Source organism: Coregonus lavaretus (assembly GCF_964263955.1).
Source record: "Coregonus lavaretus genome assembly, chromosome: 9".
In the NCBI taxonomy this organism is placed as follows: Eukaryota; Metazoa; Chordata; class Actinopteri; order Salmoniformes; family Salmonidae; genus Coregonus; species Coregonus lavaretus.
The window spans coordinates 4346823-4418911 of record NC_139996.1 but is presented as its reverse complement, the minus strand read 5'-3'; the positions used below and the strand labels follow the sequence as shown (position 1 = coordinate 4418911).

Sequence of the window (72089 nt, the reverse complement as noted above, 5' to 3'; positions counted from 1 at the left end):
CACCAGGTCTGAAGACGCACACGCCAACCTCTGCGTTCGTGCCCACGTCCGAGGCCTCGTCCTTCCAGCCGCAGGTGAAGACGCTGGCCTCTCCCTCGGTGGACGCCAAGCAGCAGCTCCAGAGGAAGATCCAGAAGAAGCAGCAGGATCAGAAGCTCCAGTCCCCCCTGCCTGGAGAGGGACAGGGACAGAACCAGGCCAGGAGGGCCGAGGCCAGCACCCCAGGGCCAGCTATCCCCTGTGGAAGTCCTGCTCTGCTCTCACCACAACCTACCATTGGTATAGTGGTGGCAGCCGTCCCCAGCCCCGTCACGGTAAGATAGGATAACATATGTATGCACACAAGCATGCACAGATACACACACAGATCAGACAAGATTGATCATGGTTTTAGACTACATGCTCAATATTGTAAGGAAAGATAAGGCAATAATTTATTGAATGTCAAGAATGGTGCTGCAATGGATAGCTGCTGTTTTACGGGCTCCTGAACAATTCTGCTATTTGGTGTGTTTTTTGGCGCTGATCGTAACATTTTTTGTACATGATGTTTACGCCATCGTTTCCTATGACCGAAAATAGCTTCTGGAAATCAGAACAGCAATCACTAACCTCGATTTGGATGAAGATTTCAAGGAGTCGGTGGCGCAGGACATACGGCTCACCCCGGACCAGGCCCTAATCCCGACACCAGAAGAGGAAAAGGCTGCGTAAGAGAGGCCGATGTGCGGGCACCATGACAAAACTATGTCAGTGAATAAATACAGTGGGGGGAAAAAAGTATTTAGTCAGCCACCAATTGTGCAAGTTCTCCCACTTAAAAAGATGAGAGAGGCCTGTAATTTTCATCATAGGTACATGTCAACTATGACAGACAAAATGAGAAAAACAAATCCAGAAAATCACATTGTAGGATTTTTTATGAATTTATTTGCAAATTATGGTGGAAAATAAGTATTTGGTCAATAACAAAAGTTTCTCAATACTTTGTTATATACCCTTTGTTGGCAATGACACAGGTCACACGTTTTCTGTAAGTCTTCACAAGGTTTTCACACACTGTTGCTGGTATTTTGGCCCATTCCTCCATGCAGATCTCCTCTAGAGCAGTGATGTTTTGGGGCTGTCGATGGGCAACACAGACTTTCAACTCCCTCCAAAGATTTTCTATGGGGTTGAGATCTGGAGACTGGCTAGGCCACTCCAGGACCTTGAAATGCTTCTTACGAAGCCACTCCTTCGTTTCCCGGGGCGGTGTGTTTGGGATCATTGTCATGCTGAAAGACTCATCCACGTTTCATCTTCAATGCCCTTGCTGATGGAAGGAGGTTTTCACTCAAAATCTCACGATACATGGCCCCATTCATTCTTTCCTTTACACGGATCAGTCGTCCTGGTCCCTTTGCAGAAAAACAGCCCCAAAGCATGATGTTTCCACCCCATGCTTCACAGTAGGTATGGTGTTCTTTGGATGCAACTCAGCATTCTTTGTCCTCCAAACACGACGAGTTGAGTTTTTACCAAAAAGTTCTATTTTGGTTTCATCTGACCATATGACATTCTCCCAATCCTCTTCTGGATCATCCAAATGCACTCTAGCAAACTTCAGACGGGCCTGGACATGTACTGGCTTAAGCAGGGGGACACTTCTGGCACTGCAGGATTTGAGTCCCTGGCGGCGTAGTGTGTTACTGATGGTAGGCTTTGTTACTTTGGTCCCAGCTCTCTGCAGGTCATTCACTAGGTCCCCCCGTGTGGTTCTGGGATTTTTGCTCACCGTTCTTGTGATCATTTTGACCCCACGGGGTGAGATCTTGCGTGGAGCCCCAGATCGAGGGAGATTATCAGTGGTCTTGTATGTCTTCCATTTCCTAATAATTGCTCCCACAGTTGATTTCTTCAAACCAAGCTGCTTACCTATTGCAGATTCAGTCTTCCCAGCCTGGTGCAGGTCTACAATTTTGTTTCTGGTGTCCTTTGACAGCTCTTTGGTCTTGGCCATAGTGAAGTTTGGAGTCTGACTGTTTGAGGTTGTGGACAGGTGTCTTTTATACTGATAACAAGTTCAAACAGGTGCCATTAATACAGGTAACTAGTGGAGGACAGAGGAGCCTCTTAAAGAAGAAGTTACAGGTCTGTGAGAGCCAGAAATCTTGCTTGTTTGTAGGTGACCAAATACTTTTTTTCCACCATAATTTGCAAATAAATTCATTAAAAATCCTACAATGTGATTTTCTGGATTTTTTTTCTTCTCATTTTGTCTGTCATAGTTGACGTGTACCTATGATGAAAATTACAGGCCTCTCTCATCTTTTTAAGTGGGAGAACTTGCACAATTGGTGGCTGACTAAATACCTTTTTCCCCCACTGTAATTCTAGAGTCATTATCATCACAAAAGTAATATGGAACAGGATATAAATCTGGGAGATTAATATATCCAAGTTCAGGTTTCTCCAGCTTTTGCTTGTTCTTGTAGTCATGACAAGCCCCTCCTCCTGCCACTACCCTATAAAGACATTCTGGGTTTCCGTGAGGGCAGTCAAGTGGTCCTCCTTTGACGTTGCAGGGCTTACCATTAGAATTCATATAATGTCCTGGTTTCCCTGGGACTGGGATGACCTCTGTCAAGTTCATGTCCCATTCGGGTTCTGGTCCTTATGGTCGTTCTCCTCACAGTCATTTGTTTCACCGTGGTTTTGATCAACCAAGGATTTCAGCAATGGCAACACACAGCAAAATACTATTCCCATTATTACCAGTGATATGCCTATTATCATTGCCATTTTTGTGAACATTGCTCCACATTTTCCAAATGTCAAGTCCAGCCAATCCCGGGTACGTGCCCAGCATTGTTCTTGACTTTCTGTCTCAATCCTTTAAGCTTGATCATTGCCTCCGAGAATATTCCTCCTGGGGCAGTATTATTAGGGCTAAAAGTGCAGCCCTCGCTTCCGAAACATAACACAGACTCCGACTTCTTCTGCTAGGAGCCAATCCAGAGCCTGTCTATTCTGCCAGGTCATCCTACTTGTTGCCTGTACTTGTTCTCCCAGCGCTGACAATGCTGAGTCAGTATAATTGATAAACCTCTGTTGATTGTAATATACACTACTGTTTAAAAGTTTGGGGTCACTTAGAAATGTCCTTGTTTTCATTTTTTTTGTCCATTAAAATAACATCAAATTGATCAGAAATACAGTGTAGACAACGTCAACAGTGAAGAGGTGACTCCGGGATGCTGACCTTCTAGGCAGAGTTGCAAAGAAAAAGCCATATCTCAGATTGCCCATTAAAAATCAACCGTTTCCAGCTACAATAGCTATTTACAACATTAACACTGTATTTCTGATCAATTTGATGTTATTTTAATGGACAATTTTTTTTGCTTTTCTTTCGAAAACAAGGACATTTCTAAGTGACCCCAAACTTTTGAACGGGTAGTGGATGTCTTTTATAGCAGGTGCTTTTATCCAAAAGCGACTTACATTCTCGCTGTATAAATTATTAACGTATGGGTGGCCTCGGGAATCGAAACCCACGACATTGGCAAGCGCCATGTCTAACATGTTCCACTGTGTGTCTCCCAGCAGGTCCAGAGGAGCAGGCAGCTGGTGACCTCCCCCAGCCCGGTGGGGTCCCCCGAGGGGAAGGTCATGCCAACGGTCAACTTCCAGGTGGTCACCCACACCCAGTCTCTAACCCACAGACAGTCCCCTAAAATGCCCCAGAACATCTCAGCCTGCCCCGTGGGAGACCGCCTGGCCAGGCACAGGTAACAATAAGGATCACCGTCATCATAATAATAGATTTTATTTCTATAGAACACTTTTAAATACACTATGGGCCGGTTTCCCGGACACAGATTAAGCCCACCCTACGCTCTTAGTAAAAAGGGTTCCAAAAGGGTTCCTCGGCTCTCACCATAGGAGAACCCTTTTAGTTCCAGTTAGAACCCTTTTAGTTCCAGTTAAAACCCTTTTAGTTCCAGTTAGAACCCTTTTTGGTTCCCGGTAGAACCCTTTTTGGGTTCCATTTAGAACCCTCTGTGGAAAGTGTAAGGATTGGTGTGAGGTGTGACCCAGGTGCGGTACAGGATATACAGTAGGCAGTAGGCAGAGATGGTGAAACAAGGATCTTTACTGGTGGTCCCAAAACCAGGGTACAAAATAACGGACTTATCACAATAAAAGAAAGGCTGGAGCAAATAAGTCTCCAAAAACCGTCTGACAGCCAAAATACGAAATACTACCTAAGACTGAAACAAACAACAAAACAGGGAGAACACTTCTCAAGTACCTGTACATAGGTCTCCGATCAGACACGGAGTAGTACTGCTGGACATAGAGAAACTAGCAGAGAAAACTGAGCAAGGGAACACAGGGAAGTGAGGGCATAAATACACAGGTGAACAGGTAGACACAGGTGACACCAATAGGATACTGATTAGTCCAGACTGTGAGTGAGGAGGTGCCTAAGGTTGTCGGAGGATGACACCTAGTGGATCGCTACGGAACTGCGACCCCCTCCTGTAACAGGAAAGGGTTCTACATGGAACCCAAAAGGGTTCTAACTGGAACCAAAAGGGTTCTACTATGTGGACAGCCGAAGAACTCTTTACGTTTCTAGATACAGTAGCACATTTCTTTCTATGAGTGTACTCCATTCCTACCACTAAAAAGCTAATTCAATGAACATTCTCCGTTGAGTATGCTTTTTAAAGTTCGGTTGTCTTGTTTGTGTTAATAATCTATTTCCATCTCCTGGACCCACAGGTACCCCCAGATCCTCCCCAAGCCCTCTGCCACAGGGGCCATCACCCTGCGTTCACCCCCCACCCTGCTCATCACCAACAGCCCCATCAAGACCCGCCACGTGATCCAGCCCCAGCTCAGCTCCCACGTCAACGTGGTCAAGATGACCGCCATCTCCCTGGCCCCTAGCAACACTATCAGCACCAGCAGGAACAGTATGGTCCTCAGGCCAGCTTCAGCGTCGGCCGGGGTGGGAACCACCACCACCGCCACCTTTTCCACCACCGCCGCCCTAGAGGAGGTACGGCAACAGGGGCAGAGCCAGGGAGGCCCCCCAGCCTCCACCCCCACTCCCACAGTGGCCCCTGAGGCCATCATCACTGACAATAACTCTGATAAACAGAGCACCATACAGCAGTCCCCCGGTGGGGCCAAGGGTCTAGAGAGGGCCACTAAGTACCGAGCGTCCAGCGAACCCTCGCTCCTGGTCAAATGCTCCCCAGGACCTGACAGAGTGACCGCCAGGACCAAAAGCGACCCCTCCTCTACCTCCCCTCCCGCCGCTGCCACCAATGCAGCGACTATTAGGGCAGGGACCCAGCAGGGCCGCAATAACAACAGCAGTACCGCCACCACCACCTGTCACCAAGAAAGTCCTTTTTATCTGACTGTTGTGCCCTCGGCCAATCAGAACGCTCCTAAAGACTCCTCCTCCTGTGCGTCAGGTTCTAAGAGCCCCCGGAAGCGAACCGGCCCCGGTCTCGATTCCTCCCACGTGATCCCCGTGAAGCGCGTCTTCATCTCCCAACAACCTTTAGGTGTGACCTTTGACCCCAAACCAGGGGTCACCGCCGCCGTCAAGAGGGTCCCAGCCAGACCAGGCACCCCCGCCCGACCAGAGAGCGCCCCCTGTCGAGTGACGGTGAAACAACACCTAGTGCCCACGCAGATCCTGGCGCTGTCCGACTCGCCCGTCACCAACGCGGAGATCTCCTACCTTTCCTCCTCTCAGACTGTCAATGTGAAGCCCCAGTCCTCCTCGCTGCTGCTAGTGAAACATGAGGACCCGTCCTCTCTAACTCTCAGCACTGTCAGCAGTCACACCAGCAGCACTGCAGACCCTTGTAGCACCACCACAGTGTCTGAGCAGCAGCAACAACAACAACAACAACAACAACAGCAACAGCAACAACAGGCCTTACTACAGCAACACTCTGAGGCCTCTGTCTCTGTGATGGCAGTAGGAGCACAGCAACACACTGAGGCCTCTGTCTCTGTGATGGCAGTAGGAGCACAGCAACACTCTGAGGCCTCTGTCTCTGTGATGGCGGTAGGAGCACAGCAACACTCTGAGGCCTCTGTCTCTGTGATGGCAGTAGGAGCACAGCAACACTCCGAGGCCTCTGTCTCTGTGATGGCAGTAGGAGCACAGCAACACTCTGAGGCCTCTGTCTCTGTGATGGCAGTAGGAGCACAGCAACACTCTGAGGCCTCTGTCTCTGTGATGGCAGTAGGAGCACAGCAACACTCTGAGCCCTCTGTCTCTGTGATGGCAGTAGGAGCACAGCAACACTCTGAGCCCTCTGTCTCTGTGATGGCAGTAGGAGCACAGCAACACTCCGAGGCCTCTGTCTCTGTGATGGGGGACATGAATAGCACAATGTGGGAGGAGTCAGCCACAGGGCATCTGGAGGAGCTGCAGAAACAGGCCTTCACTCAGAATGTGAGTTCTTATAATGACCCACACTATGTGTCCTTCTTTAGTATATGTATCAGGCTAATTGGTTTTCATTTGTGGAGTTTAGAAAAGTTTGTTAAAGTGTCATTCCACAATATTATAACAATTGACCGGACACATTACTTATTAAAATGTAATTTGATGTTTTTAATCATCCTTGTAGGGTGATGCCAATAAAACATTGTCCTCCTCTGATGGTGAATAAAGTTCTGTTCTATTTCATTCTATTCTAGATACCAGCAGACCACACCAAGCAGCAGGCCCTGGGTTCTGCAGACCAACACCAACTCCCCAAAATCATATCCCAGACCTCAGACTCCTCTGCCCAGTTATCTGGCCTTCACCAGGAGATGGTGGACTTTGCCTCCTCAGCCTCCCAGCACGGCTCCACCATGGACTACTTCTCCTTTAACGATGATGATATGACCCAGGACAGCATAGTAGAGGAACTGGTTCAGATGGAAGAACAGATGAAGCTGAAGGGCCTCCAGCCACTGTTCAGTAGCTGTGTGGATAATATCTCTCTCCAGGGCCAGCCTGGTGGCCCCCAGGGGCCCATCATCAACAACCACCACCAGGGGGGTAACTCTTCTTTCTACCAGTCTGCCCATAGCAGCATTACCCCCGTCCAGACCCCCACCCCGACCCCCACCCCGACTCCAACCCCTACCCCCACGGAGATGACTCTCGGCGGGCACGGGCTGACCAGAGGGAGCCCCTGCTGCCATCACAGCATGGCCCCTATCACGCCCGTGGAGGGGCCTCTAGGAGGCCGACACACCCCTATAAGCGCTCTGTCCAACTGTTCTAGTAGCATACCGCCTAGCCCTGTGGAGTGCAGGAACCCGTTTGCCTTCACCCCCATCAACTCCAGCATGGCAGGGGGTTACCACGACGATGCCTCCGTGGTGTCTGTCTCCTCCAGCCCCGTCAAGCCCATGCAGAGGCCCATGGCCACTCACCCAGACAAGGCTAAACTGGAGTGGATCAACAACCGCTACAACAGTGGTGGAACTGGAGCAACTGGAGGAGTCGGAGCAGGGCCAGGGTCTGGGTTATCCATCTCTAACCACAGCCTTGGTGGACTCCTGCCCAGCTACCAGGATCTAGTGGACGACCACTTCCGTAAGCCGCACGCCTTCGCTGTTCCGGGCCACAGTGGCCAGTCTTTCCAGGCCCAGTCCAGACTGCAGGACGGCGGCCATTTTGGATTTCTGACCCCCATCTCTCCCATCTCTCCGGTGCAACAGCAGTTGACCAGCGTATCGACCACGCCCACCAACACGGCAACCAAACAGGACGAGAGCTTCGCTGTCCCTGCCCCTCTGGACAACAAGGGCGGAGCCTCGTCATCAGGGGGTGGGACGTTCCGTTGCCGCAGCGTCAGCCCCGCCGTGTGTCAGAGGACCTTCAGCGGTACCGGCACATCCCCCGGCGCCAGCACTACCACTCGATTGGTTGTCTCGCAGTTCAGCTCCCCCATGACCCCACAGGAAATACTCAGCATCCTGTCCAACAGCCAATCGGTGGACGGCAACCTCCACAGCATGGCCCAGCGCAGCCAATCGGTGCCCTTAAACATCATGATGCAGAGCGTTGTGGAGATGGAGCTGCTTCCTGTAGAGATGCAGGTCATCCAGGGACAGAGTAATGCCACTAAGATCACCAACGTCCTCCTGAGTAAGATGGACTCTGGCGTGGACGACACAGTCAGGGGCCTGGGCATCAACAACCTTCCTTCCAACTACAACGCCCGCATGAACCTCACCCAGATGCTGGAGACCCAGTCTCAGAGTCAGACTGCCCCTGGGGGCTTCACCACCGGAGGAGGAGGAGGAGGAGGAGGAGGAGTCAGGGGGGGGGATGCCTACCTGTCCCAGCTGCAGACTGTCAGCTCCAGCCCTGCCTCTTTCGAGCTCCAGCAGCACGGGAGCTACCTCACCAGCGCTGGAGGAGGCGGGGGGGAGATGAGCTTCTCCTCTGGAGACAACCAATCACCATCAGGGCCTGGTGAGGACGTGGACCTGGAGCTCCAGCAGATCCAGGACCTCCAGGAGCTTCAGGAGGCCTCAGGACAGCTCCTTCCCCAGCTACTCCAAACACAGGCTAGGCTGCTCCAGAGTCCCCATCCCCAGCTCCAGAGTCCCCATCCCCAGCTCCAGAGTCCCCATCCCCAGCTCCAGAGTCCCCATCCCCAGCTCCAGAGTCCCCATCTCCAGAGTCCCCAGAGGCCCCATCCCCAGAGTCCCCAGCTCCAGAGTCCCCATCTCCAGAGTCCCCAGCTCCAGAGTCCCCATCCCCAGCTCCAGAGTCCCCATCCCCAGAGTCCCCATCTCCAGAGTCCCCATCCCCAGAGTCTCCATCTCCAGAGTCCCCAACTCCAGAGTCCCCATCCCCAGAGTCCCCAGCTCCAGAGTCCCCATCCCCAGAGTCCCCAGCTCCAGAGTCCCCATCCCCAGAGTCCCCATCTCCAGAGTCCCCATCCCCAGCTCCAGGCCGGGCTCCAACTCCTTCGGTCCATCCCCACCCAGCAGCAGCAACAACAGGAGGAAGAATACGAGGCACAACAACAGCTAGACTTCAACAACACCGTTAAAGACCTGTTAGGTGACGACGGCCTCAACGTCGACGCCGAAGGCCTCAACCCCAGCTCTCAGCTGGTTGGTCAGGTGGCCTCGGAACTCAACGCCGCCGTGGCGTCCGACTTCACCAACGACATCAGGCTGACCTCTGACCTCTCAAGTAGCATCACAGACCTGAACACGTTGGACGCCAACCTGCTGTTCGATCCGTCCAATCAGCAGCAAGAACAGTACGAAGCCGCCACACTGGAAGAGCTGAAGAACGACCCTCTGTTTCAGCAGATATGTAGTGATACTGTGAACGCCTCTTTCGACTGGCTGGAGAGCAAAGACCAGCCGACGACTGTAGAGATGTTGGGCTAATGTTGTTATTGTGTGCGCACAAATGGAAGCTTATTCCTTATATAGTGCACTATGGGTCTCTGCCTATTGGCCCCGGTCAAAAGCAGTGCACAATATAGGGACTAGGGTGCTAATTTGGACACAGATCGTCTTAAAAACAAAATTTTATATATATATTTATGGTTTCTGTTTTTTTATTACTGTTTGTCGGGGGGAAAAAAACTTCTGGATTCTCGGCCATTTTGTCCAGTGAAAAGTGCCAGCCTAACCTGAAAATCTCTCTCCTAATTTTTCACGTTTTTTTTTTTATATCACTTTTACTGTTAAAAGATATCTGATTCACAATACATTACCACTTCATTTCACCTTCCTATGAAATCAAAAATGAGTACATTTCAAGTGAGTGAAGACGTGGTCTGCGAGACGTGGTCTGCGAGACGTGGTCTGCGAGACGTGGTCTGCGAGACGTGGTCTGCGAGACGTGTTCTGCGAGACATGGTCTGCGAGACGTGTTCTGCGAGACATGGTCTGCGAGACATGGTCTGCGAGACGTGGTCTGCGAGACGTGGTCTGCGTCTGAAATGCCACCCTAGGGCTCTGATCAAAAGTAGTGCACTATAGGGACTAGGGGTCAATTTCAGTGGCAGACTTGTTATAAGGGGTAGATTTCCCAAGGTACAGTATAATCTTCCATGTTGTATCTAGTCATTCAATAATGCAATATTTTTATTCAGAAATCATCTAATAAATAGGAAATCTGGCACGAAATCACACAATCGCACGTTTGCTGTAGGATGGTAGTATCCTGTTTCAGTGCGTTTCAAAAGTTAATCCAAACAGAAAAATACAATATTGGAATGAGTAGGCGACTTTATGATATGCACATTACGTTTTAGCAGTAAATGTACCTGCCATATCCGAATACTAAACGGGTAGCATGCAGGAGCCGAATTTAAGACTTCTTCATCACGCATTATATTGATACCAAATCAATGGCATACTGGTTCGTATCTGAACAGCGTTATCCCAGAGGGAAATCTTTTAAATGTCAATGTCTCTATATATACCACTTGTACTGTTCAATAGGAAGATGAGGTGGATTTGGTAGCACTGGTCGCCTATCTGGTGAAGAACCAATATGACACTCATACTTGGCTGCCTTATTTCCAGACTCCAAGGCCTTAAGCCATCGTTACAGACAGACTTTATATAATACTGTACAAGTAGTACATAGAATCTGCACGTTCTAGAACCAATTCTATAATTCTAGAACCATCCAGAGCTTCACCATTCATATCAAGGCAGCTGATTTAAAAACTCGGATAATGTTTTCAATACTTTTTCTTATGGTTAATTTATTTATTTATTTGCGGTGTCACTCAATGCATCCATACTGTATAAAACACACCACACACTGTGTGCCCTTACTTAGTATCCGTTGTAGATGGAGAGTGATGTTGGACAGGTGGTCACATGTTTCAGTGGCCAGAGTGTTACTCCCAGTGTTGGGAAAAAAATATGATTTGTGAGTCCTAAATAGCACCCTATTCCCTATATAGTGCACTACTTTTAACCAGGGCCCATAGAGCTCTGTAGGGAATAGGGTGCCATTTGGGATGCGTCCTATATAAATGGTATGACGATGGCTAAATATGTAATTGAAGGCAACACAGAGGCTGCATAGATACAGTAGCTATACGATTTGGTTTCTGGATTTTGATGATGTCAGCTTGAGATCTAGTTACGAATCGTGTTTGGTTATTGTCTTTCCGGAGATCCAGCCTTATTTCCATACCAAAGAAGAGCTGTTGTTTAAATGAACGTACATTTTACATGAGAATAAGTGACAAGATCGTATGAGAGGTTGTTATACATGGGATTTATAATCATCCATTCACTCCTAGTTGGCTGTGTTATCTGTGAAGAGAAAACAAAATATACCTTGGGGGCCGCGTCCCAAATAGCATTCCATTCCCTTTATAGTGGGGGGGTCCTTAAGGGTCTGGTCAAAAGCAGTGCACTATATAGACCAGTGGTTCCCAACTCCGGTCAGTACACCATTTTTGTTGAAGCCTCTTGACAAAAAAAACACCGGATTCAACTGTTCAAGGGCTTGACGATTAGTTGACAAGTAGAATCTGGTGTGCTTGTCCGGGGGCCCAAAACTAAAATATGTACTTCTGGGGGTACTGGAGGACCACAGTTGGGAAACACTGATTATAGAATGGCATTTGGGACACACCCTAAAACTGTTAGGAGGTTTATTGCATTCTTTTTTTTTGGGGGGGGGGGGGGGGGGGGGGGGTGAGCAGCTGCAAAAATCTATGTAAAGTATGTACATGTATGAAATGGTTGAGGTCCTTGTTGTTGCATAGGCATCACTGGGCCAGAGAGCATGTTGTTGAAACAATCACTGCTAGCCAGCCAGTTATGTGATAATAGTAGGACGCTTGCTTGAATTTTGGCTATTGTTGTAAAAGTCATAGTCAAACTAAAGCTTTGTTAATAGGATAGATACATGATTTACATTTTAGTCATTTAGCAGACGCTCTTATCCAGAGCAACTTACAGTTAGTGAGTGCATACATTATTTTTTATACTTTTTTTCATACCCCCGTGGGAAACAAACCCACAACCCTGGTGTTGCAAACTGAGCTACATCCCTGCCGGCCATTCCCTCCCCTACCCTAGGCCAATTGTGCGCCGCCCCATGGGTCTCCCGGTCACGGCCGGCTACGACAGAGCCTGGATTTGAACCAGGATCTCTAGTGGCACAGCTAGCACTGCGATGCAGCGCCTTAGACCACTGCGCCACTCGGCAGGTTGATGTATCAAGAAGGAAAAAGGCACTACTATAGTATGGCCATAATCCTAGCTAAGTAAATCTATGTGCCATTTGAAAAAAGAATAATAGTCAAGATAATAGATACTGTGTGTTGTCGTGTGTTGCATTTCTGGCTTCTCTGTGTATTTGTAAAAGTAATGCTGTCCGTTTGGTCTCTGGTTTGCTGATGCATTTTGACTTTCCTTTCAAAGATAATAATAATAATAATAGGGCTCTGATGTGTGCTTTGAGCGAGAACAATAGCATGGTTTATTGACAAGAAAAAAACAAAGAGTATTGATATGAAATATTAGCTGGTTGCATACATTTCTGTGACATCATCGATTCTATAGGCATTGTGCTCAGAACCTTTCAGCAGACAAACACTGTAAAGACATGTCAATGAGGTTAATGTTTTCTTCAACAGATAAACTTTGTAGGTTCACTTTTATTTCACTAAATTTTTATGATATGAAACATGGCTTTGTCACACAAACGTTATAATGGACAAATGTAACGATGGAATGACCAACGAAGGCCCGCACAAAGAAAATATTTTTTACGATGAAAGAAAGGTAAGAAAGAAAGGAAACATTTTAAGAATTGTCTTGTAGAAAATGACTTGACTATAATTGTCTTGTAGAAAATGACTTGAATATAATTGTCTTGTAGAAAATGACTTGACTATAATGGTCTTGTGGGAAATGACTTGACTATAATTGTCTTGTAGAAAATGACTTGACTATAATTGTCTTGTAGAAAATTACTTGACTATAATTGTCTTGTAGAAAATGACTTGACCATAATTGTCTTGTGGGAGATGACTTGACTATAATTGTCTTGTAGAAAATGACTTGACTATAATTGTCTTGTAGAAAATGACTTGACTATAATTGTCTTGTGGGAAATGACTTGACTGTAATTGTCATGTAGAAATGACTTGGCTGTAATTGTCATGTAGAAAATGACTTGACTATAATGGTCTTGTGGGAAATGACTTGACTATAGTTGTCATGTAGAAAATGACTTGACTATAATGGTCTTGTGGGAAATGACTTGACTGTAATTGTCATGTAGAAAATGACTTGCCTATAATGGTCTTGTGGGAAATGACTTGACTATAATTGTCATGTAGAAAATGACTTGACTGTAATTGTCATGTAGAAAATGACTTGACTATAATTGTCATGTAGAAGATGACTTGACTAATTGTCATGTAGAAAATGACTTGACTATAATTGTCATGTAGAAAATGACTTGACTATAATTGTCTTGTGGGAAATGACTTGACTATAATTGTCATGTAGAAAATGACTTGACTAATTGTCATGTAGAAAATGACTTGACTATAATGGTCTTGTAGAAAATGACTTGACTATAATTGTCATGTAGAAAATGACTTGACTATAATGGTCTTGTAGAAAATGACTTGACTGCAATTGTCATGTAGAAAATGACTTGACTAATTGTCATGTAGAAAATGACTTGACTATAATGGTCTTGTAGAAAATGACTTGACTATAATTGTCATGTAGAAAATGACTTGACTGCAATTGTCATGTAGAAAATGACTTGACTAATTGTCATGTAGAAAATGACTTGACTATAATGGTCTTGTAGAAAATGACTTGACTATAATTGTCATGTAGAAAATGACTTGACTATAATTGTCTTGTGGGAAATGACTTGACTATAATTGTCATGTAGAAAATGACTTGACTAATTGTCATGTAGAAAATGACTTGACTATAATGGTCTTGTAGAAAATGACTTGACTATAATTGTCATGTAGAAAATGACTTGACTATAATGGTCTTGTAGAAAATTACTTGACTATAATTGTCATGTAGAAAATGACTAGACTATAATTGTCTTGTAGAAAATGACTTGACTATAATTGTCTTGTGGGAAATGACTTGACTATAATTGTCATGTAGAAAATGACTTCTATAATTGTCTTGCAGCAAATATGTGCATTAATAATAATAATCTCAGTGAGATTGACTCATCCTCATCCACGAGAATAATAATCTAAGTTTTGAGGAAAAATGTAACGTTTAAAATGATGAAAAACCTTTTAAAAACCTACATGCTTCATTATGTTGATACATTATTGTTCTATGTAGGCGTGCATGTGTTGATAATTTCTATTTTACCACTTTGTATTCTTAAATACATCCGAAATCTTATTCCCTATATAGTGCACTACTTTGACCTGGTGAGAACTTGAGTAGTGCACTATATAGGGAATCGGGTGCCATTTGGGACTTCCTGCTGTGGTAAGGGCGGCTTCTGTGTACCTGGCTGGCAGTGCTACTGCAGTTACTTAATTTACAGTAAGTTACATTACTTTAGATTGTGGGCTGTTTACTTAATATAAGTTAATGTTGTTCTCTGTGTTTCGTTAATGACTGACTGTTATTTTTTATTTTTACATACCTTTTTACATTTTGCATTTGTAAAGAAAGAAGTTGTTAACAAAAATTATAGATTTTTGGCATTATACTATAAGGCACTGATATTTGAATTGAATCTTTCAATGAAGGAAAATGAACCTCCGTGTTAAGAAGTAGAGGAGTTCCAACCGTAGAATTAGAATGAATTCTAATGATTCTAAGGTTCCGTCTGCAGTGACTCGTTGTGAGTTCTGACTGAGCCTGAGCCAGTACCAACTCTGTTTGACTCTTACCTGTCCATTCCTACCAGTTGAAGAATCTCCCTCCCTCTGTTGTTGTCTGGTGTACTGTGTCATAGGTACAGTAGCTTGTTAATATGGCAAAACAAAGCGTTAATGTTTCTTTTTTTCAATGGAAAGGACTCACTGGTGAGATTTTTAAAGTGGGTTTTAAAAGCCAATAAACTTTTTTAAAGAATGTTGCTCTTCATCGTGCTTCGTTTTTTAAATGGTAACGTAGAAGTACACAGATCCACAGTATTCTATTTCCTACAGTGACAACACTGTTGATGATAGCCTACTGAGAAGGTTCTCTGTGTCCCCTGTGATGAACATAAACTAACATAACTACCTTGTTTATTTTGCAATTCGTTTTATCCAAAGCTTTAAACATTTCTCCCACTTTATACAGTGCATTCGGGAAAGTATTCAGACCCCTTGACTTTTTCCACATTTTGTAACGTTAAAGCCTTATTCTAAAATTGATTAAATTGTTTTTTGTCCTCATCAATCCACACACAATACCCCATAATGACAAAGCAAAAATAGGTTTTTAGAAATGTTGGCAAATTTATAAAATAAACTAAACTGAAATATCACATTTACATAAGTATTCAGACACTTTACTGAGTACTTGGTTGAAGCACATTTGGCAGCGATTACAGCCTTGAGTCTTCATGGGTATGATGCTACAAGCTTGGCACACCTGTATTTGGGGAGTTTTTCCCATTCTTCTCTGCAGATCTTATCAAGGTCTGTCAGGTTGGATGGGGAGCATCGCTGCACAGATATTTTCAGGTCTCTCCAGAGATGTTCGGTCAGGTTCAAGTCCAGACTCTGGCTGGGCCACTCAAGGACCTTCAGAGACTTGTCCCGAAGCCAATCCTGCGTTTTCTTGGCTGTGTGCTTAGGGTCGTTGTCCTGTTGGAAGGTGAACCTTCGCTCCAGTCTGAGGTCCTGAGCGCTCTGGAGCAGGTTTTCATCAAGGACCTCTGCACTTTGCTCTGTCCATCTTTCCCTCGATCCTGACTAGTCTCCCAGTCCCTGCCGCTGAAAAACATCCCCACAGCATGATGCTGCCACCACCATGCTTCACCGTAGGGATGGTGCCAGGTTTCCTCCAGACATGACGCTTGGCATTCAGGCCAAAGAGTTCATTCTTGGTTTCATCAGACCAGAGAATCTTGTTTCTCATTGTCTGAGTCCTTTAGGTGCCTTTTGGCAAACTCCAAGCGGGCTGTCATGTGCCTTTTACTGAGGAGTGGCTTCTGTCTTGCCACTCTACCATAAAGGCCTGATTGGTGGAGTGCTGCAGAGATGGTTGTCCTTCTGGAAGGTTCTCCCATCTCTACAGAGGAACTCTGGAGCTCTGTCAGAGTGACCATCGGATTCTTGGTCACCTCCCTGACTAAGGCCCTTCTCCCCCGATTGCTCAGTTTGGCCGGGCGGCCAGCTCTAGAAAGAGTCTTGGTGGTTCCAAACTTCTTCTAATTAAGAATGATGGAGGCCACTGTGTTCTTGGGGACCTTCAATGCTACATAAATGTTTTGGTACCCCAGATCTGTGCCTCGAGAAAATACTGCCTCGGAGCTCTACGGACCAATCCTTCGACCTCATGGCTTGGTTTTTGCTCTGACATGCAATGTCAACTGTGGGACCTTATATAGACAGGTGTGTGCCTTTCCAAATCATGTCCAATCAATTGAATTTACCACAGGTGGACTCCAATAAAGTTGTAGAAACATCTCAAGGATGATCAATGGAAACAGGATGCACCAGAGCTCAATTTAAAGTCTCAACAAAGGGTCTGAATACTTATGTGAATAAGGTGTTTCTGTTTTTTGCAAACATTTCTAAAAACCTGTTTTTGCTTTGTCATTATGGGGTATTGTGAGTAGATTGATAAGGAAAAAGTTATTTAATCCATTTTAGAATAAGGCTGTAACGAAACAAAATGTGGAAAAAGTCAAGGCGTCTGAATATTTTCCAAATGCACTGTAGATCTTTTATCCGATTGTTCTTTTGCATTGACAATATGGCAGAGCTGGGGGTCAACCTGAAGCCCCTACCCCCAAAAAGGTTAGAGGTCAAGACAGCCCATTAGATGGCTCCTGGGGTAACTGGGGGGGGGGGGAGGGGCCTCCCTCTTTTCCCCCACACACAGCCCCTCGACCAATCAGGAAGAAGTCTGTTGGTCTTGTCTGTCCGTTCCCAGGCCCTCCACCATATTTATAGCATGTTAATGACCTTTACTCCTATTGATCATGACCTCGCCCAGCCTGACCCCTAACCTCTGACTCTTGACCCTGGGGGTGAGGGTGAGGAGCCTTGTCACTGTGCTATCCTCTGCCTCCACACACTAACAGTGTTGTTTGAGCTGTATGTGTTCCAATCAATGACGTAGCGCAATAAAGAACACATCCCTTAGCTGAGATGCTGACTAAAAAATTAACTATAGACATGAAGAAAAAAAGTTGCGGACTCATCTCTCCTTGCTCTCGATATTAGTCAATTCTATATGAATTCCACACAGTGCCATTTGGCGGTGTTGGGGAGTAGTGAACTACATTAAGTTCAACTAGTAATTTAACTACGTTTTGCTGTAGCTTGGTGGTAGTTGAACTAAATTCAAAAAAAGTGTTTTCAGTAGTTAGTTATTTTTTGCCATGTACAGTTGAAGTCGGAAGTTTACATACACCTTAGCCAAATACATTTAAACTCAGTTTTTCACAATTCCTGACATTTAATCCTAGTAAAAATGTCCTGTCTTAGGTCAGTTAGGATCACCACTTTATTTTAAGAATGTGAAATGTCAGAATAATAGTAGAGAGAATGATTTATTTAAGCTTTTATTTCTTTCATCACATTCCCAGTGGGTCAGAAGTTTACACACACTCAATTAATATTTGGTAGCATTGCCTTTAAATTGTTTAACTTGGGTCAAACGTTTTGGGTAACCTTCCACAAGCTTCCCACAAGAAGTTGGGTGAATGTTGGCCCATTCCTCCTGACAGAGCTGGTGTAACTGAGTCAGGTTTGTAGGCCTCCTTGCTCGCACACGCTTTTTCAGTTCTGCCCACACATTTTCTATAGGATTGAGGTCAGGGCTTTGTGATGGCCACTCCAATACCTTGACTTTGTTGTCCTTAAGCCATTTTGCCACAACTTTTGAAGTATGCTTTGGGTCATTATCCATTTGGAAGACCCATTTGCGACCAAGCTTTAACTTCCTGACTGATGTCTTGAGATGTTGCTTCAATATAGCTACATAATTTTACTTCCTCATGATGCCATCTATTTTGTGAAGTGCACCAGTCCCTCCTGCAGCAAAGCATGATGCTGCCACCCCCGTGCTTCATGGCTTCACGGTTGGGATGGTGTTCTTTGACTTGCAAGGAACCCCCTTTTTCCTCCAAACATAACGATGGTCATTATTTTACATTTTTACATTTTAGTCATTTAGCAGACACTCTTATCCAGAGCGACTTACAGTTAGTGAGTGCATACATTTTCATATTGACTCAAATTATGTCAATTAGCCTATCAGAAGCTTCTAAAGCCATAACCCCTATTACTAGCCTGTTCAACCTCTCTTTCGTATCGTCTGAGATCCCCAGAGATTGGAAAGCTGCCGCGGTCATCCCCCTCTTCAAAGGGGGTGACACTCTAGATCCAAACTGTTACAGACCTATATCCATCCTGCCCTGCCTTTCGAAAGTATTTGAAAGCCAAGTTAACAAACAGATCACCGACCATTTCGAATCCCACCGTACCTTCTCCGCTATGCAATCCGGTTTCCGAGCTGGTCATGGGTGCACCTCAGCCACGCTCAAGGTCCTAAACGATATTATAAACGCGATCGATAAAAGACAGTACTGTGCAGCCGTCTTCATCGACCTGGCCAAGGCTTTCGACTCTGTCAAACACCGCATTCTTATTGGCAGACTAAATAGCCTTGGTTTCTCTAATGACTGCCTCGCCTGGTTCACCAACTACTTCTCAGATAGAGTTCAATGTGTCAAATCGGAGGGCCTGTTGTCTGGACCTCTGGCCGTCTCTATGGGCGTGCCACAGGGTTCAATTCTCGGGCCGACTCTATTCTCTGTGTATATCAATGATGTCGCTCTTGCTGCTTGTGACGCTCGGATCCACCTCTATGCGGATGACACCATTTTGTATACATCTGGCCCTTCTTTGGACACTGTGTTAACAAACCTCCAAACGAGCTTCAATGCCATACAACACTCCTTCCGTAGCCTCCAACTGCTCTTAAACACTAGTAAAACTAAATGCATGCTCTTCAACCGAACGCTGCTTGCACCCGCCCACCCGACTAGAATCACTACTCTCGGCGGGTCTGACCTAGAGTATGTGGACAACTACAAATACCTAGGTGTCTGGTTAGACTGTAAACTCTCCTTCCAGACTCACATTAAGCATCTCCAATCAAAAGTTAGATCTAGAATCGGCTTCCTATTTTGCAACAAAGCCTCCTTCACTCATGCTGCCAAACATGCCCTCGTAAAACTGACTATCCTACCGATCCTTGACTTTGGCGATGTCATTTACAAAATAGCCTCCAACACTCTACTCAGCAAATTGGATGTAGTCTATCACAGTGCCATCCGTTTTGTCACCAAAGCCCCATATACTACCCACCATTGTGACCTGTACGCTCTTGTTGGCTGGCCCTCACTACATATTCGTCGCCAAACCCACTGGCTCCAGGTCATCTATAAATCACTGCTAGGCAAATCCCTGTCTTATCTTAGCTCACTGGTCACCATAGCAACACCCACCCGTAGTCTGCGCTCCAGCAGGTATATCTCACTGGTCATCCCCAAAGCCAACACCTCCTTTGGCCGCCATTCCTTCCAGTTCTCTGCTGCCAATGACTGGAACGAACTGCAAAAATCTCTGAAGCTGGAGACTCTTATCTCCCTCACTAACTTTAAGCGTCAGTTGTCAGAGCAGCTTACCGATCACTGCACCTGTACACAGCCTTTCTGAAATTAGCCCACCCAACTACCTCATCCCCATATTGTTATTTATTTTGCTCATTTGTACCCCAGTATCTCTATTTGCACATAATCTCTTGCACATCTAGCAATAATTGTAATTATTTTGCACTATGGCCTATTTATTGCCTTACCTCCATAACTTGCTACATTTGCACACACTGTATATATATTTTCTGTTGTATTTTTGACTTTATGTTTTTTTACCCCATATGTAACTCTGTGTTGTTGTTTGATGTAGTTTAACAACACACAGCTGTCTGCGTTCTGTTGGATGTAGTTTAACAACACACAGCTGTCTGCGTTCTGTTGGATGTAGTTTAACAACGCACAGCTGTCTGCGTTCTGTTGGATGTAGTTTAACAACGCACAGCTGTCTGCGTTCTGTTGGATGTAGTTTAACAACGCACAGCTGTCTGCGTTCTGTTGGATGTAGTTTAACAACACACAGCTGTCTGCGTTCTGTTGGATGTAGTTTAACAACGCACAGCTGTCTGCGTTCTGTTGGATGTAGTTTAACAACACACAGCTGTCTGCGTTCTGTTGGATGTAGTTTAACAACGCACAGCTGTCTGCGTTCTGTTGGATGTAGTTTAACAACACACAGCTGTCTGCGTTCTGTTGGATGTAGTTTAACAACACACAGCTGTCTGCGTTCTGTTGGATGTAGTTTAACAACACACAGCTGTCTGCGTTCTGTTGGATGTAGTTTAACAACGCTCAGCTGTCTGCGTTCTGTTGGATGTAGTTTAACAACGCACAGCTGTCTGCGTTCTGTTGGATGTAGTTTAACAACGCACAGCTGTCTGCGTTCTGTTGGATGTAGTTTAACAACGCACAGCTGTCTGCGTTCTGTGAGATGTAGTTTAACAACACACAGCTGTCTGCGTTCTGTTGGATGTAGTTTAACAACGCACAGCTGTCTGCGTTCTGTTGGATGTAGTTTAACAACACACAGCTGTCTGCGTTCTGTGAGATGTAGTTTAACAACGCACAGCTGTCTGCGTTCTGTTGGATGTAGTTTAACAACGCAGAGCTGTCTGCGTTCTGTTGGATGTAGTTTAACAACGCACAGCTGTCTGCGTTCTGTTGGATGTAGTTTAACAACACACAGCTGTCTGCGTTCTGTTGGATGTAGTTTAACAACACACAGCTGTCTGCGTTCTGTTGGATGTAGTTTAACAACACACAGCTGTCTGCGTTCTGTTGGATGTAGTTTAACAACGCTCAGCTGTCTGCGTTCTGTTGGATGTAGTTTAACAACGCACAGCTGTCTGCGTTCTGTTGGATGTAGTTTAACAACGCACAGCTGTCTGCGTTCTGTTGGATGTAGTTTAACAACGCACAGCTGTCTGCGTTCTGTGAGATGTAGTTTAACAACACACAGCTGTCTGCGTTCTGTTGGATGTAGTTTAACAACGCACAGCTGTCTGCGTTCTGTTGGATGTAGTTTAACAACACACAGCTGTCTGCGTTCTGTGAGATGTAGTTTAACAACGCACAGCTGTCTGCGTTCTGTTGGATGTAGTTTAACAACGCAGAGCTGTCTGCGTTCTGTTGGATGTAGTTTAACAACGCACAGCTGTCTGCGTTCTGTTTGATGTAGTTTAACAACGCACAGCTGTCTGCGTTCTTTTGGATGTAGTTTAACAACGCACAGCTGTCTGCGTTCTGTTGGATGTAGTTTAACAACGCACAGCTGTCTGCGTTATGTTGGATGTAGTTTAACAACGCACAGCTGTCTGCGTTCTGTTGGATGTAGTTTAACAACGCACAGCTGTCTGCGTTCTGTTGGATGTAGTTTAACAACGCACAGCTGTCTGCGTTCTGTTGGATGTAGTTTAACAACGCACAGCTGTCTGCGTTCTGTTGGATGTAGTTTAACAACACACAGCTGTCTGCGTTCTGTTGGATGTAGTTTAACAACGCACAGCTGTCTGCGTTCTGTGAGATGTAGTTTAACAACGCACAGCTGTCTGCGTTCTGTTGGATGTAGTTTAACAACCCACAGCTGTCTGCGTTCTGTTGGATGTAGTTTAACAACACACAGCTGTCTGGGATGGTGGACAATGTAGTCACTCCTTTTGAATATGAAAAAATGGTTTTAAAGTAAAGTACACCTTTAACTATTTCTACACAGCATTAAAACATCAAGTAAAGGGGAGATGTTGAGGTTCTGATTCAAACCTTAACAGATGGCCTGTACTGATTTCACCTGCATCACGAAACCTTTAATGAAACAGAGCATATTTGTAAATGAATGAATACTAAAGAGATTATCGGACAGCGTTATCCTGACCATTGGTCTTGAGCTTTGACTGAAGTGGGGCAGAAATGATTAAATCAATCAATGGTCAGCTCTCTAATCAATATATAATTACGCTGCACACTCCATCTCATTATGACAGGGTGCTTAAGACCATATTTATAGGTTCCTTTACTGACAGTTGAAGCTCACAAGCAACCTAAAAGATGCAAGTTATCAAGGCCAACATTTCATGTACACTGAACAAAAATATAAACGCAACATGCAACTATTTCAAGTATTTTACTGAGTTACAGTTCATATAAGAAAATCAGTCAATTGAAATAAATAAATTAGGCCCTAATCTATGGATTTCACATGACTGGGAATACAGATATGCATATGTTGGTCACAGATACCTTTTAAAAAAGGTAGGGGCGTGGATCAGAAAACCAGTCAGTATCTGGTGTGACCACCATTTGCCTAATACAGCACGACACATCTCCTTTGCATAGAGTTGATCAGGCTGTTGATTGTGGCCTGTGGAATGTTGTCCCACTCCTCTTCAATGGTTGTGCAAAGTTGCTGGATATTGGTGGGAACTGGAACACGCTGTCATACATGTCGATCCAGAGCATCCCAAACATGCTCAATGGGGGACGTCTGGTGAGTATGCAGGCCATGGAAGAACTGGGATATTTTCAGCTTCCAGGAATTGTGTACAGAATGGGGCCGTGCATTATCATGCTGAAACATGAGGTGATGGCGGCAGATGAATGGCACGACAATGGGCCTCAGGATCTCATCACGGTATCTCTGTGCATTCAAATCGGTTACGACGCCGAACTGCAGTCAGGTCAAGACCCTGGTGAGGACGACAAGCACGCAGATGAGCTTCCCTGAGACGGTTTCTGACAGTTTGTGCAGAAATTGTTGGGTTCAGCAAACCCACAGTTTCATCAACTGTCCGGGTGGCTGGTCTCAGACGATCGATCCCGCAGGTGAAGAAGCCGGATGTGGAGGTCCTGGGCTGGCGTGGTTACACTTGGTCTGCAGTTGTGAGGCCGGTTGGACGTACTAACAAATTCTATTAAACGACGTTGGATGCGGCTTATGGTAGAGAAATTAACATTCAATTCTCTGGCAACAGCTCTGGTGGACATTCCTGCAATCAGCATGCCAATTGCACGCTCCCTCAAAACTTGAGACATCTGTGGCATTGTGTAGTGTGACAAAACTGCACATTTTAGAGTGGCCTTTTATTGTCCCCAGCACAAGTTGCACCTGTGTAATGATCATGCTGTTTAATCAGCTTCTTGATATGCCACACCTGTCAGGTGGATGGATTATCTTGGCAAAGGAGAAATGCTCACTAACAGGGATGTAAACAAATTAGTGCACAAAATTTGAGAGAAATAAGCTTTTTGTGCCCATGGAAGATTTCTGGGATCTTTTATTTCAGCTCATTAAACATGGGACCAACACTTTACATGTGGCATTTATATTTTTGTTCAGTAATAATTGGGTCACTGGATAGCATATACCCACTGGGCAAAAACTGGTTGAATCAATGTTGTTTCCATGTCATTTCAACAAAGAAATTCAATGTGATGACGTTGAATCAACGTGGAAAACTGATTGGATTTGAAAAAAGTAATCCACTTAAGATAATTTCTTATTTTTTTCACCCAACTTTTAACCTAAATCAACTTTTAACCTAAATCAACTTTTAACCAAAATCAACTTTTAACCTAAATCCACTTTAACCTAAATCCAATGACATGGTGAAATGTTTTTGTATTTCATGTTGAATTCAGGTTAGTTGACAACTCAACCAAATGTAAATCAAAACTAGACGTTGAACTGACCAGTGGGTAACTTTTGCAAATGTTTGTATAGTGGACAAAATGAATAAATAAATAAATATTATTTTTTATTTTTTATTAATTCTGCCATAGCCTAATGTGACACAATCCCTTTTGGTTTTCTGACCAAATGTTTCATTTGCCTATGCGTAGAGTGGGTATTTATTGTAACTGGGTAGGCTATAGCTTTTTGCAATGGTATGGTAAAAGGGAACAAAACAAATCAATCAATCAATGAATAAAGTTATTTTCTCAAGTGTAAGGTGAGACAAAACGTCTAAATGTAATCTTTGCCTGTGTGTAAAGTAGAGAGTAGAGAGAGAGAGAGAGAGAGAGAGAGAGAGAGAGAGAGAGAGAGAGAGAGAGAGAGAGAGAGAGAGAGAGAGAGAGAGAGAGAGAGAGAGAGAGAGAGAGAGAGAGAGAGAGAGAGAGAGAGAGAGAGAGAGAGAGAGAGAGAGGGGATTTTTAGCTGACCACAGCACAGCTGATCTCAACCTCACAGCTGGAGCCTATTGGTCATTGAATGGGTAGAGGGATGAAGGGTCGGGTCCATTGTCAAAAGGCACAGCCACTCCAGGTCCATGGTGGCCGGTTGGATCAACAGCTGAATTCATTCAGGAAGCCAGCTGACCCGCTGCCATCAATATCTCCTCATAATTACCAAGTTCAATGGTCAAACAGAGCAGCTGTTTCATATAGGGACCTGATCACCAGTTTTGTATCAATGCATTGGTCCTTGGTAACTGCTAGCTAAACCTATAAACCACATCTAAGAAATATCTGGTGTTGCCAGCAATTGTTTGGATAGAATATGGTGCAGCATTGGGGAACATCCTGGGCCGTCCCTACGCGCGTACACACTTGCCAAGTCTATTTCTATGGGCACAAGCACTGTTCATGGCACACACTGTTCCCACCCCTCTTGTTGGCGGAGAGAATTTTGAAGGTTTAAAGCTTATTTCCTGCAATTCTACACATTTTATCATAGGATGCAAATAAAATGTAGCAGTTTTAAAGATAATTTTCTTGCAATTCTATACATTTTAGGAGATGCGCTTATCCAGAGCGGCTTACACTTAGTGAGTGCCTAATTTTTTTTTTTTTTTTCATACTGGCCCCCCGTGGGAATCGAACCCACAACCCTGGCGTTGCAAGCGCCATGCTCTACCAACTGAGCTACACAGGGCCTTGTCTATTGTGTATTCATGTGATATTTTAGTGACAAAAAAATTACAACAATATCTATGGGCTAAAAACGTTGGGCTAGTTGATTTGGACATTTCTGACAAGTTATAAATAGCTCTCTGAGGTCTGCAATGACTGACATGACAAGAGGAACTGATGAAGCATTACCCAATTTAGAAATTGCACCTTGTTTATTCTACTATTACAACTTTTAAGTTTAAAGCGGGACTGAGTTCCTAAAAAAAAATTATATATATATATATATTATTATTAATTAAATAAATAAAATGGGGGGGGGGGGGGACCTCCACGCCCCCCTGCCGACCTCCGTGCCCCCGGCCGACCCCTCCCCCAAAGTTTGGGAACCACTGGACTGTAGTGGAAACCCACGACGTGCGCCCATCGATTAAAGCTTGGCTCGAGTAGCACATGCGCCGTCAGGGGGAGGGGGTCCCAGCCGGAGTCCCTCTCAGATGTTGTTGCAGCCCAGGTGTCATTGGTCATTTGGGGAGGCTCGCAGCACGATAGGAAACGGCGGTCCTCCTTTATAGAATGACAGAACAATCGGAATAAATGGCGATTTTCAAAAGGAATCTACACCAGCATTGTTTGCTGTTTTTTGTTTTGTTTATTCCACTATCAGGTTAAGTAATTGTTTTAATTTTTCTGTATATTTTATGTGTCAGTAGTTATTTGCAACTGCAAGAGCGTTTGAGGTCCGTGTTTGTGTGACCAGATATCAACCGTACCAGACCGGATGACCACAGAATGTGGCCACGACCTTTGGGCGGATATTATACCCGGCAAAAAAAGGATGCACGAGAATAAGAATATATTTTATAACATAAAAGGGGAAAAAAGCTACTATTCTGTGTAAAATGCATTACTTTTAGAGGAATAGAGTGACTGACTTGAGTGGCTGTGATTGTTTTGGGCAGAGTCCAGTTGTTAATTCCTGCATGGACCAGGACCATGCATTCAAATATTCAAATTAACTGATTTTTTCCAAATTCAAACGGACAATTTAGTGTCTCCTTGGTCTCATTAACACTGTATTGTTTACCAAGTAACCTGGGTAATAACTAGGCTATACACCATATCTGAGTTATTTCTTTTTCTTTCTGTTTTTGATGTATTTATCAAGACCAAACAGACAGGAAATAAGGAAACGATTACATGAATAGGTAGAGAAAGTTACACTAAAATATATACACTGCTATAATACACTACTATGATAACCATGCAAGTATTGTGCAATACATAAGGACCCAATAGAGTCCCTTACTGACTCCACAGACCTGACAGGACAGGCCTGACATATCAACGTCTTCCTCTCCTCCTCCTTTCATCTCATTAACGGTCCCCTCTCCTTTCCATTTCCAGGTGTTTTTTGTTTCAGTGAGCTCTCCTTCATCACAGAACCCAGTGGTGTTGTAGTGATACCCAGGGATCCAGCGGTCCTGGACTGTGTGGCTCACGGACAGCCTCCCATCACCATCAGATGGCTGAGGAATGGAGTCAGGCTAGCGGAGAGCGAGCGGCTCCAGTTCCTGTCCAACGGCTCGCTGTACATACCTGAGGTCAGGAGAGACGGAGAGGAGTCGGACGAAGGGTTCTATCAGTGCCTCTCCCAGAATAGATATGGAGCCATGTTAAGCCAAAGATCCCGACTGACTATCACAAGTAAGTATGGAGCATGAGGTAACAGAATGTGTCACTGGAAAGCATACAGTGAAATGTATATACAGCTTAAAGGTATATCAAACACTACAGAACAATAACAACAACAACATTTGTAATGACACACACACACACACACACACACACACACACACACACACACACATACACACACACACACACACACACACACACGCGTTATTGAGAAAAGTCCTCTAAAGCTTTCCTCAGTAAAGGTTCCATGTCATTAGACCAAGCCCAGTGTAGCTCAGTTGGTAGAGCATGGCGCTTGCAACGCCAGGGTTGTGGGTTAGATTCCCACGGGGGGCCAGTATGAAAAAAAAAATGTATGAAAATGTATGTAGTCACTCTGGATAAGAGTGTCTGCTAAATGACTAAGATGTAAAAATTATAAGGTGTACAGGCTTATCCTTATTGGTGGTAAAAGCTTATTGTGGAGTTATAGACTTGTTTAAGGGTCAGTGAAGTACTGATGGACAGTCTGAAAGCTACTAAAATACTCAGGATAATAGGTTATATGTGTAATATGGAAACACACACAGGCCTACACACTTTCACACACACAATATCCTGGAAAATGTGTTCAGTCAGTCTGCCGTGTTCTTGTGTTGGTGCGTTGTCAGGGTAGACCAGTGCTCTCTCTGTGGTGTGGTCTGTTACACAGAGGAATCTCTCAAAGGCCTTTCACTTTTAGCCCTTTGTCTGGCCTGCCCTGACTGGCCCTGACTGGCCCTGACTGGCCCTGACTGGCCCTGACTGGCCCTGACTGTTCCTGACTGGCCCTGACTGGCCCTGACTGGCCCTGACTGTTCCTGACTGGCCCTGACTGGCCCTGACTGTTCCTGACTGGCCCTGACTGGCCCTGACTGGCCCTGACTGGCCCTGACTGTTCCTGACTGGCCCTGACTGGCCCTGACTGGCCCTGACTGGCCCTGACTGGCCCTGACTGGCCCTGACTGGCCCTGTCTGGCCGTGACGGTTCCTGACTGGCCCTGACTGGCCCTGACTGTTCCTGACTGGCCCTGACTGGCCCTGACTGGCCCTGACTGTTCCTGACTGGCCCTGACTGGCCCTGACTGGCCCTGACTGGCCCTGACTGTTCCTGACTGTTCCTGACTGGCCCTGACTGTTCCTGACTGGCCCTGACTGGCCCTGACTGGCCCTGACTGGCCCTGACTGGCCCTGACTGGCCCTGACTGGCCCTGTCTGGCCGTGACGGTTCCTGACTGGCCCTGACTGGCCCTGACTGTTCCTGACTGGCCCTGACTGGCCCTGACTGGCCCTGACTGGCCCTGACTGTTCCTGACTGGCCCTGACTGGCCCTGACTGGCCCTGACTGGCCCTGACTGTTCCTGACTGTTCCTGACTGGCCCTGACTGTTCCTGACTGGCCCTGACTGGCCCTGACTGGCCCTGACTGGCCCTGACTGGCCCTGACTGGCCCTGACTGGCCCTGACTGTTCCTGACTGTTCCTGACTGTTCCTGACTGGCCCTGACTGTTCCTGACTGGCCCTGACTGGCCCTGACTGGCCCTGACTGGCCCTGACTGGCCCTGACTGGCCCTGACTGGCCCTGACTGTTCCTGACTGTTCCTGACTGGCCCTGACTGTTCCTGACTGGCCCTGACTGGCCCTGACTGGCCCTGACTGTTCCTGACTGGCCCTGACTGGCCCTGACTGGCCCTGACTGGCCCTGACTGGCCCTGACTGTTCCTGACTGGCCCTGACTGGCCCTGACTGGCCCTGTCTGGCCCTGACTGGCCCTGACTGGCCCTGACTGGCCCTGACTGGCCCTGACTGGCCGTGACGGTTCCTGACTGGCCCTGACTGTTCCTGACTGGCCCTGACTGTTCCTGACTGGCCCTGACTGGCCCTGTCTGGCCGTGACGGTTCCTGACTGGCCCTAAAGAAAAGGCATTAGTTTGTCCACATATCAGTGGACAGGACAGCTGGCCTATTGAGCATCACCAGGCCAGTTCTTACAAACACAACCACAGGGGTTGGCTTGACTTTAGTCTGGTTTATCTTCCTGTAGGACATCATTTAGGGATGGGGGGTATTATAAGTATCACATATTCCTTGTTTATCAAAAGCAACACCAATATCAATGTTGCTTTAGTTTATTTGATGTCTTGAAAATAGTTGTTAGATCTGACAATGATGAGCATGGCTCCTGAAGGGTTAAAAGGGGGCGTCTCTCTCTTTCTCTCTGCTGCTCCCCATCGGTCCAGAGAGATCAAGGAAGTGCATGGGAAAGGCTTTGTGTGATGTCACCGCCTGGCCCGCCTGCTCTGAGCTCCGTGCTGTGGCCGGAGGTTGCCCTGTCCTGCTGTCCTCTGTCCTTTCACTAGTCCGTCACTGGTCCTTTCAGTGGCTCTCCAGTCGCTGGCCTCTCCCACACTCACTATCTGTGTCAAGGGCAACTCTATTGTTCTACGTATCTATAGGCTAGGCCCGATCTGTGTCAAGGGCAACTCTATTGTTCTACGTATTTATAGGCTAGGCCCGATCTGTCAAGTGGGTGACTAGGTTGTGTTATTCCTCTCAAACATTTGAAAAAAGCTCAGGAAAGGAAAGGAAAGCCACAAGAGTTCTGTGGAGAAAAAAAATATATATATATACATATAAAAATAAAAAAAATAAACATATTGTAAAGTGGTTATCCCACTGGCTATAAGGTGAATGCACCAATTTGTAAGTCGCTCTGGATAAGAGCGTCTGCTAAATGACGTAAATGTGAATGTGATGTTTATTGCGTCCGGTTTTAGTTTAACAACAGTCAGTGTTATGGCACCTGCAGTAGCAACATGCTCTATGACATCACACGACATCCTCAGCTTTACAGTCATACTAGAGCAACATTGTTTCATATTCGAAATATAAACAACTAACAAAAAACGTGAAGCATTAGTATATGCAAGTTTTTTGGTAGACAACAGCTGACCAGACTGATAACAGTCTTTAATCCGACCGGGTCTCCCCCCAATTTGGGCTGAAATTGAATGGACAGGGGGGCTGGGGTGAACCCTGACCTCTCTAAGGGAACCTTTGTGCAGTCTGACCTGTCCGTTAATCTGCTGTTTACGACAGAGCTAGGTTGGGCTGGGCGGAGTAGTCTGCTGCTCAGGCCACGCCCCCAACGTGGTTGACCCCAACCACCGCCAGAAACCCCCACCAGAGAGGATGGCTTCGGCGCCTTATCTATGGGTGGAGATTAGCTAGATGGACATTAGATCATGTTAACAAGGCCCAGTGTGGTGAGCACCTAGGCCTACATGCCATCATGGTGCGATTGTTTTCAAGATGTTTCTGCTGTTAAACTTGATTTTTTAAATAAGAGATTTAGTTGATTATCATATGCAATGAGGAAGGCAGCTCTCTTGGCAACATATGCTGGCGTTTCCTTTCTATCCAATCCAGGGCAAGGATGACCTTCTCCACGTTAGGGTTAGCTGTTATTTGTGTACAATATTGGTGTCCTTGTTAGGCTTCAAATTAAAAAGGAAATATCTTTAATTCAAATCTGCTTTAGAGCAACATTTTAATGTTGACTTTAATAGGAGAAACTAGTCATTGATTTTCTTTAACATGGTATTGACCTGGTCCTGTTCCTGGGGTCTTTAACATGGTATTGACCTGGTCCTGTGACTGGGGTCTTTAACATGGTATTGACCTGGTCCTGTGACTGGGGTCTTTAACATGGTATTGACCTGGTCCTGTGACTGGGGTCTTTAACATGGTATTGTGTATGTATTATGTACTCAACGGTCAGGCAGACAGATCCTTCTAGTATTCATTATTGAAGATCTCTGTGATAAATCATTATTGAAGATGTCTGTGATGAATCATTATTGAGGATGTCTGTGATGAATCATTATTGAAGATGTCTGTGATAAATCATAATCATACTTTTACTATTTGTATTTATCTTCCTCCTCCTCTTCCTCCTCCTCCTCCTCCTCTTCCTCCTGTCTTCCTCCTCCTCCTCCTCCTGTCTTCCTCCTCCTCCACTTCCTCCTGTCTTCCTCCTCCTCTTCCTCCTCCTCCTCCTCCTGTCTTCCTCCTCCTCTTCCTCCTCCCCCTCCTCCTCCTCTTCCTCCTCCTCCTCCTCCTCCTCCTGTCTTCCTCCTCCTCCTCCTGTATTCCTCCTCCTCTTCCTCCTCCTCCTCCTCCTCCTCCTGTCTTCCTCCTACTCCTCCTCTTCCTCCTCCTCCTCCTCCTGTCTTCCTCCTCCTCCTCCTCTTCCTCCTCCTCCTCCTCTTCCTCCTCCTCCTCCTCCTCCTCCTCCTCCTCTTCCTCCTCCTGTCTTCTTCCTCTGCCTCCTCCTCCTGTCTTCCTCCTCCTCCTCCTGTCTTCCTCCTCCTCCTCCTCTTCCTCCTCCTCCTCCTCCTCCTGTCTTCCTCCTCCTCCTCCTGTCTTCCTCCTCCTCCTCCTCATCTTCCTCCTCCTCCTCCTCTTCCTCCTCCTCCTCCTCCTCCTCCTCCTCCTCCTCCTTCATCTATCTGCAGTCTTAAAGCCTTATCTCCTGAGAGCCAGCCCATTGATTAGTGTTGATTTATGACCATACATCATTCAATGCCATTCTCCCATTGATCTATTGATTGGTATATTGATTGGTCTATTGATCCGAACAGCTGGCCAGCTGCACAGCTGATTGGCTCAAAGACAAAATCATGGTGGCTGGGATGTGTCAAACTCCCTCATGGGTTCAGATCCCATTTCTCACCATCAGGGTTTGACACACTTGACCTCCTCTCTTCAAACTATAGATTGAAAGCTGAATATTCAAATTCCAAGCAAGTTGTTGAAATCAATGAAGTCGTTTTGTGAAACACTTGATAACAAGTTCATAAAATAAACCTTTTCATGGTTAGGCCTACAGGCCTTCCTGTCAGTCATTTGTTCTTAACTGCCTCACCTGGTTAAATAAATAAATTTGAATATGTTGCACCAAGAACTCATAAACATTTTAGTCATTTAGCAGACGCTCTTATCCAGAGCGACTTACAGGCGCAATTAGGGTTAAGTGCCTTGCTCAAGGGCACATCGACAGATTTTTCACCTAGTCGGCTCGGGATTAGAACCAGCGACCTTTCGGTTACTGGCACAACGCTCTTAACCACTAAGCTACCTGCTCTCTTAACCACTAAGCTAACTACCTGGTTATTCTACACATCTATGACTGCATATCATCCGATTGGAGTTTTCCTTATTCTATCATGTTCTAAGGGCAGCTCTGCCTTGTGGTCAGAAATACATTGGGCCTTATGGAGAGTCAATACTAAACGCAGTAACCACTGCTTCCTTTGGCCAGTCTGTGTGTTGTGTCCCACAGCTAATTAGATCTTCTGAGTGGCGCAGTGGTCTAAGGCACTGCATCGCAGTGCTAACTGTGCCACTAGAGATCCTGGTTCGAATCCAGGCTCTGTCGCAGCCGGCCGCGACCGGGAGACTCATGGGCGGCGCACAATTGGCCCAGTGTCGTCCAGGGTAGGGGAGGGAATGGCCGGCAGGGATGTAGCTCAGTTGATAGAGCATGGTGTTTGCAACGCCAGGGTTGTGGGTTCGATTCCCACGGGGGGCCAGTATAAAAAAAAAAAAAATTATTCATTAACTGTAAGTCGCTCTGGATAAGAGCGTCTGCTAAATGACTAAAATGTAAATGTAATTGGTCTTTCATTGTGTGTTCCAGAAATCTCACAGTTCGTGGTGCATCCCATCCCTTTGGAGGTGACTGAGGGTTCCGTGGCCAGGTTCAGCTGTCAGGTGACCTCTGACCCTCCTGCCAGCGTCACCTGGGAGCTAGACCAAAGCACACTTCCGCTGGAGACAGACAGGTACAGTGTAGGAATATGGTTAGTACCAGGACAAAATGTGTTTAATTGTAAAAGGTTCTACGAGCGATGTTTAGGGTCTGCAGCTGGACGGGGCTTTCCTACACGAGCTGTGGTCAAGTGGTCTCTTTTTTTCTGATTAAACGTTCAACTCGTTTTTTTTTAATCATACTAGTATAGTATTGATATGTTACATGTTATGTTATGGTACAATTCAATATACAAGACCACCTCTGTCTCTTGATTTTATCTGAATCTCATTGCTTTTTGGGGTTGTGTTTATACTGTTCTGTCACGTACTAACCATCACTATCCATTATACTGTTCGATCATGTACTAACCATCACTATGCATTATACTGTTCTATCATGTACTAACCATCACTATCCATTATACTGTTCTATCAGGTCCTGGTACTAACCATCACTATGCATTATACTGTTCTGTCAGGTCCTGGTACTAACCATCACTATCCATTATACTGTTCTATCAAGTCCTGGTACTAACCATCACTATCCATTATACTGTTCTATCAGGTCCTGGTACTAACCATCACTATGCATTATACTGTTCTATCATGTACTAACCATCACTATCCATTATACTGTTCTATCATGTACTAACCATCACTATGCATTATACTGTTCTATCATGTACTAACCATCACTATCCATTATACTGTTCTATCAAGTCCTGGTACTAACCATCACTATCCATTATACTGTTCTATCATGTACTAACCATCACTATGCATTATACTGTTCTATCATGTACTAACCATCACTATGCATTATACTGTTCTATCATGTACTAACCATCACTATGCATTATACTGTTCTATCATGTACTAACCATCACTATGCATTATACTGTTCTATCAAGTCCTGGTACTAACCATCACTATCCATTATACTGTTCTATCATGTACTAACCATCACTATGCATTATACTGTTCTATCATGTACTAACCATCACTATGCATTATACTGTTCTATCATGTACTAACCATCACTATCCATTATACTGTTCTATCAAGTCCTGGTACTAACCATCACTATCCATTATACTGTTCTATCAAGTCCTGGTACTAACCATCACTATCCATTATACTGTTCTATCAAGTCCTGGTACTAACCATCACTATGCATTATACTGTTCTATCAAGTCCTGGTACTAACCATCACTATGCATTATACTGTTCTATCAGGTACTAACCGTCACTATGCATTATACTGTTCTATCAGGTACTAACCATCACTATCCATTATACTGTTCTATCAGGTACTAACCATCACTATGCATTATACTGTTCTATCAGGTACTAACCATCACTATGCATTATACTGTTCTATCAGGTACTAACCATCACTATGCATTATACTGTTCTATCATGTACTAACCATCACTATGCATTATACTGTTCTATCAGGTACTAACCATCACTATGCATTATACTGTTCTATCAGGTACTAACCATCACTATCCATTATACTGTTCTATCAAGTCCTGGTACTAACCATCACTATCCATTATACTGTTCTATCAAGTCCTGGTACTAACCATCACTATCCATTATACTGTTCTATCATGTACTAACCATCACTATGCATTATACTGTTCTATCATGTACTAACCATCACTATGCATTATACTGTTCTATCAAGTCCTGATACTAACCATCACTATCCATTATACTGTTCTATCATGTACTAACCATCACTATGCATTATACTGTTCTATCATGTACTAACCATCACTATGCATTATACTGTTCTATCATGTACTAACCATCACTATGCATTATACTGTTCTATCATGTACTAACCATCACTATCCATTATACTGTTCTATCAAGTCATGTTACTAACCATCACTAACCATTATACTGTTCTATCAAGTCCTGGTACTAACCATCACTATCCATTATACTGTTCTATCAAGTCCTGGTACTAACCATCACTATCCATTATACTGTTCTATCATGTACTAACCATCACTATGCATTATACTGTTCTATCAAGTCCTGGTACTAACCATCACTATCCATTATACTGTTCTATCATGTACTAACCATCACTATGCATTATACTGTTCTATCATGTACTAACCATCACTATGCATTATACTGTTCTATCATGTACTAACCATCACTATCCATTATACTGTTCTATCAAGTCCTGGTACTAACCATCACTATCCATTATACTGTTCTATCAAGTCCTGGTACTAACCATCACTATGCATTATACTGTTCTATCATGTACTAACCATCACTATGCATTATACTGTTCTATCATGTACTAACCATCACTATCCATTATACTGTTCTATCAAGTCCTGGTACTAACCATCACTATCCATTATACTGTTCTATCAAGTCCTGGTACTAACCATCACTATCCATTATACTGTTCTATCAAGTCCTGGTACTAACCATCACTATCCATTATACTGTTCTATCATGTACTAACCATCACTATGCATTATACTGTTCTATCAAGTCCTGGTACTAACCATCACTATCCATTATACTGTTCTATCAGGTCCTGGTACTAACCATCACTATCCATTATACTGTTCTATCAGGTCCTGGTACTAACCATCACTATCCATTATACTGTTCTATCATGTACTAACCATCACTATGCATTATACTGTTCTATCATGTACTAACCATCACTATGCATTATACTGTTCTATCAAGTCCTGGTACTAACCATCACTATCCATTATACTGTTCTATCAAGTCCTGGTACTAACCATCACTATCCATTATACTGTTCTATCATGTACTAACCATCACTATGCATTATACTGTTCTATCATGTACTAACCATCACTATGCATTATACTGTTCTATCATGTACTAACCATCACTATCCATTATACTGTTCTATCAAGTCCTGGTACTAACCATCACTATCCATTATACTGTTCTATCAAGTCCTGGTACTAACCATCACTATGCATTATACTGTTCTATCAGGTCCTGGTACTAACCATCACTATCCATTATACTGTTCTATCAAGTCCTGGTACTAACCATCACTATCCATTATACTGTTCTATCAGGTCCTGGTACTAACCATCACTATCCATTATACTGTTCTATCAGGTCCTGGTACTAACCATCACTGTCCATACAATGTCTCTCTAGAATCACAGTCCTGCCCAACGGAGTTCTCCAGATTCAAAACGTCCAACTAGAGGATGCTGGGAAGTACCGCTGTGTGGCCACCAACATCGGCAACCGCGTCAAGAGCAGCGAGGCAACGCTCTCCGTTATCAAACCAGGTGTTTGAGAATAAACTGTCAACACCACATTTATTCAATCGCTGTGTGAGAAGCCACTGCTTCCTTTAGTCAATCTGTGTATTTCTCCTATGGACAGCTGTATCATACCTCCACTTCCTTGTATATTTCCATACACATGTACAGAGCAACATTGTTATTGCTTTAATACTTATTAGACATGTGTCTTGGTCTTCCTATCTGTTTCAGGTGTTGGCCCTAAGCCCCGTCAGAGGCCCCGGATCATAGCGGGCCCCCAGAATGTGACGGTGTCCCTCCACCACACTGTGGTTCTGGAGTGTATTGCTACGGGCAACCCCAGACCCATCATATCCTGGAGCCGAGCCGACAGTAAACCCATTGACGTGCACAATGCCAGGGTGCTGGGCAGGTAAGAGGGGCGGACAGACCCCATGGATGTTTTTAAATCACGCTTAAACTGAGCGATCAGCGATCTGACGTTACCCAATACTGCTGTTGACTTCGTTCATGGCTGACTATAATACCTACCTATATAAGGCCATAATGACCATCCTATTTAGCTTGGCCTTTTTTCTTAAATTATATTTTATGTTTTTAACCCCTTTTTCTCCCCAATTACATGATATCCAATTGCGATCCAATTACGATCTCATCGCTGCAACTCCCCAACGGGCTCGGGAGAGGCGAAGGTCGAGTCACGCGTCCTTTCGGAAAAACATGACCCGCAAAACCACGCTTCTTTGCGCCCGCCCGCTTAACCCGGAAGCCAGTTGCACCAGTGTGCCGGAGGAAACACCGTTCAGCTGACGACCGGGGTCAGCCTGCAAGCGCCCGGCCCTTAGCTTGGCCTTTAATCAGTGGTTGTATTAGTATTATTTTAGATATCTGTTGGGTTTTACGTTATTTCGTTTTTCTATGGTGCTGTTTTAACTGTAAAGTGTGTTTCACGTTAAAGTGTGTTTCACGGTAAAGTGTGTTTCAAATGTGTAAGTCAAGTTTGATGTGTTCCGTCAGTGGGAACCTGTTGATCAGTGATGTGAAGCCTCAGCACGGTGGAGTCTACCTCTGTAGAGCCACCACACCAGGAACACGCAACTACACCACCGCTGCTGCCAACCTCACCGTGCTAGGTGGGTACACTACTTGGGTACATTTCCTGCACACAGAATAAGCCTGCTCAGTCGATACTAACCTCATCTACCCGTTAAAGGGGAAACTAACCTCATCTACCCGTTAAAGGGGGAAACTAACCTCATCTACCTGTTAAAGGGGGAAACTAACCTCATCTACCCGTTAAAGGGGGAAACTAACCTCATCTACCTGTTAAAGGGGGGAAACTAACCTCATCTACCCGTTAAAGGGGGAAACTAACCTCATCTACCTGTTAATGGGGAAACTAACCTCATCTACCCGTTAAAGGGGAAACTAACCTCATCTACCTGTTAAAGGGGGAAACTAACCTCATCTACCTGTTAAAGGGGAAACTAACCTCATCTACCCCTTGAAGGGAGAAACTAAAGGGGGAAACTAACCTCATCTACCCGTTAAAGGGGAAACTAATCTCATCTACCTGTTAAAGGGGGAACTAACCTCATCTACCCGTTAAAGGGGGAAACTGACCTCATCTACCCCTTGAAGGGAGAAACCAAAGGGGGAAACTAACCTCATCTACCCGTTAAAGGGGGAAACTAACCTCATCTACACGTTGAAGGGGGAAACTAAAGGGGGAAACTAACCCCATCTACCCGTTAAAGGGGGAAACTAATCTCATCTACCTGTTAAAGGGGGAATCAAACCTCATCTACCCGTTAAAGGGGGAAACTAAAGCGGGAAACTAACCTCATCTACCTGTTAAAGGGGGAAACTAACCTCATCTACCCGTTAAAGGGGGAAACTAACCTCATCTACCTGTTAAAGGGGGAAACTAACCTCATCTACTCGTTAAAGGGGGAAACTAACCTCATCTACCTGCTAAAGGGGGAAATTAACCTGATCTACCCGCTAAAGGGGGAAACTAACCTCATCTACCCACTAAAGGGGGAAACTAACCTCATCTACCCACTAAAGGGGGAAACTAACCTCATCTACCTGTTAAAGGGGGAAACTAACCTCATCTACCTGTTAAAGGGGGAAACTAACCTCATCTACCCGTTAAAGGGGGAAACTAACCTCATCTACCTGTTAAAGGGGGAAACTAACCTCATCTACCTGTTAAAGGGGGAAACTAACCTCATCTACCTGTTAAAGGGGGAAACTAACCTCATCTACCTGTTAAAGGGGGAAACTAACCTCATCTACCTGTTAAAGGGGGAAACTAACCTCATCTACCTGTTAAAGGGGGAAACTAACCTCATCTACCCGTTAAAGGGGGAAACTAACCTCATCTACCTGTTAAAGGGGGAAACTAACCTCATCTACCTGTTAAAGGGGGAAACTAACCTCATCTACCTGTTAAAGGGGGAAACTAACCACATCTACCTGTTAAAGGGTGAAACTAACCTCATCTACCTGTTAAAGGGGGAAACTAACCTCATCTACCTGTTAAAGGGGGAAACTAACCTCATCTACCCGCTAAAGGGGGAAACTAACCTCATCTACCTGTTAAAGGGGGAAACTAACCTCATCTACCTGTTAAAGGGGGAAACTAACCTCATCTACCCGTTAAAGGGGGAAACTAACCTCATCTACCTGTTAAAGGGGGAAACTAACCTCATCTACCTGTTAAAGGGGGAAACTAACCTCATCTACCTGTTAAAGGGGGAAACTAACCTCACCTACCCGTTAAAGGGGGAAACTAACCTCATCTACCCGCTAAAGGGGGAAACTAACCTCATCTACCTGTTAAAGGGGGAAACTAACCTCATCTACCCGCTAAAGGGGGAAACTAACCTCATCTACCCACTAAAGGGGGAAACTAACCTCATCTACCCACTAAAGGGGGAAACTAACCTCATCTACCCGCTAAAGGGGGAAACGAACCTCATCTACCCGCTAAAGGGGGAAACTAACCTCATCTACCTGTTGTTATGTCCCTCCAGAGCCTCCGTCCATGGTGGAGAGGCCAGAGAGCCAGACCCGTCCCAGGGCTGGCACTGCCCGTTTCATGTGCCAGGCTCAGGGCGTGCCCCCACCTCGCATCACCTGGCTGAAGAACGGAGAGGAGGTGCACCTGAACGGCAGGATCAAGATGTACAACAGGTAGAACCTTAACTTTATTACACCTTATTAAACATATTAGAAAATTCAGCACTTATCCCTAAACAAATCAAAATAGATTTACAGTGAGGGAAAAAAAGTATTTGATCCCCTGCTGATTTTGTACGTTTGCCCACTGACAAAGAAATGATCAGTCTATAATTTTAATGGTAGGTTTATTTGAACAGTGAGAGACAGATTAACAACAAAAAAATCCAGAAAAACGCATGTCAAAAATGTTATAAATTGATTTTCATTTTAATGAGGGAAATAAGTATTTGACCCGCTTTCAATCAGAAAGATTTCTATAAAAGGTGTATTTTATACAGTTAACGAGCTGAGATTAGGAGCACACTCTTAAAGGGAGTGCTCCTAATCTCAGTTTGTTACCTGTATAAAAGACACCTGTCCACAGAAGCAATCAATCAAACAGATTCCAAACTCTCCACCATGGCCAAGACCAAAGAGCTCTCCAAGGAAGTCAGGGACAAGATTGTAGACCTACACAAGGCTTGAATGGGCTACAAAACCATCGCCAAGCAGCTTGGTGAGAAGGTGACAACAGTTGGTGCGATTATTCGCAAATGGAAGAAACACAAAAGAACTGTCAATCTCCCTCGGCCTGGGGCTCCATGCAAAATCTCACCTCGTGGAGTTGCAATGATCATGAGAACGGTGAGGAATCAGCCCAGAACTACACGGGAGGATCTTGTCAATGATCTCAAGGCAGCTGGGACCATAGTCACCAAGAAAACAATTGGTAACACACTACGCCATGAAGGACTGAAATCCTGCAGCGCCCGCAAGGTCCCCCTGCTCAAGAAAGCACATATACATGCCCATCTGAAGTTTGCCAATGAACATCTGAATGATTCAGAGGAGAACTGGGTGAAAGTGTTGTGGTCAGATGAGACCAAAATGGAGCTCTTTGGCATCAACTCAACTTGCCGTGTTTGGAGGAGAAGGAATGCTGCCAATGACCCCAAGAACACCATCACAACCGTCAAACATGGAGGTGGAAACATTATGCTTTGGGGGTGTTTTTCTGCTAAGGGGACAGGACAACTTCTCTGCATGAAAGGGATGATGGACGGGGCCACGTACCATCAAATCTTGGGTGAGAACCTCCTTCCCTCAGCCAGGGCATTGAAAATGGGTTGTGGATGGGTATTCCAGCATGACAATGACCCAAAACACACGGCCAAGGCAACAAAGGAGTGGCTTAAGAAGAAGCTCATTAAGGTCCTGGAGTGGCCTAGCCAGTCTCCAGACCTTAATCCCATAGAAAATCTGTGGAGGGAGCTGAAGGTTCGAGTTGCCAAACGTCAGCCTCGAAACCTTAATGACTTGGAGAAGATCTGCAAAGAGGAGTGGGACAAAATCCCTCCTGAGATGTGTGCAAACCTGGTGGCCAACTACAAGAAACGTCTGACCTCTGGGATTGCCAACAAGGGTTTTGCCACCAAGTACTAAGTCATGTTTTGCAGAGGGGTCAAATACTTATTTCCCTCATTAAAATGCAAATCAATTTATAACATTTTTGACATGCGTTTTTCTGGATTTTTTTGTTGTTATTCTGTCTCTCACTGTTCAAATAAACCTACCATTAAAATTATAGACTGATCATTTCTTTGTCAGTGGGCAAAAGTACAAAATCAGCAGGGGGTCAAATACTTTTTTCCCTCACTGTAGCTATTTGATTTTCTTTTAAATTAGAAAACTTCACAGTTTCAGTATAACAAGAACAGATTGTAGTAACAGTGCCCTACAATACATTTGAGCAAAGCCTAATCACATAATAAAAACTGTATACAGGGGAATTGGGAGAAAAAATCCCCCCCCCCCCCCCCATTTCCTGATTGTACCCGTTGTTCACTAATTCTGTGTTTCCCTCCACAGTAAACTGGTTATCACTCAGATCACCCAGGAGGATGATGCCATCTACCAGTGTGTGGCGGAGAACGAACAGGGCAGTGTTCTGTCCCTGGCGCGCCTCATCGTGGTGATGTCCGAGGACCGGCCCAGCGCGCCCAGGAACATCCGCGCTGAAACCGTCTCCTCCTCAGCCATCCTATTGGCCTGGGAGAGACCCATCTACAACGCTGACAAAGTCATCGCTTACTCTGTACACTACATGAAGGCTGAGGGTAAATGAATTGTTATAAGCATGTATGAGCTTTTATAATGTCTTATTACAGATGTAGGATCTTAATTTGAGTCAGTTTGCTACAGCAGGAAAATAATCCTGCAGCAAATTATTATGTGGATTCTAATTAATGGAAATTTTTGTAGGTGTTGATACATTTTTCGTTAGGGCAAATCAAGTGGAAATTACAAACTTTAGAAGCCTTTTTAAACCTAAAAAACATAGCAAAATTCTCAGCAACAAAATAGTGATCAAATTAAGATCCTACATCTGTATAATGCTGACAAAGTCATCACATACTCTGTACACTACATGAAGGCTGAAGGCAGGAGTAAAGACAGGGAGGAATTAGCATGTCATCTTACAGAATATACAGTACCAGTCAAAAGTTTGGACACACCTACTCATTCAAGGGTTTTCTTTATTTTGACTATTTTCTACATTGTAGAATAATAGTGAAGACATCAAAACGATGAAATAACACATATGGAATCATATAGTAACCAAAAAAGTGTTCAACAAATCAAAATATATTTTATATTTGAGATTCTTCAAAGTTTCCACCCTTTACCTTGATGACAGCTTTGCACACTCTTGGCATTCTCTCAACCAGCTTCACCTGGAATGCTTTTCCAACAGTCTTGAAGGAGTTCCCACATATGCTGAGCACTTGTTGGCTGCTTTTCCTTCACTCTGCAGTCCAACTCATCCCAAACCATCTCAATTGGGTTGAGGTCGGGTGATTGTGGAGGCCAGGTCATCTGATGCAGCACTCCATCACCCTCCTTGGTCAAATAGCCCTTACACAGCCTGGAGGTGTGTTTTGGGTCATTGTCCTTTAGTAGTGGTTTCTTTGCAGCAATTCGACCATGAAGGCCTGATTCACACAGTCTCCTCTGAACAGATGTTGAGATGTGTCTGTTACTTGAACTCTGTGAAGCATTTATTTGGGCTGCAATTTCTGAGGCTGGTAACTCTAATGAACTTATCGTCTGTAGCAGAGGTAACTCTGGGTCATTCCTGTGGCTTGTCCTCATGAGAGCCAGTTTCTTCATAGCGCTTGATGATTTTTGCGACTGCACTTGAAGAAACTTTAAAAGTTATTGAAATGTTCCGTATTGACTGACCTTCGTGTCTTAAAATAATGATGGACTGTAATTTCTCTTTGCTTATTTGAGCTGTTCTTGCCATAATATGGACTTGGTCTTTTACCAAATAGGGCTATCTTCTGTATACCACCCCTACCTTGTCACAACACAACTGATTGGCTCAAACGTATTAAGAAGGAAAGAAATTCCACAAATTAACTTTTAACAAGGCACACCTGTTAATTGAAATGCATTCCAGGTGACTACCTCATGAAACTGGTTGAGAGAATGCTAAGAGTGTGCAAAGGTGTCATCAAGGCAAAGGGTGGCTACTTTGAAGAATCTCAAATATAAAATATATTTTGATTTGTTTAACACTTTTCTGGTTACTACATGATTCCATCTGTGTTATTTCATAGTTTTGATGTCTTCACTATTATTCTACAATGTAGAAAATAGTAAAAATAAAGAAAAACACTTGCATGAGTAGGTGTGTTCAAACTTTTGACTGGTACTGTATGACAAAAGGAATGTCCACAAGCCACAGCTATCTGATCTCTCTAGGAAAAGAGATGATTCATCTCAAGGGACTTTCTGGTTAAAACATGATGACAATTAAAATAGTTTGCTATGTGGGCGTTCTAAAGAAATCACTGGAGAGTTGTGGAAATAGTTTTTTTTCATACATTCATATTTTCTGTCCAGCAAATAATTTAATGTAAATATGTTTTATTTTTGTACCAATATGTTACAGGCACCAATTGTCACTGAGAAGTGTTGCAAATTGTTGTTCAACTTGTTGATCTTCACAATTAAGGTATTGAAAGGAGTGACAGGGCAGAGTCCAGTCCGCCTCAATAGGCTATGGAGGGAGGCAGGCAGACAGCGCTCTAACCTATATCAAATCAAATCAAATTGTATTTGCCACATGCGGCGAATACAACAGGTGTAGACATTACAGTGAAATGCTTACTTACAAGCCCTTAACCAACAACGCAGTTTTAAGAAAAATAAGTTAAGTTAAAAATAGATAAGTAAAAAATATAAATAACACATAATTAAAGAGCAGCAGTAAAATAAAATAACAGTAGGGAGGCTATATACAGGGGGTACCGGTACAGAGTCAATGTGCGGGGGCACAGGTTAGTCAAGGTAATTGAGGTAATATGTACATGTGGGTAGAGTTAAAGTGACTATGCATAGATAATAAACAGAGAGTAGCAGCAGCGTAAAAGAGGGGGTGGGGTGGGGGGGACAATGCAAATAGTCCTGGTAGCCATGATTAGCTGTTCAGGAGTCTTATGGCTTGGGGGTAGAAGCTGTTGAGAAGCCTTTTGGACCTAGACTTGGCTCTCCGGTACCTCTTGCTGTGCGGTAGCAGAGAGAACAGTCTATGACTAGGGTGGCTGGAGTCTTTGACAATTTTTAGGGCCTTCCTCTGACACTGCCTGGTATAGAGGTCCTGGATGGTAGGAAGCTTGGCCCCAGTGATGTACTGGGCCGTACGCAATACCCTCTGTAGTGCCTTGCGGTCGGAGGCCGAGCAGTTGCCATACCAGGCGGTGATGCAACCAGTCAGGATGCTCTCGATGGTGCAGCTGTATAGCTTTTTGAGGATCTGAGGACCCATGCCAAATCTTTTCAGTCTCCTGAGGGGAAATAGGCTTTGTCGTGCCCTCTTCACGGCTGTCTTGGTGTGTTTGGACCATGATAGTTTGTTGATGATGTGGACACCAAGGAAGCTCTCAACCTGTTCCACTACAGCCCCATCGATGAGAATGGGGGCGTGCTCAGTCATTTTTTTTTTCCTGTAGTCCACAATCATCTCTTTTGTCTTGATCATGTTGAGGGAGAGGTTGTTATCCTGGCACCACATGGCCAGGTCTCTGACCTCCTCCCTATAGGCTCATCGTTGTCGGTGATCAGGCCTACTACTTTTGTGTTGTCGGCAAACATAATGATGCTGTTGGAGTCGTGCCTGGCCATGCAGTCATGGATGAACAGGGAGTACAGGAGGGGACTGAGCACGCACCCCTGAGGGGCCCCTGTGTTGAGGATCAGCGTGGCAGATGTGTTGTTACCTACCCTTACCACCTGGGGGCGGCCCGTCAGGAAGTCCAGGATCCAGTTGCAGAGGGAGGTGTTTAGTCCCAGGGTCCTTAGCTTAGTGATGAGCTTTGAGGGCACTATGGTGTTGAACGCTGAGCTGTAGTCAATTAATAACATTCTCACGTAGGTGTTCCTCTTGTCCAGGTGGGAAAGGGCAGTGTGGAGTGCAATAGAGATTGCATCATCTGTGGATCTGTTGGGGCGGTATGCGAATTAGAGCGGGTCTAGGGTTTCTGGGATAATGGTGTTGATGTGAGCTATGACAAGCCTTTCAAAGCACTACATGGCTACAGACGTGAGTGCTACGGCTCAGGAGACATTTAGGCAGGTTACGTTAGTGTTCTTAGGCACAGGGACTATGGTGGTCTGCTTGAAACATGTTGGTATTACAGACTCAGTCAGGGACATGTTGAAAATGTCAGTGAAGACACTTGCCAGTTGGTCAGCGCATGCTCAGAGTACACGTCCTGGTAATCAGTCTGGCCCTGCGGCCTTGTGAATGTTGACCTGCTTAAAAAGTCTTACTCACATCGGCTACAGAGAGTGTGATCACTAGAACAGCTGATGCTCTCATGCATGCTTCAGTGTTGCTTGCCTCGAAGCGAGCGTAGAAGTGATTTAGCTCGTCTGGTAGTCTCGTGTCATGGCTCTGGTCTAATGTGTGACCAGCTTTCCTTGGAGGCCATCTGTTGTAGCCAGGCTGAGGTCAAAGTTTAAGCAAGAAGAATGGCCAGCGCTCCGAAATAACAACAGCCACGGCCTGCCATTGTCCACCCTCAACCTTCTCAACCACACCGCTCACTCTTAAAGGATCCTAATAAAATACCAAAATACCAATAGCAAAGGGACAGGACACCATTTTCTTTAAGCCTGATATAATCTTGGGTGGCTTTGAAATAGGACTGTCTACCACTCTACTTCTTCTAGTTCAAACAGACCTCCAAACACTTGATCTAGAAACATTAGTTAACTGACATTTAAACAACAATAATTGCTGACAGTTGCTAAAAAAAACACTCTTAAAAAGGGGATGCAGACAAAAGTAAGCAAATTGTTTTTCTTTAACTCGTTGTGTTAGGACTGTTTGAGGCCTGTGGGCAGGAAACACATGTCACAGGTTAGGACTGTGACTCTGCTCTGCATTAGGTCAATGTTTACAGAAAATCTGAGGGGCAAGAGAGACTATTAGTAGAAATACTACCCAGCAAACCGGAAACATTCCCAGAACATTAGCTAAGATTCCCATTAATAGTCCAAGGGCCACCCACCAAAAACATTGTGTATATATTGTTATGAGCATGAATACTGTGTGATTCAAAACTTGTAAAAGTTGCACATACATTTTTTGTTTCTTTAATCAAAGTTATGATATTTAGCATCAAAATCACAGTTTCACATTACTTTTGTTGCACACTGGCTCACAGAACTTGTCAGTTAATATAAGGCTATATTTTGGCAGCTGTATTTAGACTACTTGCTCTTTCCTGCTAGCCAAACTAAAGACAGGTCAACGTTTGCTAGCTTACACAGCTCTCAAAACATGCAAATGGAATACTGTTCTGGCATCTGAGAAAAATCCATTTAGCTTGTTTCAACAGCTCTTATCATTACATTTACGTCATTTAGCAGACGCTCTTATCCAGAGCGACTTACAAATTGGTGCATTCACCTTATAGCCAGTGGGATAACCACTTTACAATTATTTTTTATTTTATTTTATTTTATTTTTTTCTTCTATTTTTTTTTTATTTTTTTATTTTGGGTGGGGTAAGGGGGGGGGGGGTAGAAGGATTACTTTATCCTATCCCAGGTATTCCTTAAAGAGGTGGGGTTTCAAGTGTCTCCGGAAGGTGGTGAGTGACTCCGCTGTCCTGGCGTCGTGAGGGAGCTTGTTCCACCATTGGGGTGCCAGAGCAGCGAACAGCTTTGGACTTATCATCTCGCTTTATTTCGGGATTCCTTTCTGCAAGCATGGACAATGGAACACGTGTAACAATGGTAACCAATATGTAACATGGCAACCTCATAATGTTGCTAGGGGGAAATTACCCAAAATGGGCTATGATTTCAAAATCGTACCTTTGATTTATAATATTTAATGAATGTGCAATTTTTACAAGTTGTAGATCACAAATTCTTCAAATTAATTACAATTATCTACAAAATAATGTAGACATTTTGCAGTTCCGTTTGCTGGGTGGTGGGTAGCCCTTGAACTATAAGTTATAGTTAGGGTTTTATCTAACATTAGGATAATATCATCCCAAAAACAATCAAAGAATGTTTTAAATGAAATATCCTTAGAATGTTATCCTAACATTAACTATAATGTTGTGCTCAGCATCTGTAACAACCACCACAGAACATTCCCCAAACGTTCTCATTAGGTTTCCAGGTAACGTAATAACACAATGTTTGAGCATACTGCCACAACAAAATGTGAGAGCGACAACGTTCTGGGAACGTGCTTGCAACATCAGGCGAATGTTTTACACCAACATTGTATAATCATCAGCACAACTGGACAGTTTTTGTGTTATGAGAACATTTGCCGCAACCTAACAAATGTTCTGGGAACTTTCACAGAACCATTTTGGTTTGCTGGGTAGTTTACCCAAACAGTGAATACAACTTGTTTACATACCACAGGGTAATGAAGATACTCATCTCTGGTCTTTTATATATATTTTATTCATTTATTTGTCATTAATTTAACCAGGTCCCTTTTTAAGGGAGCCCTACATTTGAGGCATCTTTACTAGTAACACGTTACATTAAACCATTACATCATCTCCCTGTCCGTTCCAGGACTAAACAATGAGGAATACCAGGCGGTGATTGGCAACGACACGACCAGCTACATCGTAGATGACCTGGAGCCAGCCTGGAGCTACTCCTTCTACGTCGTGGCCTATGTGCCGATGGGCGCTAGCCGTATGTCTGAGCAAGTCTGTCAGCGCACCCTGGAGGACGGTGAGTAGGCCACACAAATGTGTACGCTTTTATTCACGCCAATAAAGTATAGTTGAAATGGGATTGCATTGAGCAGTAGAGGACAGTGACTCGATGATTCCTTTCACTAACTCACTTCATTTGAGAGAACGTTGAGGTAATATTCAGGGTAAACAATGTATTGTTATATAATTATTTATTATATTGAATGCGTGATTTTTCAGATAGTGGCTCTTCCGAAGAAGGTTTTTACTGGTAATGATGTTGATCATATTATGTGATCGTTTTACTTTACTTCAGTTGACGCCCTATTGGAAGTCGCTCTGGAAAAGAGCATCTGCTCTATGACTAAAATCGAATGATGTCGCTCCTCCTGTCCCCCCAGTGCCCCTGCGTACCCCGGAGCTCAGTCTGACCAGCCACAGCCCTACAGACATCCAGGTGTGGTGGCAGCCCCTGCCCACCAAACTGTCCCGTGGGCGCATCTGGGCCTACCGCCTCTCCTACCGCACGGCTGCAGACGCCACGGTTCTGTCTGTGGAGCTGGCCCAGAACAACACCAAGTACCTCCTGGGAGACCTTCAGCCTGACACCATCTACCTTCTCCGGATCGCTGCAGCCACCAGGGTGGGGTGGTGTGAACCCTCGTCCTGGACCTCCCACCGCACGCCCGACACCTCCAGTACTAAAGGTAACTAAGGTCACAGACTAACCCTAGCCCGACACCTCCAGTGCTAAAGGTAACTAAGGTCACAGACTAACCCTAGCCCGACACCTCCAGTACTAAAGGTAACTAAGGTCACAGACTAACCCTAGCCCGACACCTCCAGTACTAAAGGTAACTAAGGTCACAGACTAACCCTAGCCCGACACCTCCAGTACTAAAGGTAACTAAGGTCACAGACTAACCCTAGCCCGACACCTCCAGTACTAAAGGTAACTAAGGTCACAGACTAACCCTAACCCGACACCTCCAGTACTAAAGGTAACTAAGGTCACAGACTAACCCTAGCCCGACACCTCCAGTACTAAAGGTAACTAAGGTCACAGACTAACCCTAGCCCGACACCTCCAGTACTAAAGGTAACTAAGGTCACAGACTAACCCTAGTCCAAGACCTCCAGTACTAAAGGTAACTAAGGTCACAGACTGATAGGGTGATACAGGGTGATACAGCTTGGTCAGGCCGCTGTAATGATTTAGTCAGGTACACATCAGCTTGGTCACTTATAGAAGTGTGTCCCAACTGGTGGGTCATGGTCAGTTCCTCATGGCTTTATGGATAAGGTTTAGGGTCATGTGGTAGTGATAGTCTTGTCACACACAGTGGTTGTGTTTCTCTCTGAGAATTCCTAGGCCATGCAGAGTTCCCCCAACACCTGACTTGAATTAGCCCTGCTACCATTGTCCCACAGTCTTAGTGCTAATCTTAGAATACTATGTGAACCAGCCCTATGCTAACCCCCATGCAGCGTGGTCCCACTCAGGACCTTACTAGAGTCTTCTCTGCCTGCTAGCAGTATTGCCCCCCCAGTCTCACAGGCGTTGTCCCTCCGTTAGCATGCTAACCCCCATGCAGCGTGGTCCAACAGTGGTTTAACTCATGACCAGAGAGAGTTAGCTCTGCTAGCAGCATTGTCCCAGTCTCTGTGCTTCTCTTAGCATACTCTAGTAACTAGCCCCGTACGGAGTTGCCCGACCGACAGTGGTCTCTCTGCCAGCAGTATTGTCCCACAGTCATTGTGTAGGTAGCCGGGGGACCTTTGCCTTGCGCTGGTAAGTGGTGTTAGAGTGGCCTCAGTCAGGGGTCATGAAGGAGGGACCGGGCCCCAGGCGACTGTGTGTGTGTGTGGGGAGAAGAATAGGTGTGTTTCATGGCCTGGTCTCTGTGTGTGGACAGGGAGGTTGTTTGTTTGTATACCTAGTAACTTTATATTCTGAATTCTATTTGGTGAACTTGAACTTCAGGGAAGTTAAAATTCCAAATAGGCAAAGTATTGGTATTGGTATCCTACTACTACAGCTATTTCTTAGGGAAATATACCATAGTCTTATTAGTTTATTATTATTATTATTATATTATTATAGTCTCTCTTTATTTGCACAATGCACATGTGTTTTTTTGTATTTTTGTATATTTTTTTGTTGTTGTATTTGATGAGGTGGAGTTCCCACATATGCTGAGCACTTGTTGGCTGCTTTTCCTTCACTCTGCCGTCCGACTCATCCCAAACCATCTCAATTGGGTTGAGGTCGGGGGATTGTGGAGGCCAGGTCATGATGCAGCACTCCGTCACTCTCCTTCTTGATAAAATAGCCCTTACACAGCCTGGAAGTGTGTTGTGTCATTGTCCTGTTGAAAAACAAATTATAGTCCCACTAAGCCCAAACCAGATGGGATGGCGTATCGCTGCAGAATGCTGTGGTAGCCATGCTGGTTAAGTGTGCCTTGAATTCTAAATAAATCACAGACAGTGTCACCAGCAAAGCACCCACACACCATAACACCTCCTCCTCCATGCTTTATGGTGGGAAATACACATGTGGAGATCATCCGTTCACCCACACCGCGTCTCACAAAGACACGGTGGTTGGAACCAAAAATCTCAAATTTGGACTCATCAGACTAAAGGACATATTTCCACCGGTCTAATGGCCATTGCTCGTGTTTCTTGACCCAAGCAAGTCTCTTCTTCTTATTGGTGTCCTTTAGTAGTGGTTTCTTTGCAGCAATTCGACCATGAAGGCCTGATTCACACAGTCCCCTCTGAACAGTTGATGTTGAGATGTGTCTGTGACTTGAACTCTGTGAAGCATTTATTTGGGCTGCAATTTCTGAGGCTGGTAACTCTAATGAACTTATCCTCTCTGCAGCAGAGGTAACTCTGGGTCTTCCATTCCTGTGGCGGTCCTCATGAGAGCCAGTTTCATCATAGCGCTTCATGGTTTTTGCAACTGCACTTGAAGAAACTTTCAAAGTTCTTGAAATGTTCTGCATTGACTGACCTTCATGTCTTAAAGTAATGATGGACTGTTTCTCTTTGCTTATTTGAGCTGTCCTTGCCATAATATGGACTTGGTCTTTTACCAAATAGGGCTATCTTCTGTATACCCCCCTACCTTGTCACAACACAACTGATTTGCTCAAACGCATTAAGAAGGAAAGAAATTCCACAAATTAACTTTTGAGAAGGCACACCTGTTAATTGAAATGCATTCCAGGTAGCTACCTCATGAAGCTGGTTGAGAGAATGCCAAGAGTGTGCAAAGCTGTTATCAAGGCAAAGGGTGGCTATTTGAAGAATCTGAAATATAAAATATATTTTGATTTGTTTAACACTTTTTTGGTTACTACATGATTCCATATGTGTTATTTCATAGTTTTGATGTCTTCACTATTATTCTACAATATAGAAAATAGTAAAAATAAAGAAAAACCCTTGAATGAGTTGGTGTGTCCAAACCTTTGACTGGTAGTGTATATTTATATACAGTATATTATATGATATTATTATCTCTCATGTTGATGCTTCATGCAATATGTTGCGTGGGCTTTTTGTGAGTGACTGTGAGGCTGCTTGTTGTGAGTGGCTGTGAGGCTGCTTGTTGTGAGTGACTGTGAGGCTGCTTGTTGTGAGTGACTGTGAGGCAGACGGTGTCTAAAAACAGAAGGTAAAGTGTTGAGTGACAATTTTTGGCCATCAAGGAAAACGCTATGTCGGGCGCAAACCCAACACCTCTCATCACCCCGAGAACACCATCCCCACAGTGAAGCATGATGGTGGCAGCATCATGCTGTTGGGATGTTTTTCATCGGCAGGGACTGGGAAACTGGTCAGAATTGAAGGAATGATGGATGATGCTAAATACATCATATTTAGTGAATAGTTATGCATGCTAAAATTTTCTTATTTCTCGTTTGTTTCACAATAAAAAATATTTTGCATTTTCAAAGTGGTAGGCATGTTGTGTAAATCAAATGATACAAACCCCCCCAAAAATCCATTTAAATTCCAGGTTGTAAAGCAACAAAATAGGAAAAATGCCAAGGGGGGTGAATACTTTCGCAAGCCACTGTAGTAGGTGTGTCCAAACCTTTGACTGTATTTAGATGGCTTTCTGTTATTGATCCCTATATTCTGAACCCGTTCCCTCCATATATTCTATTGAGTCTGTCGACTAAATTCTAACTAAAAGGTACACCATATTTAAAGGGATGGCTTTAGGTAAATGTACTGAAAACCCTATTGAATGAAAACTCCACGAGGAAATCTGTTGGCCACCAAGAGGGAGGGTTTTCAGCGGTTCAATAACATTTATTCACGCAAGGTAACCACACCTGCAGAGCGCGTTACGCGACTGAATAAGGTAAGTCTAATGACCAAATACTGAGATGTATGTAGGAAAGGCGTAAATTCCTAATCGTCCCCTTATGTGCCCTGGCCAGAAGTAGCGCCATTATGGGTCCTTCCTCCTCCTCTTCATACCTGTTCTCCTTCCTGTGTCCCCACAGTGCCGCCAGCACCACTGTTGCAGCAACTGGAGCCTCTCAACTGCACCTCCATCTTGGTTGGATGGCAGCCATCTCCAGGCTCCGTGGTCGTCCAGGGTTACCGGCTCTGTTACCACGAGGAGGGCCAACCAGAACAGCCCTCCATCCAGCTCCAGCCTGAGAACACAGAATACACCATCAGTGGCCTGGGTGAGTGATAGTTACAGTAGGTATACTGCACATATGAAATAGGTGGATACAGGTATAGATTGGGTATAGGTGGGTATAGCTATAGATTGGGTATAGGTATTGGGTTAGGGTCAAACTCCAGTTTGAGGACACAGAATAAAACATCAGTGACCTGGGGGAGTTTCTGGCTCCTGTGTGGGTGTAAAACATCAGGGAGGGAGGGACCTATTTTTCAATATGCACTGACATCTTTTAATGTCTTCTTGCCCTTTGTCACCCCGATCAATACGGACTGACCCTTGTTCCCTCTCTCCTATCCTATCCTGGTCCTGTTTGTGCCGTCTTACCAACTCCTGTGGTCATTGTCACATTTGGCGTCACGATGACCATATGAGTTGGGAAGACGGCACAAACAGATCTGGGGACCAGGCTACTCTAGCCCCTGTCCCCAGTGTCTCCCCATTCCCTCTCCCAGCGACGCCTCCCAAAGGGGTTAGAGGTCAGGGCCCAGATGCCCTTCCCACCACCGTTTCCCATGGATCTCATCCCTGGCTTGCATACGTTATCCCTGGCTATTGTGCTATAGCTGCAGGGCCAGAGCTGCCCTATGACAGCCTGACCACCAACCCCCCCCCCCCCCTCCGACACCTTGACTAGCACCCCCTCTCCAGCAGGATGGGGGAGGTTACCACACCACGGCCCCCTGGGACTGGCCAGAGCCGGACAGACAAAGGACCTATGACCTATGGTCGTGAGACAGTGGACTTTGATTAGAGAATTGCCCTGTCTGCCCCCTATTTCACAATGGCCTCTGTGATGCCCCTAGGGTTGTGGGTTCGATTCCCACGGGGGGACCAGTATGGAAAATGTATGCACTCACTACTCTTAAGTCGCTCTGGATAAGAGCGTCTGCTAAATGACTGAAATGTAAATAGTGTCCAACAGAGTCCATGTGATTGTGAAACAGTCTCTAGACTGATAGAGATGAGAGATGTATATATTGGTGGATTTGATTAGATCTCAATCTTTTAATTCCCATTTCTTCTAACAGTTAAAGGATTTATCTGGAAGTAAGTTAATAGATTTATCTAGAAGGAATCAAAATGAATTTTTTTTTTTTATGTTCATGATGACATTAGTTGAAGTTACATACTGGGCAACTGCCTCAACACTACTATCCTTTCTTGTTGCTAACCCTTCCTCCAGGCCAAGCCTTTATGTTGAAGGGTAAAACAGTGGCCGTTGGGTGAACAATCCTTTCTATAGAGGGGCAGTCCAGCCAGTACACCCTCTCTATACACTGAGTGTACAAAAACATTAAGAATATTGAGTTGCATCCCCCTTTGCCCTCAGAACAGCCTCAATTCGTCGGGTCATGGACTCTACAAGGTGTCGAAAGCGTTCCACAGGGATGCTGGCCCATGTTGACTCCAATGCTTCCCACGGTTGTGTTAAGTTGGCTGGATGTCGTTTGGGTGATGGACCATTCTTGATACACACGGGAAACTGTTGAGCGTGAAAAACCCAGCAGCGTTGCAGTTCTTGACACACTCAAAACCGGTGCACCTGGCACCTACTACCATAACCTGTTCAAAGGCACTTCAATCTTTTGCCTTGCCCATTGACACTCTGATTGGCACGCATACACAATTCATGTCTCAATTGTCTCAAGGCTTAAAAATCCTTCTTTAACCTGTCTCCTCCCCTTCATCTACACTGATTGAATAGTATTTAACAGGTGACATCAATAAGGGATCATAGCTTTCACCTGGATTCACCTGGTCAGTCTATGTCATGTAAAGAGCAGGTGTTCCTAATTTGTGTCCCAATTGAAAGGTAAAACAAGGGTCAATTGAGTGGACAACCCTTTCTGTGGTATATATTATATTTGTCCAAGTTGAAGGGTAGATAGAAGGGTGGAGGGGCAGCCAGTTGGAACAGAAGGTCCTGAGAAGGGGAAACAAAGGGGGCCAGCTCCTCCTCTCCTCTCCTCTCCTCTCCTCTCCCACAGTCCTGAAGCCCAGATTTCTTCTGTTCTATCTTGGCCTGACCCCTAACCCTAGTCAACCCCCCCCTGTCCCAGGGGCCCTGGATCCTAGCAGCTGAAAGCTGCCCCTGGCCCCCGCACCGGCCCCTAGCCCCAGCCTCCCACCAAGCCTCCTGGCCCCATCCCCCACCACTACAACAACAGGCCTGGACACACACACCACCTCCCACCACACCACCCCTACCCTTTCCACTGGTCAATACCCAGAACCTAACCTTTCACACCAAGACATAAAACAAATCTTTAACGGTCCCCTAAAATACGGCGTGATTTAGGAGATGGTTAGCGAGGCGCACAATTTTTAAAGAGAGACTGCCCCTAAAAATCAACTTCTCATTTTTTTAAACGGCCTATGTGGCACCGATATGAGTCAGAGTAAAAATTTACTACAAAGTGTAAAATATAATAATTTTAGACATAAAGTATCTTGCAAGTGCAAATTGAAAATATTGTCTCATTTACATTGTGTCAAAAAAATTTATTGACGGTCCCTAACTAGCCCCAGAGATAGACTATCCAAAGTCAAACCAACTTTGCCACAGTCGCACACCAGCAAGACCTGGTTAGGCTGTTTCAAGTTATCTAGAATTATCTAGAAGGGTGTGACTGTAACTGTACTGTTTTGGCAGCGTGAACGTACAAACGCTTCCCACGTGCGAACACACACACACACACACACACACAAGAGACAGCCACATTAAAACCACTCCCACTCTCGTTTGGTTTCAGTCATGGCCAGTGCATTTCTGAATGACCCAAGTCGATTTAAACCTTGTTTGATCATTTGTCTATTTCCTACCAATCATTTCTCTGCTGATTTGTTGTAGAATCAACCTATATCATGTGGTTAACCGAGTTGGGGCCAATTCAGAAAGTAAACCCGAAATTCCAATCCCAATTTCCATCAATACATTTCAATGAGAATAACTGAAATGGGAAATTGAGTTGACTTAATCCTGAAATGAATGAATTGAAATGTAACTTCCCCCAAACCTGGTGGTTATACACTGAATGGACAAAACATATAAAAAATCTATTTCCATGACATCGACTGACCAGGTGAATCCAGGTGGAAGCTATGATCCCATATTGATGTCACCTGTTAAATCAATTTCAATCAGTGTAGATGAAGGGGAGGAGACAGGTTAAAGAAGGATTTGTAAGCCTTGAGACAATTGAGACATGGATTGTGAATATGTTCCATTCAGAGGGTGAATGGGCAAGACAAAAGATTTAAGAGCCTTTGAACAGGGGTATGGTAGTAGGTGCCAGGCGCACCAGGTTTGTGTCAAGAACTGCAACGCTGCTGGGTTTTTCACGCTCAACAGTTTCCCGTGTGTATCAAGAATGGTCCACCACCCAAAGGACATCCAGCCAACAAATATAATAATAATATAATATGCCATTTAGCAGACGCTTTTATCCAAAGCAACTTACAGTCATGCGTGCATACATTTTTTTTGTGTATGGGTGGTCCCGGGGATCGAACCCACTACCTTGGCGTTACAAGCGCCGTGCTCTACCAGCTGAGCTACAGAGGATCTTGAACTTGAAACAACTGTGGGAAGCACTGGAGTCAACATGGGCCGGCTTCCCTGTGGAACACTGTCGACACCTTGTAGAGTCCATGCCCCGACGAATTGAGGTTATTCTGAGGGGAAAAAAGGGGGTGCAACTCAATATTAGGAAGGTGTTCTTAATGTTTTCTACACTCAGTGTATAGTTACAACAGTTCTAGAGACCTAATTCTAGAGACAGTCAGTTATGGGGTTCAGTAGTCATGCCACCTTTGTTCCTAGAGGTCTTCAGGCAGACTGTGCTGACTGTTATGTGGTTCAGCGCTTAACAACTGGCATCCTGTTCTGTTTGGGGGCTAGTACTTTAACTGAAAAAGCAAACTTTGTTAACTGTTCATTTGTTATGTTTTGACTGATAATGGCCATTCCAGATGTGCCTTTGTTTGCACAGATGTTTTTAAGGAATGTGTGGGTCAGTTGATAATAGACAGAAAATTGAATATCTACAGTGAGAGGGGGGAAAAAAGTATTTGATCCCCGGCTGATTTTGTACGTTTGCCCACTGACAAAGACATGATCAGTCTATAATTTTAATGGTAGGTTTATTTGAACAGTGAGAGACAGAATAACAACAAAAAATACAGAAAAACACATGTCAAAAATGTTATGAATTGATTTGCATTTTAATGAGGGAAATAAGTATTTGACCCCTCTGCAAAACATGACGAGTACTTGGTGGCAAAGTACTTGGTTGGCAATCACAGAGGTCAGACGTTTCTTGTAGTTGGCCACCAGGTTTGCACACATCTCAGGAGGGATTTTGTCCCACTCCTCTTTGCAGATCTTCTCCAAATCATTAAGGTTTCGAGGCTGACGTTTGGCAACTCGAACCTTCAGCTCCCTTCACAGATTTTCTATGGGATTAAGGTCTGGAGACTGGCTAGGCCACTCCAGGACCTTAATGTGCTTCTTCTTGAGCCACTCCTTTGTTGCCTTGGCCGTGTGTTTTGGGTCATTGTCATGCTGGAATACCCATCCACGACCCATTTTCAATGCCCTGGCTGAGGGAAGGAGGTTCTCACCCAAGATTTGACGGTACATGGCCCCGTCCATCGTCCCTTTGATGCGGTGAAGTTGTCCTGTCCCCTTAGCAGAAAAACACCCCCAAAGCATAATGTTTCCACCTCCATGTTTGACGGTGGGGATGGTGTTCTTGGGGTCATAGGCAGCATTCCTCCTCCTCCAAACACGGCGAGTTGAGTTGGTGCCAAAGAGCTCCATTTTGGTCTCATCTGACCATAACACTTTCACCCAGTTCTCCTCTGAATCATTCAGATGTTCTTTGGCAAACTTCAGACGGGCCTGTATATGTGCTTTCTTGAGCAGGGAGAATTTGCGGGTGCTGCAGGATTTCAGTCCTTCACGTCGTAGTGTGTTACCAATTGTTTTCTTGGTGACTATGGTCCCAGCTGCCTTGAGATCATTGACAAGATCCTCCTGTGTAGTTCTGAGCTGATTCCTCACCATTCTCATGATCATTGCAACTCCACGTGGTGAGATTTTGCATGGAGCCCCAGGCCGAGGGAGATTGACAGTTATTTTGTGTTTCTTCCATTTGCGAATAATCGCACCAACTGTTGTCACCGTCTCACCAAGCTGCTTGGCGATGGTCTTGTAGCCCATTCCAGCCTTGTGTAGGTCTACAATCTTGTCCCTGACATCCTTGGAGAGTTCTTTGGTCTTGGCCATGGTGGAGAGTTTGGAATCTGATTGATTGCTTCTGTGGACAGGTCTTTTATACAGGTAACAAGCTGAGATTAGGAGCACTCCCTTTAAGAGTGTGCTCCTAATCTCAGCTCGTTACCTGTATAAAAGACACCTGGGAGCCAGAAATCTTTGTGATTGAGAGGGGGTCAAATACTTATTTCCCTCATTCAAATGCAAATCAATTTATAACATTTTTGACATGCGTTTTTCTGGATTATTTTGTTGTTATTCTGTCTCTCTCACTGTTCAAATAAACCTACCATTAAAAATTATAGACTGATCATTTCTTTGTCAGTGGGCAAACGTACAAAATCAGCAGGGGATCAAATACTTTTTTCCCCCTCACTGTATTTCCACTGAGATTATTTATCAATCTACTATTTATTGTTTTCCAGACCCAAGGAGGAAGTACCATGTGAAACTGTTGGCTTCAAGCCTTGTAGGAGATGGTTACCAGGCCGACCAGACCGTCAGCACCCCAGGATGTGTGTGTACGTAAACAAAGAAATCAGATAAATTCTTACCATTGAACTGCTTCAGCTTCTGTTCATCCTGAAGTCTACATTGGCCTCTAACACATCTCCCACCACCATAAAAAAAATACTTCTAGACAGCTGAAGCAAGCGCACACGTTTTCTTCAGGAAATAATACCTTTTCTAGTTGTGACTAATTTGTGTGTCTGTGTTTGTTACAGCAGTCCGAGATCACCCGGTGGCCCAGCCTCCAGCCCCGGACCACGTGACTGCGGTGGCTAACAGCTCGTCAGCGGTGTACCTGCGTTGGAGCCGTCCTGCCTTCGCCTCCGGGAAGGCTGTCAGCTACACAGCTCGCTGTACACGCGTGGGCCTGACGAACGCGTCGGCCATACGATACGTACAGACGTGAGTTCGTGACCAGTGTTCTGCAGCAGAACTCCTCAAGTTCAAGAAGACACTTGTGATGTTCATACCTGTATACTAGGGGTCTGTTGACGAAGAAGAAGAATACTTTACTACTATTTTAATACTAAGATTATTATACTGAAAAAATATATAAAACGCAACATGTAACAATTTCATTGATTTACTGAGTTACAGTTCATATGAGGAAATCAGTCAATTTAAATAAATTCATTAGGCCCTAATCTATGGATTTCACATGACTGGGAATACAGATCTGTTGGTCACAGATGCCTTAAAGAAATGGGCCTCACAATGGGCCTCAGGATCTCGTCATGGTATTTTTGTGCATTAAAATTGACATTGATCAAATGCAATAGTGTTCGTTGTCTGTAGCTTATGCCTGCCCATACCATAACCCCACCGCCACCATGGGGCACTCTGTTCATAACGTTGACATCAGCAAACCGCTCGCCCACACAACGCCATACACGTGTTCTGCGGTTGAGAGGCCAGTTAGACGTACTGCCAAATTCTCTAAAATGACGTTGGAGGCTGCATATGGTAGAGAAATTGACATTAAATTATCTGGCAATAGCTCTGGTGGACATTCCTGCAGTCAGCATGCCAATTGCACTGTCCCCCCCAAAACATTGACATCTGTGGCATTGTGTTGTGTGACAAAACTGTACATTTTAGAGTGGCCTTTTATTGTCCCCAGCACAAGGTGCACCTGTGTAATGATCATGCTGTTTAATCAGCTTCTTGATATGCCACACCTGTCAGGTGGATGGATTATCTTGGCAAAGGTGAAATGCTCACTGACAGGGATGTAAAGAAATGTGTGCACAAAATTTGAGAGAAATAAGCTTTTTGTGCGTAATGGAACATTTCTGGTATCTTTTATTTCAGCTCATGAAACATGGGACCAACACTTTACATGTTGCGTTTATATTTTTGTTCAGTGTACTTTACTACTTCGCAATTGTCCATTCAATTGTCATGTTTCAGATCATGGGCATGTGGTAATATAGTTCTACACTTTACATCTGACAAGAGACTGAAGATCAAAGATGGACACTGAGTGTTTATTTTTATTTTTATTGAACCTGTCATGATGTCTGTTCTGTCCTCGTCAGTATCAACCAGAGTGTGCTGATACAGGGCCTGGATCCAAACACCCGCTATGAGTTAGTGGTACGTCTCCATGCCGACCAGCTGTCCAGCCCCTGGAGCCTGGTTGTCTTTCAGAGGACTCTACCAGCAGGTAAACAATCATCTAATTCTCTACATGGATAAAGACTCCTTCATGACCTATAGATTATGAAGGAGTCTAATTTAACTTTAAGTGACATCAACAGTATAGCTTCCTTCCCAGTCTACTCTGAGATGTACCTGCCGGCACTCTGCCCTGCACCTTGAGACTAATGGCCCGTGTATATAGATAGAGTCATTGAACACTGGTCACCTCATATTCTGTTTATATACTGTTGTCTACTCACTATGTATGCCGAGAGTGTGCAAAGCTGTCATCAACGCAAAGGGTGGCTATTTGAAGAATCCCAAATATAAAATATATTTTGATTTGTTTAACACTTTTTTGGTTACTACATGATTCCATATGTGTTATTTCATAGTTTTGATGTCTTCACTATTATTCTACAATGTAGAAAATAGTAAAAAAAATAAAGAAAAACCCTTGAATGAGTAGGTGTTCTAAGATTTTTGACCGGTACTGTATATACAGTATTCTCCACATAGCTCATCCTAATGTACAGTATCTACTTCTGTACATACCATATACTGTCTAAAAACAGCACGGATTTATATTCTGGATTCTGACACTGCTCACACTAATATATCTACTCTATAGTCCCCTGTAGCTCAGTTGGTAGAGCATGGCGCTTGCAACGCCAGGGTTGTGGGTTCGTTTCCCACGGGGGGCCAGTATGAAAATATTTATGCATTCACTAACTGTAAGTCGCTCTGGATAAGAGCGTCTGCTAAAGGACTAAAATGTTTAAAAAATGTTGTTGCACTCATTCTGTCATTTCTTCATTCGTTTTTATTATTTGTGTATTTGTATTGTATTTGCGAAGCATTCTCCTGCACTGCTGGAGCTAATAACATAAACATTACACTGCACCTGCTATAACACCTGAAGATCTGTGTGCACGACAATAAACTTATATTTTATTTTATTTTATTTGAGATGGGCGGGAACCAGCAACCCTGTGCACACACACAACAACATTCACCTATCAAAGCCAACCATACTGGATGACGGACCAAGATACATTTAAGCTTAAGAGACTCAAATGACCCTTTTTCTGTTCATCAGCGCCCAGCCACCCTCCTGAAGGTGTGAGGGTGAGTCTGATTGAGGACAGCACAGCCCTGGTTTCCTGGAGGGAACCAGAGGGGAACAACCTGGCAGTGACACATTACACCATCCTGTACGCCTCACAGACGGCCTGGCTGGCCGGACACTGGCAGACACTGCAGAGGGAGGGTGAGTGAGACTGTTAGACAGCCAGATACTGCAGAGGGAGGGTGAGTGGAACAGCTAGATACTGGCAGATACTGCAGAGGGAGGGTGAGTGGATCAGCCAGATACTGCAGAGGGAGGGTGAGTGGATCAGCTAGATACTGGAAGATACTGCAGAGGGAGGGTGAGTGGAACAGCTAGATACTGGAAGATACTGCAGAGGGAGGGTGAGTGGATCAACCAGATACTGCAGAGGGAGGGTGAGTGGGACAGTTAGATACCTCCAGATACTGCAGAGGGAGGGTGAGTGAGACGGTTAAACAGCCAGGCACTGCAGAGGGAGGGTGAGTGGAACAGCTAGATACTGCAGAGGGAGGGTGAGTGGAACAGCCAGATACTGCAGAGGGAGGGTGAGTGGAACAGCTAAATACTGCAGAGGGAGGGTGAGTAGAACAGCTAGATACTGCAAAGGGAGGGTGTATGGTACAGCCAGATACTGCAGAGGGAGGGTGAGTGGAACAGCTAGATACTGACAGATACTGCAGAGGGAGGATCAATGAGATGGTTAGACAGCCAGATATTATAGAGGGAGGGTAAAAACAGGTGGATGTTTTGGAAGGGGAGGGGCTGGGGACAGGCTTGGGCAGAAGCTTTGAGAGGAGAGGGCGGTAGCTACTCGTTGAGTGCAGATTTGAACATTTCTGAGTATCTGGCTAGTGTGCACACAATATTTGGTTATTGGTTTTGGGAATGGCTGTGTTATGATATGCGTTCAACTCCAGTCCCCTCTAAAAACCCGTCTGATGTCCCCTTACAGGGAGCAACACCATGGCCTTGCTGGAGCGCCTGGAGCCTGGTAACGTCTACCTGGTGAAGATATCTGCCTCCAACCAGGTGGGAGACGGGCCCTTCTCCGCCACTGTGGAGCTGGCCCTGGGGCCGGGGCCGAGACACAGAGGGAAGAGGCCCAGGCACTCAGACAGCGGCTCCTCCTCAGACACTACAGGTCAGTATTGTCGTAGTGTTGTTGGACTGGAGAGTGTTGTAGTTAGTATTGTGGCCGGTGGTCAGTATTGTTGGACTGCAGAGACATAGGACCTGTCGTGTCTTGGACTTTGAACATACTGCAGTTGAAGACAACATGACCCTAAGCAGAATATAGTCTCTTACTCTACCTGGTTTCAGTGCTTTTAGTAGGCATTGTTTAAATTGACGTGATTACACAGTGTGACATGATTTCTCGTGTCTTCCAGTGTTCTCTGACGGCCTGCATCACATGGACCAGAATTCCATGACAGGGATCATGGTGGGGGTCTGCATCGCTCTGGCGTGTATAGTTCTGTGTGCCATCATCCTCATCAGCAAAGGCAGATCCAGGTATTTACACAATATCCATCTTAGTAATAGTCTTCTTCTTCTTCTTCTTCTCCTTCTTCTTCTTCTTCTTCTGTTTCTCCTTCTTCTTCTTCTTCTGTTTCTTCTTCTTCTTCTTCTTCTTCTGTTTTTTCTTCTTCTTCTTCTTCTTCTTCTTCTGTTTCTGTTTCTCCTTCTTCTTCTTCTTCTTCTCCTTCTTCTTCTTCTTCTTCTGTTTCTTCTCCTTCTTCTTTTTCTTCTTCTGTTTCTCCTTCTTCTTCTTCTTCTTCTTCTTCTTCTTCTTCTTCTGTTTCTTCTTCTTCTTCTTCTTCTTCTTCTTCTGTTTCTTCTTCTTCTCCGTCTTCATTCTGATGCATTAGTCATTTTTTGAAAGAACTCTCTTCAAATAGATTATTTCGTATTGTCCACTAACTTCTACTCTTTACTCCAATAGGAAATCTTCCATCTCTAAGATCACTGACGTAGTGACCGGTGAGGGACCCCGTGGTCCGCATGCTGGTTTGGCCCTGGCCAATGAACACCCTGCTGAGAACAGGGAGGCCCTGATGCCCATGATGGCACAACACTTCATTGATGCCAAGGTGAGACGTGGCTCCACAGACACAGGCCACGAGTGTGTATGTATGAGAATGTATTTATGGCGTATACAGTGCATTCGGAAAGTATTCAGACCCCTTGACCTTTTCCACATTTTGTTACATTTTACAGCCTTATTCTGAAATGGATTTTTTTTTTAATAATCTCATAAATCTACACACAATACTCCATAATGACAAAGCAAAAACAGGTTTTTAGAAATTCAGACCCTTTACTCAGTACTTTGTTGAAGCACCTTTGGCAGCGATTACAGCCTCGAGTCTTCTTGGGCATGACGCTACAAGCTTGGCACACCTGTATTTGGGGAGTTTCTCCCATTCTTCTCTGCAGATCCTCTCAAGCTCTGTCAGGTTGGATGGGGAGCGTCGCTGCACAGCTATTTTCAGGTCTCTTCAGAGATGTTCGATCGGGTTGAAGTCCGGGCTCTGGCTGGGCCACTCAAGGACATTCAGAGACTTGTCCCGAAGCCACTCCTGCGTTGTCTTGGCTGTGTGCTTAGGGTTGTTGTCCTGGTGGAAGGTGAACCTTCGCCCCGATCTGAGGTCCTGAGTGCTCTGGAGCAGTTTTTCATCAAGAATCTCTTTGTACTTTGCTCCGTTCATCTTTCTCTCGATCCTGACTAGTCTCCCAGTCCCTGCCGCTGAAAAACATCCCCACAGCATGATGCTGCCACCACCATGCTTCACCTTAGGGATGGTGCCAGGTTTCCTCCAGACGTGACGCTTGGCATTCAGGCCAAAGAGTTCAGTCTTGGTTTCATCAGACCAGATAATATTTTCTCATGGTCTGAGAGTCATTTAGGTGCCTTTTGGCAAACTCCAAGCGGGCTGTCATGTGCCTTTTACTGAGGAGTGCTTCCGTCTGGCCACTCTACCATAAAGGCCTGATTGGTGGAGTGCTGCAGAGATGGTTGTCCTTCTGGAAGGTTCTTCCATCTCCACAGAGGAACTCTGGAGCTCTGTCAGAGTGACCATCGGGTTCTTGGTCACCTCCCTGACCAAGGCCCTTCTCACCCGATTGCTCAGTTTGGCCGGGCGGCCAGCTTTAGGAAGAGTCTTGGTGGTCTCAAACTTATTCCATTTAAGAATGATGGAGGCCACTGTGTTCTTGGGGACCTTCAATTCTGCAGAAATGTTTTGGTACCCTTCCACAGATCTGTGCCTCGACACAATCCTGTCTCGGAGCTCTACGAATAATTCCTTCAACCTCATGGCTTAGTTTTTGCTCTGACATGCACTGTCAACTGTGTGACCTTATATAGACAGGTGTGTGCCTTTCCAAATCATGTCCAATCAATTGAATTTACCACAGGTGGACTCCTATCAAGTTGTAGAAACATCTCAAGGTTGATCATTGGAAACAGGATGCACCTGAGCTCAATTTCGAGTCTCATAGCAAAGGGTCTGAATACTTATGTAAATAAGGTATTTCTGTTTTTTTATTTTAATAGATTTGCCAACATTTCTAAAAATCTGTTTTCACTTTGTCATTATGGGGTATTGTGTGTAGATTGATGAGGAAAAAATTAATTTAATCAATTTTAGAATAAGGCTGTAACGAAACAAAATGTGGAAAAAGGGAAGGGGTCTGAATACTTTCCGAATGCACTGTACACCCATCTCAGCAGGCAAAAGTCGTTGCAAAGACATCCCTATTACAAACTTTATGATGTCATGATAAGGCTGTATACTGGTTGTGTAAGGCCCTTTTCTCAGCGTCTTTTTAGCAACCATAAAAATACATCTTTATCTGTTTCTAATCTGGTTATCTCTCTGTTTCAGTGTGGGACTAACCTAGTGATTAGTAAAGCTGGTCCAGTCTGCGGCAGCAGTAAGAGACGGCAGTTCTTCAGTAGTACAGCTGGTGCAGTCTGCGGCAGCAGTAAGAGACGGCAGTTCTTCAGTAGTACAGCTGGTGCAGTCTGCGGCAGCAGTAAGAGACGGCAGTTCTTCAAGAGGGAAAGACACAATAGAAATACAAGCCAGGTAAGTCTTCAGAAGTGAACCAATCATGTTGCTGCTATTAGAGTACCAGTCTTCAACATGGAGTATTACAGTATTCAGTATTGTTCATTTGTTAAACACTCCTCTCCCTTATCTCTAGGTTGAGAACAGAGCATGTCTGTACGAGGCAGGGAAGACCATTCTGTGTTACGAGGAGAGGGAGGGTGCGCCGCCCCTCCAGCCCTCCAGCCTGCAGATCCTGTTCGGGCCACTAGGGGGCTTGGAGAGCTCCGGGGGCTTCAGCTCCGAGGGAAGCAGCTCTGGGACCACTGAGACCAGCGAGGGGAGTCACGAGACAGGAGACTCCGGTCACTACTCCAACGAAGAGATAAGCAATGAGATGAGCAAACCGTCCACCGCCAACTCAGGCCGTAACTCCAGGCCTCCGTCCTTCGGGTCGGAGTTGGATGACAGCCCAACTCCAGAGGAGGAAGAGTGTTTTGAATTGGAGGAAGAAGGAAAGCCTGGTTTTAAAGTGGAATCTGAGGTGATGCCACCAAGCCACCCCTACCATCACCAACATCACCTCCACCAGCAGCCCTCACGTCCCTGTTCCCTCTCAGCTGAGTGTCCAGGACACGGTCCTGTCAGCAAACTCGTCCTGGCGATAGGCTAGCCAGCCTGAATGTGGCTTATTTACAGCTGAAGCAGCCCACCTTTCTCCCTTCTTCACCTCCTGAAATAGGTCCTTGGACAAGGAATATACAGTTACGAAGAGGGATCAGGAAGTTGAAGATTTAAGGAGGAAATGGGTGTTCGCTTCAGGTCTACCTCAGGGTATTTGTAATGAATGTCATTGTTTTCCTGTTTCATTTTTACCTCATTTTCTGTCTGGTTTTCGTCTGTGTGTCAGGTTTTTAGGGCCGGTTTCTTGGACACCAACCTCAGCGGGTCAGTCACAACCGGATGCATCCGGTTTTCAGGGGAACTGGAAAGAGAGCCTTCTGCTTTTGGACGTTAACAAGGCGACACCCCATCTTAACAACTCCTCCACATTTACTGAATTGGTTGAACAGTGCAGAAGAGAACCTCCCCCGTCAGCACAAGAAAGAAAGAAACCCCGCTCAGGTGCTTATTTTACGCCTGTTAAGTTACTTGGGCACAGATGAAGCTTTGTCCTGAATTGGTGAAAGGGATATTATGGGATCCTGAAAAGAATGTTCGGTGAAGATTAGCCATTGGAAGGGATTCTTTGTACAGGACTAGGCTTAATCTTTGTCCGGGAAACCAGTCCTTAATGTCTGTCCTAAACCAAAGCTCACCCAACATTGAATGTTCAAAAGAATGTAAAAATATATATATATTGCGTTATGATACATTTTCTTCTATATTTAAGTAGATTTGTTTTCTTCCACTGGAGCAGAGGGTGTGCAGTTGGTCACCCCTCGTTGCTCATTGTCTACCTCAGTTACTCTGACTGTCTATAGAACTCCTGCAGGATATCAATGCAGGTAAGACGACGACATGGCTTTTAAATGTATTCAACCTCATTCCCTGAGTTAGGGAAAATAATACTGCACATATATACTCTTAAAATGAGGTACAGTGCCTTGCAAAAGTATTCATCCCCCCTTAGCATTTTTCCTATTGTTGCATTACAACCTGTAATTTAAATTGATTTTTATTTGGATTTCATGTAATGGACATACACAAAATAGTCAAAATTGGTGAAATGAAATGGAAAAAAATAACTGATTTCAAAAAATTCTAAACAAATTAATAACGGAAAAGAGGTGCGTGCAGATGTATTCACCCCCTTTGCTATGAAGCCCCTAAATAAGATCTGGTGCAACCAATTACCTTCAGAAGTCTCATAATTAGTTAAATAAAGTCCACCTGTGTGCAATCTAAGTGTCACATGATCTGTCACATGATCTCAGTATATATACACCTGTTCTGAAAGGCCCCAGAGTCTGCAACACAACTAAGCAAGGGGCACCACCAAGCAAGCGGCACCATGAAGACCAAGGAGCTCTCCAAACAGGTCAGGGACAAAGTTGTGGAGAAGTACAGATCAGGGTTGGGTTATAAAGAAATATCTGAAACTTTGAACATCCCACGGAGCACCATTAAATCCATTATTAAAAAATTGAAAGAATATGGCACCACAACAAACCTGCCAAAACTCATGGACCAGGCAAGGAGGGCATTAATCAGAGAGGCAACAAAGAGACCAAAGATAACCCTGAAGGAGCTGCAAAGCTCCACTGTGGAGATTGGAGTATCTGTCCATAGGACCACTTTAAGCCGTACACTCCACAGAGCTGGGCTTTATGGAAGAGTGGCCATAAAAAAGCCATTGCTTAAAGAAAAAAATAATCAAACACGTTTGGTGTTCGCCAAAATGCATGTGGGAGACTCCCCAAACATATGGAAGAAGGTACTCTGGTCAGATGAGACTAAAATTGAGCTTTTTGACCATCAAGGAAAACGCTATGTCTAGCGCAAACCCAACACCTCTCATCACCCCGAGAACACCATCCCAACAGTGAAGCATGGTGGTGGCAGCATCATGCTGTGGGGATGTTTTTCATCGGCAGGGACTGGGAAACTGGTCAGAATTGAAGGAATGATGGATGCCGATAAATACAGGGAAATTCTTGAGACTTTCAGTCTTCCAGAGATTTGAGAACGGGACAGAGGTTCACCTTCCAGCAGGACAATGACCCTAAGCATACTGCTAAAGCAACACTCGAGTGGTTTAAGGGGAAACATTTAAATGTCTTGGAATGGCCTAGTCAAAGCCCAGACCTCAATCCAATTGAGAATCTGTGGTATGACTTAAAGATTGCTGTACACCAGCGGAACCCATCCAACTTGAAGGAGCTGGAGCAGTTTTGCCTTGAAGAATGGGCAAAAATCCCAGTGGCTAGATGTGCCAAGCTTATAGAGACATACCCCAAGAGACTTGCAGCTGTAATTGTTGCAAAAGGTGGCTCTACAAAGTATTGACTTTGTGGGGGTGAATAGTTATGCACGCTCAAGTTTTCTATTTTACATCTTCTAAGTGGTAGGTATGTTGTGTAAATCAAATGATACAAACCCCCAAAACATCCATTTTAATTCCAGGTTATAAGGCAACAAAATAGGAAAAATGCCAAGGGGGGTGAATACTTTCGCAAGACACTGTAGTACTATATACAGTACTGCACAATATATTGTTAAAATGAGGTAGTAAGATTTGTAAAAATTCCTTTTGAATTATTTGATGTTTTTATAAGGTTGGAAAAGCTTTACGTTTTTAATGATCCCTTCAGTATAGTTCAAATATGGAAGTGCATTAGATACTGTATCGTCAGTCTCCATTTGAGTAAAAACAAAGTAACTAAAAAGAAACGTTGAACTGGCATTTCCAGTGCACCGGACCTTTAAAAGCTTTAAAATGGCCTTATTACATGGAAAAGGGCTTTGCAGATGATCGTAGATATAGAGATCCAACGACAGAAAAGGTCTCCAAAGAAAGAGTTGGAACAAACGACACAACAGCCGTACAGTATTGTGAGTGTCTGCCAAATCATTTTGCTGCCGTATCAACTATGTATATTTCTCTTTGAATTATCGAGTTGAATGCAAATCTTATTGTACATTTCAAGACAAGTTTTATATCTGGTTGAAAGCTTTAGCGCTCTGTCTTTCAGACGAGTGTTCTCCATTTGCCTTCTATGTAGATCATTGATGCTAAACGTAGCGCTGACACATGTGCTATTAGATGCCAAAGAGTTGTCTACTTCCTCAGACGGGAGGACTGATGGGGGATTCAGATAGATCAGATGGGAGGACTGATGGGGTCCTCCAGATAGATCCTTGGAATTATGTCATAGGAGATACCAGGGTTGGAGCTAGTTCCATTTCAATTCAGTCAGTTCTGGGTGTAAACTGAAATTCCAATGCTTTTCAACAGTGATATTTGGAATTTCAGTTAACTTCCAGAATTGGCTGAATTGGAATGGAATTAAGCCCAACCACGACAGGAGCTTTTCTGACACCTCACCAAATAATCCAGTCAGTGTATTGACAGTGATAGATGGATGATGATGGATGTTGCTTTATTCATGATCTCATTTTTTTATAAATGGGATTTACATCCATCAAGCAGATATCACCTGTGGTCACAATTCACATGAATACAAGTTTTATGAATGTTGTATGATGGAGAAATTTGTATCCAATATATTTCTAGCCTGGTGTCAGATCTGTTTGTGCCACACATGACAATGACCATATGAGCCGGTAACACAGTACAAACAGATCTGGGATCAGGCTACTCCTATATAGCACACCCCAGTTTGACAATATGACAAGATTCTGACTATCAAATCAATAACCCCTATGTGTGAAGAGCAACATAATCAAGTTTTATATCTTTGAAAAGCAAACAATCTTGACCAAAGAAGAATTTAAAGTCAATGTTGTTTAATAATTAGTTATTTGGTTTGACATTTCTTTACATAACAGTATTTGCATAATGTGTTTCTAGGATTTTGATTCACTAGAAAAGGGCATTTTATAGTCGATTCATTGTGATGCCATGTTCCATTTTTGTTTTGAGCGGCTTGAGAGGTCGAAGAGTATTCAGTTGTCAGTTGGATCGTGTTCATAAGATTTCACCTGAAAGATGTTAAAAGTTTACTTTGGGACTTTTTTAAAATGTTATGGTTTTGTTTCTTTTAGGAGAATTTTGTCTCCTGTCAAAGCATATTTTTCTTAGGCCGTGTCTACACTTGACACTTGCATGCGACTTCTGCTATCAGAATACGAAGATCGCATTGAAAAGACGGGTCTAGACGCACAAAAGTCGCTTTGTGGTCTGACTGTGTTCAGATCTAGCTGACCACTTCAGGAGGTGGTCAGGGCTGCATTGTGTGCGGATTTCTACTCAGTCTGGACGCAATCAGGCTACCGAATGCGCATTAAAGTGGGCGACGTCATCAGCACTCCTCCCATAAGTCTCCTGAAAACTTGTGTTTTGGGACTTAGAAGCACCTTTTCATTATAACGTTGGAGGAAATACGTTCCTAGCGTGTGAGGAACGGGTTTTCTGGCCTGAGAAATTCTAGCCAACAAGCTAATATTTAGAAAAACGATTTTTTTGTTTGGCTAGAGTTATGCAAACCCTTTTGCAATCCCTTTAGCGTTGCTTGCTAACTTGCTGGCTAGCTACAGAGGTTAGCTGGCTAGTTAGCAACAGTAGTTAGGTACTGCCATCAGTTGTTGTTGTTATTATCATATTTTGACTATTCCACCATTTGTAGAATGCATAATGGCATTTGAATATAGTGCGGGAAAAGGGAATGCAGACACACTGTGGACATGGTGGACACATTTTAAAGTGTAGATGCATGACGCGTTTCTGAATTCCATGATCAGAACTCTATGATCAGAATACTAAAGCTGCATGAACTGTCAAATCTAGACACAGCCTTAGATGGATATAAGAAAAGATTGGGCTATTTTCCCTCTGTCTGTGTTCTCAGAGCCTGTGTCAGTGACAGGTTAGTTATTTAGGGGAGCCTGTTGCCATTGCCGGACACCATTTTGAATGTGTCCCTTATTGCTATTATTTAACGTATTTTTGGGGGGTTGTAATTTCCTGCTTTTGTAATGCATATTTACCATATCGTGTATTTCTTTCTCCCAAGTATTAAAACAAACAGTGTTTCTGTGTTACAAAAGCACAAACCACATTATTTGATCCTCTCAAGATGGTCTCATCATTTGAATAAAAATGTTTCCTGAAAAAGTATTCCTGTGATATGTGGATGTAAGTCTGCCCAGCAAACCAAAAATGGTTCTGTGCGAAAATTCCCAGAACATGCGTTAGGTCGCAGCAAATGTTCTCATAACTCAAAAACTGTCCAGTTGTGCTGAGGATTGTAGAATGTTTGTATAAACAATTTGCCTGATGTTGCAAGGACATTCCTAGAACACATTTTGTCTGTTCTTTTGAAGGTTACCAGAATGTTTCATTAGGTTGTGGGAACAGTCTGGTGGGAACATTGTGGGGAAATCACAAAATATATGTTCCTAAAACACAAACTGTCCAGTTGTTCAGATGATTCTACAATGTTAATCTTAGGGTAAAAAAATAACATTCACCTGATGTTACAAGAACGTTCCCAGAACATATTTTGTCTGTTCTTTAAAGGTTCCCAGAATGTTTATTTAGGTTGTGGGAACATTTGGTGGATATGACAAGAGATAGGTTCCCAAATCACTAAAACTATCCAGTTGTGCTGACATTCAGATCATGTTTGTAAGGGTGCAAAAAAATTGCAAGAATGTTGACAGAACAGCTTTTGAGTTTTTTAAAGGTTCCCAGAACATTTAATTAGGTTGTGGGAACAGTGTGGATACATTACAAGAGATAGGTTCCCAAAACACAAAATATGCTCAGTTGTGATGACGTTCATACAATGTTTAAGTTAGGTTGCACAGGACATTCCCCTAATGTTGCAAGAATGTTCTTGTGATATTCATGAAGGTTGCACAGAACATTCCCACAATGTTGCATAATGTTCCACAATTTCCAAATAAGTCAGTTTTTATGACGTTCATAGCCTTATGTTTTAGGTTTAACATAATATTCCATTGATGTTCATACACAACATAAACGCAACAATTTCAAAGATTTTACTGAGTTACAATTCATATACGGAAATCAATTGAAATAAAATAATTAGGCCATAATCTATACATTTCACATCCCTCGGAATACAAATATGCATCTGTTGATCACAGATACCTTAAAAAAAAGTAGGGGTGTGGATCAGAAAACCAGTCAGTATCTGGTGTGACCACCATTTGCCTCATGCAGCGCGACACATCTCCTTTGCATAGAGTTGATCAGGCTGTTGATTGTGGCCTGTGGAATGTTATCCCACTCCTCTTCAATGGCTGAGCGAAGTTGCTGTATATTGGCTGGAACAAGCTGTCGTACACGTCGATCCAGAGCATCCCAAACATGCTCACTAGGTGATATGTCTGGTGAGTATGCAGGCCATGGAAGAACTGGGGCATTTTCAGCTTAAAGGAATTGTGTACAGATCCTTGCGACATGGGGCCGTGCATTATCATGCTGAAATATGAGGTGATGGTGGCAGATTAATGGCAAGACAATGGGCCTCAGGATCTCGTCACGGTATCGCTGTAGATTCAAATTGCCATCGATAAAATGCAATTGTGTTCGTTGTCTGTAGCTTATGCCTGCCCATACC

The 72089-nt window shown here is 44.4% G+C and overlaps 2 protein-coding genes across 2 annotated transcripts in view; both read left to right on the top strand.

Annotated features, from left to right (window-relative positions):
• The window catches only part of LOC311134829 (DNA-binding protein RFX7-like), a gene marked incomplete at both ends in the record, with an annotated part of 23498 nt that extends 14063 nt beyond the window's left edge, over nucleotides 1-9435 (top strand). Inside the window, 5 exons of the mRNA XM_084168609.1 lie at nucleotides 7-314; nucleotides 3592-3773; nucleotides 4774-6475; nucleotides 6724-8841; nucleotides 9028-9435. Of these exons, the coding sequence (XP_084024735.1) occupies nucleotides 7-314; nucleotides 3592-3773; nucleotides 4774-6475; nucleotides 6724-8841; nucleotides 9028-9435 (4718 nt within the window). The remainder of the gene's footprint in view (nucleotides 1-6; nucleotides 315-3591; nucleotides 3774-4773; nucleotides 6476-6723; nucleotides 8842-9027) is intronic.
• A 16363-nt stretch (nucleotides 9436-25798) lies between these two features.
• Nucleotides 25799-65491, top strand: LOC311134828 (protogenin B-like; the record flags this gene model as incomplete). Its single annotated transcript, XM_084168608.1, has 21 exons — nucleotides 25799-25868; nucleotides 26609-26908; nucleotides 32618-32762; nucleotides 35917-36053; nucleotides 36261-36441; nucleotides 37047-37162; nucleotides 39071-39230; nucleotides 41127-41374; nucleotides 47379-47543; nucleotides 47908-48213; nucleotides 52036-52224; nucleotides 57930-58025; nucleotides 58230-58416; nucleotides 59553-59680; nucleotides 60755-60925; nucleotides 61719-61907; nucleotides 62155-62278; nucleotides 62709-62856; nucleotides 64654-64702; nucleotides 64793-64857; nucleotides 64976-65491. The coding sequence occupies 21 exons, from the start codon at nucleotides 25799-25801 to the stop codon at nucleotides 65489-65491; spliced, it is 3690 nt and encodes a 1229-aa protein (XP_084024734.1).
• Nucleotides 65492-72089: the final 6598 nt, after the last annotated feature.